Here is a 71,928-nt window from a genome sequence, read left to right as displayed (position 1 = left end):
AGACCAGTCGCATCGTGTTATACAAAGCACGAGTGTGGTGGTGCCATTGATTTCTGAACGTGCGGATTTCTTTTGACATAATCTATCAAAACATTGCAACAACCTCTTGACGATTTTTAGTCAACAAGTTCTTGGCTGATTCCGAATTGCCATAGAAATTTCTCGAAGTAGTTGTTAGATAGTTCCCAAAAAATGATATTTTCGGGTCTTTATTTTAATGCAAGCCTCTTAAAATTCTCTACTTTAATGGATGTTTTCTAAAGTCTCTGTTTTAACCAAAATGGTCTCTAAGGTTTCTTTTTTAATATTTTCTTGCATTGAATCCTAATGCAAAATTGTACAGCCTCCAGAGAAAGCTTTAGAGACTATATCTCAAACTTTCAGAAATCAATAGTGATTTTATTTAGATTACTTTCAGGGTCTGCTAGTAAGATCTCTCCTGAAACTCTTCTAGAGATTTCTTTGCCAATTCTAGAAGGATGTTTTTCCAGCAATTTTTCATATTATGCTTAGGAGAATTTCTCCAGAACTTGCTTTAGGAAATCCCTGAGAACTCCAAATCTATTGCCTCCAGTAATTTCCTCAGGTATTATTATGTTTTTTTTTTTTCCAAAACTATCCTAGAATTTCCTACAGACATTTTTTCACTAACCCCTCAACCGAATTCTCCACTTGTTTTTGTAGGAGATCTTCTTAAGATTTGCACAGAATTTCTCCCGAAGAATTACACAAAGGTTCCAGAATTTTTGATAAAATAGCTTAAGGGATTTCTCAAGAAACACTGCAAAAATTCCTCCGCTTGTTCATGTGAATTCCTTCAAGAGTTCATCTACGTTTCCTCCCAGGGAGGGGTTCTTCGAACAAATTTATTTTTTCTAAGAATTTATCTAGCATTTCATCCAAGTATTCTCCAGCATTCAATCCAAATATTACCCCCACAGTTTTCCAAATATTGCTTAAAATGTTCCGCAAAACATTCCCATGCAACTTTAAAAAGTCTATTTAAGTTTTCAAACCAGTTAATACTGCAACAATATTCTTAATAATTCCTCCAATCATTCCTGCATAATTTCTTTCTAGATTATGTCCAATGTTTTTCGAGAAGTTTTTTTTAGAAAACCCTGCGAAATACTATCCCGAGATTGGATTAGTTGTATTTTCGATTATCTCAGCAAATTATCTATGAAATCTTCTTAAACTTCTTCGAAGGATCTGTAGTTCTTTGATAATTCATCCTTAATTACTTTAAAGAGTAGTGTTGGATCCATTGAATCTGTTGCATGTTCCTTTATGGACGAGCGACGGAATCCGGATCCATTGTATCCGGTTCGCGTTGCGCGGAAGAAAAAACAAAGTATGCCGGTGAAAAACAAAACAAACTGAGCACCAGTACTTACACATTGAGGATGCTACTGATTCCGAATAGTGTCTGTTGGTTCCCTGTGTAAGTACAGCTGTTCTTGCAATAACGGAGTAGCAACTGCGGGCGGTCTATCATGCTCATGCTCATGCTCAATTCATCCTTAATTACTTTAAAACTTACACAGGTTTTATCAAAGGCTTCACGGATTTATTTTTCAGAAATAAATTCTTAGCATTTCCTGGAGTTATTTCTGGAAGCAATTCTGAAAAAAAACATCCAAGGAGGAATTTCTGTAGGATTCTTAGAAGAATGCTCTGGAGCAATTTCTGAAGGCATCTTCAGATAAGATTCTAGTAAAAATTTTATACAAATCATTATTTACTATTTCTATTTACTGTCTGGGACACCACAGGTTTCACAGTTACTGCTGGACAAGTTTCCGATACTGTAAGCTATCAATTTTTCTTTGTTCAGGTCTAAATCATTCACCAGTTGATAGACAACTGCCTTATCAGATGACAATAAGAAATTTACTCCTAGATTCCTCCATAATAAACTCCATTCTACGCTAGGATATCGATTTTCTACATCTACTGCTATTTTCTTATTATCTATAAAACTCCAATATAAAGGTCTCACCGACCTGAGGTTGAAGTTTGCATTGATGTTATGTGTACTTTCTATCCAATCTTTTCCATTACGTGTCAATATGTTTAATTTGTTATAACTTAAAAGATAGGCCTCTTCAGTATTATCATTCCCATCTGCCGTATACAGAATGTTTTTGATAAAAAGTGCTTTGCACTGTGATTCTGGATCAATCAGTTTGATTCCTCCCTTGTCATAATCGAGATAAAGCTGATCTCGAGCAACTTTGAAAATATTTCCTTTCCATACAAATTTACCAACTGCTCGCTTAATCAATGCAAGGTGTTTATTTTTCGGAGATAATATTTGCGATATGTACCGCAGTTTTGAAAGAATCATTGTATTGATCAACCATGATTTTTCGAAAATGTTCAAGTTGCGAACTCCATGAATTTTCAATACGAAATTCATATCTGAAATCAATTTGCTGTAGTTTGCATCTATCATTTTTGACCAGGAATTACTTATCTCTACGCCCAAAATTTTCATTTGATCTTTTTTTTTATCAATTGCGGTCCTGATTTAGCATTATTCAATCTCAGAAAAGAAGATTTGCTCAAATTTATCTTAATTTTGATGTATTTGGAATAACACATCAAAATGTCCATAACCAAGTCTTGAGATTTGATAAATATATTCAAATCGTCATCATATGCGATAACTTTTAGGAATTTCAACTACATCCTAACAACTACTGTCATGAATTTGTCGTATTGATGGTTCTATATACAATGCAAATAACACCATACTCAGTGGGCAACCTTGCCGCACTAAACATTTTATTTGAATTTCGGATGTCAAGAATCCATTAAACAGAATTCTAGATGAAGCTTGTCCGTACATTTTTTTTTCATACAGTTAATGAATCCATCTGGAAATGAAAATTTGCTTAAAACCTTCCAAAGCCAACTGTGATTGACTTTATCGAACGCTTTTTCCAAATCAACCGTTAACAAAAACCTTTTGAAGGATTTAGACTCCACTGCTCTAGTAATTATTCGTCGGATATCTTTCAGGTTGTCCGTACAAGAACGGCCACCAACTACGGCTGTTTGCCCTGGACCTAGCAATGTATCAGTTATCAGAGAGAGCCTGTTCGCTAATATTTTCATCAATAATTTATAATCTGTATTCATCATACTTATTGGACAGTAATTGTTCAAATTAGTAAGATCACCCTTTTTTGGTATCATTACTATGATTCCCGCCGAAAATTCCTTAGGCGGATTCATACTTCCATTCAAATAGCTATTTAAAAATTGGACAAGCTCACTTTTCAAAATATCAAAACACTCTATGTAGAATTCATACGTTAGTCCATCTGGACCAGGAGATTTTTTCTTTGTACACTGCTTCAGTGTTGCAAAAAGTTCATCTTCTGTAATATCCCTCATCAAATTTTCAGCGCTATCACGTGACATGGATCTGGAAATGTGATCCAAGGGGCTCGAACCATCTATTGAAATTGTTTCATTGTCGTTACTGAATGTATTACTAAAATGGCTGTGCAGTTGCTTAAGAAAACCATTCACATCAGTAGATCCATTCATGTATCTTGCTGATTCGCACGATTGATACTGTTTGGAAACTTGAAAAATGCTTTGCCGCTCACCATTTGCAATAGTACTGTCGTTCATTTTCAACTCATAGTTTTTTAATCTCCATTAATTTTGATTTTGTAACAGATATTTCTGTCGAACAATTTTCTTCATTTGATTGTCGATCCGTCAATTGCTGTAATTCCGCATAAAGAGAACTCTTTTGTCCTTCAATTTGTTGATTCATACGAAAACTTTCCCCTTTGAAAAAAATCCTAACTTTTGCTTTGAACGCATAGTTCCAACATGAACTAAGGTCTGCTTGAAAAATGTGTCTAGTTTTCAATCTTTCATACTCATGCCTGAAACGTTCTATCACCTGATCATTTTTTACTAATACTGGATTTATCTTCCAGTAGCCCCTCCCCTTGCAATTCAAGTCTTGCTGCACCATTTTTACTTTCAGAAAAACGGCTCGATGGTCGGAGAAGGCAGTTGCAACAGTTTTGCTTTGACTCACACGTTTGACAAAAGCTTCCGGAGCATAGAAGCGGTCCAAGCGCGACGAACTTTCGCCACGTAGAAATGTAAACTCTGCAGTTTTCAGCTCTTTCATAACATCTTTAAAGTTACACTGGTCAACCAAATTCTTTAACCCTGGGCAAAAATGTTTCACCACGCTGTTAGAATCCCCTTTATCCAAAATGCAATTGAAATCTCCTCCAATCACCGAAAAATCACATTTTGCTTTAGTCAGGTAAACTACAATCTGACTACGGAAAAAATCATCTCGTAACTTTTTTTTGTTTGTACCTGAATGCGCGTAGGTGTTCACGAAATTGATGCGATGTACAATTACTGAGATTATCCGACCTGAAGGGTCGATAATTGGATGATCGAACTGTAAGTTCTTTCTTAAAAGAATTGGCTGATATTAACGATAGCAGTGTAGCTTGGTACAAACGTAAAGTTCTCGTAGGCTACTTCTTGCAAAAACGCGATATCTACGCTGTGATTATGCAAAAAATCTTTTAACAGGGACTTGTGAATCGGGTTGTTAGTGCTGTTAAGGTTAATAGTCACTAGTATGAACGTGAAATTCACCATGGTACGAATTATTTCTTGGATTTGGCCTGCCTAGAGCGAGATCGAGATGATTGTAATGCTGTCAAATCCTTTTCTGGATCCACGAGTACCTTCTTAACTTCCGGAACCGTGTCATCATCAGACCCAGAGGTCGATGAGTACGAACGACTGTTGCCATCGACTTTTGCCAACTGTTTCTGCTTATTTCTTGACCTTTTCTTACCTTTGGCGTCCTCCTCCACCTTACCATCATTATCTTCGTCATCACCATCCCCTACATCCACCTTTTCAGCGCCTACCGCTTCATCCCGCTCCTCTGTTCGCTGCGCACATTCTCCAAGCACCTCTTCGGACGATTGTTGCATATTCGTAGTTTCGATTTGAACGGTTTGGACATCCGAAGATACCGAATTTGGTTCAATAACCGCCGGAGTCGGCAGTGTAACTGGACCTCCGATAACACTCTGCGCATACGTTCTGCCACCTGCAACCTCGAGCCGATCGTTGACTGAGCTGCGTTTCGGGCAATTCGTTTTAACGTGCTCTGTGCTTCCACACACGAAACATTTGTTCCTCATCCCATCGTAGAACACTTTTGCCTGAAAGTGTTGAACGAAAATTTGTGCTTTTATTTCCGACGAAAGTTCAATGTGAACTCCTCGCACCCCATTGAGAATCGGGAAGCCGGTATCGACGCCGTATCTCTCGCGAACCATGTGCTGAACTTTTCCATATTTGGACATTGTGGATGCCACGTGTTTATCTTCGATCTCAACTGGGAGTTCAAAGATACGCACGTATTTGCAATTTCCTCTGGCTGGTGCGAATGTTACTGGTGTGATTTGACCGTTCTCATACTGAAATGGTGTCGACGCTGGACACCTAATCAACTCTCGTTTCATCTGCTCCTCTGTTTTGAACATCACGTAGACCGAAAACTCCTTCGGTTCTCTGAACATGGCGTTCAACATTTCGCTCGTCCAATTCCGCTTTCGGAAGAAAGCAAAGATCTCCTGATCTGTCGGCATTTTTGACTTCGGACCGAAGACAACCTTCAGGCAGTTCACGTGTACTTGTCTGGATTTCATTTTCAATTTTCAATTCTTCCGCCATAGGTCCGATACGTTTTGGCACTAGCCAGAAACGAATGAAAGAACAATAGATACAATAGATCTTTTCAGCGTTTATCCAGAGCACTTGAAACTATACGTCTGTCGCCCTTGACATCTGAACATGAACTGCAATTAAATTAAAGTTTCAACAAATTAAAACTTATCATGAAGTTTGATTAATCGTGTGAGATTGTTTTTACTTTGTATTAATAAATTTTGTTTATAAGCACTATAAGCATAAATTTTCCCACTGGGGTAACGGTCGTATTTTGGACCTCCTAAGGAAGTGATTTTAGTTTTTTATCCCAATTAATTCATTGCACAGCGTTACCAAGTCAAAGAACATGCCAAAATGTAGAGAAAAACTTGCTCTACGAGATAAAAATGCCCATACGGTCATATAGAGTCCAATAAACGTCGAAAATAATTGAATTGTGAAGCACTGTTTTTCATTATTTTGGACACACCAATACATTTTGGACCCCCAGCATTGTTTATCGTTTGGCGACAAAGTCCACGACAAAGGTTGTATGATATGCTTGTCCATAGTGTAATCAATCGATTGACAATGGAAAACCAAATAAATTCTACGTTTTTAGTTCAGAAATCTGAAAAAAGTTTTTATTTACATTTGAAAAATTTCTGACGGCTTCAATTTCTGTGTGTAACGTGTTGTAACGGTTGCATGGATGAACTGATTCAATTACATTAATTTCAGATAAAATAAACATATTTTCTATGTACAAACGGTTGATGCAAGTGTGGAATAGTCCTATCTTTTCAAATGGCATGCGAATTGATTTGGTCTTTCGATTTAAACTGGCAAATTTGCAGGAAAATGGGCCAGAGGGTCCAAAATATATAGGGGTCCAAATTATATTGGTTACCCTATGCGTTAAAAACAGCTTTTTGAACTCAGCTTGGATCATTACTGAACTGCAGCAGTAGTAATGCGCTTGTTCAGTTGTTGATCAGCATAGCACGTATCGATTAGGCATTCTTGAATAGTAGCTCAATCGTGGTCAATATTCAGCTACAAGAAGTTTATATTCAGCACTGGAAGAATGGAATATCAATTCAAGAATGGCGCAGAATTGGTCCATTTTTGAAAAATCATGCCATTAAAAGTGTTTTGGAACATGATTTAGGGTGGAAGACTCTATTTTGGGCATAGTCACAATATTTTGGTTGTCATAGGGCGAAGTTCTAACAAAAACGCTGTTTTTCATTCGTTTTTTGGCTCTCAACTTTTTCAAATAACTATCGTTTAGGCAAGCTTAGGTAAGAAGAGTCTTCTTCAATCGATTCCTTAGTCTTAAACGCACGTTTGATCTAGATATCTCAGCGGGGAATGGCGGGGAGCGATTTGTGCGGTACAAAGAAACTCTTCTTTAAATATTTGAAGTACCTTCGACAATATCTATTAATTTGATAAGGATAACTACACTTGAATATAAATTTGCATCCGAAGATGTTGAATCTATATGTGAATGAGTTATCGACCAGAAAAAAAAATATGCTGAAACCAAATTTTGCACGGCTTTTGGTAAAAATTGATTAGTTGAGTTTTGAAGCAAAAAATTAGGTTTTTGGGCATGTGCAGCTATTTACCGTCTAAACATGTAGACGAACATGTTTATTTTTAACTTCTCGTTCGTATTCTCAACTCTATGATGTAGTCGATGAATGTTTGACTTTGTTTTTCAACTTAAATCTAAGTTTGGAAATGGGGTTTTTGCCAGCTATTTGAAAATCTGGACCAATGTGCGCAGATGGCAAGCCATACCGCTAATGATGGGAAGTGTCAGTTTAATCAAAAACGAGCTAAATGATTATAAAGCGATTTTGAAGTTGAAAAATAAAGTTGATTTACAACAACACGCTTTATAATTTATCCAAATTTGTGTGAACAGCGCCTGAACAAAGGCTTCAAATGACAATAAATAAAATGTTGTTCAACATGATGCTGATTGAAACTGCCAACTGCCAGTATCGCAGAATAAGGACATGACATGTACTTCCCATGCTTTATATAAATTGCTTGGTATTCTAAACACTTCCATCGACATAAGCCTAGGGGGAAATTCCCCAGTACTGGACACATAAGCGGCAAAATTCAAAACTCCAAATTATTAGTTTTATGCGACCATGGTACCTATTTATGGTAAACTAGCTGTCACCTGGCAAACTTCTTGATGCCTATTGTGATGTATTTTGGTCAAAAACCAAATGTATGGGAAACAGAAAATGTCAAAACTACCACAATTCCCGGAAAAGTTTACCACGTTTTTTTTCCTCATAAACTTTCTCTTTTACGAAATAGACCCGGTACAAATAGAATAATCCGTTCTGAATTTATGTGCGACCAAACGATTAGCGTTCATAGTCATTTAACATAAATGTTTAGTTCAAACATTTAATAAAACATATCTTTCAACCCTCTAATACCCAAATTTTTATTTTCAATCTAAATATCATTTTTAGTTATCTAAAATCGTTCTAAACACGTTTTGGGCAATGATTTATTGTTATTCGCAAATCTATGAATTTTGGTTTTTGATTTTTATAATTTTTATTTTTGAACATCCCTATCCTTTTTCATTTTTTTTTTGAAGCCTCTTTTAGTTACTGATTTTTGGCAACAATAAAAATTCAAGTTTTTACGGTACTTTTAAAAATAATAAATTTTAAATATTTTTCTGAAAATATTTTTATTTTCCGTGTAATTAACGGAAACACAGGTTTGGAATTATTTTAATACCACCAAGCCCTTCTTCTGTTATAGGATAATAGTAGAAAAATATAAAAGGTACGATTTTTTATATTACACGTTAAATAAACCCCAGGCATTTGTAAGTTATACATGAATACAATTTTTCAAACAATTTTCAAAAATACAAAAAAGTTTCAAAAGTCATAAAAAACTTTTCTCATATGCATGTTATGAGTCAAGGTTTAAGCTACAAATAAGATCATTTTGATTTCCGAGCCACGAAAAAATACACAAAATTCTAAAGTGTACCCCGTCTGAAGGCGGGGTTGGGTATTAGAGAGTTAAGTCGATTCGTCAGTACAATTGAGATCGCATATTCTTTGAGTATTGTGACATAAAACAGTTTTTATGTAACAATACTCAAAGTATTGGACGGATTTCACGCCAACTCGACAAAGGGATTGGCAGCACCTTTTCACACTGAGACAAAAATACTTAGGTTTTCCATAAATCAAGACTTATGAATCAGCCAAATTATGGTTTCATTGCACGTTTAAACATTTCGAAAATGGGATCATAAGTTTCATAAGTGAGAGCTTTGAATTCTTTAACAAGAATTACTTGAAATTATTATCATAGCAATCGCTAGAAGAACTACTCCGCTTTCGATGTTGGCTAAAAGTTAATCGAAAACAGATCACATGTTATCAAAACATGTCAATCATTCCTTGCTGTGCGCTTGAACAAGCCAGTTCAGTTTTTGGCAGTCGGTAGTTTTTTGGTTTTTTCTTCCACCGCCCGTGTGGTTTTTACCAGTGCAGTATTGTACCGTAGTGCTTTAAACCGCGCATCGTGAAGGAAGCGAACCAGATTGGCAAGGGTCAACTGGTATCGTGCCACGAGAAGATATTGTCACCATCATCCCCTGGTGATTGGATTCCCCGTTTGCATCAGCAGCAAAACGACGACACGTTTTTTCTGCCTACCTACGGTGTAGAAGACCAGCTGCGGTCATCGAACGGGAACGGATAAGTATCAATTGTATACCTACTCCACATCCTTTTGAATTGCTTTCGCATCTCCGAACAAACAAGGTTGAGTTCAAGGTTGTTTTTCGGTTCACTTCTGTCTCTCTCCCGGTGCCAGTTTTGCCCGAATAGGGGAGGCTCGTACAAAACAGCCCTAATCGGTTAAGTTTTTTTTTTCTCGATATATTTTTTTTTTTTTTTTGGTATTATTTTTTTTTTTTTTTTTTGCCCGTATAGGGGAGGTGTGTACAAAATAGCCCACTGATAAGTTAACTTTAAGCATTTTTTGTTTTTTTTTTTTTTTTTGTACTTTATTATTATTATTTTTCTTTTTTTTTTTTTACTTTATTGTTTTTTTTTTATAATTATTTGGTTGCGGTTGATTTTTATCCCGCATGGACGAATCGGATGGAGGCGATACGCCTCCTAAAGATCTCGTTGCTCGAACGCGGTTTTATCAACCGTCTTCGGCTGGGCCTTGGGTTGTCTATTTCCGGCGCAAAAATAAGATTTTGAATGTGCTCTCGATCTCTAGAGAGCTGACGCGTAAATATCCTGGGACCGTTATTCACCAAGTGAAGCAATCCAAGCTGCGTGTAACTGCACCTAGTTACAAAGCAGCGAATGAGATTGCTCAGCATGAGGCTTTTACTGTGGAGTATTTTATCTACATACCTGCCAGAGAGGTCGAGGTGGAAGGGAAAATTATCGACGCGAGTCTGACATGCGAAGACATTAAGACTGGCAAAGGTGTTTTTGAGAACCGGTCCATTCCTGATGTGGCTATACTGGATTGTAAACAATTACAATCAGTTTCCATGGAAGGAAATAAAAAAGTGTTTTCGCCGTCAGCCTCGTTTCGTGTAACTTTTCCTGGTTCCGTTCTCCCGAAATTTGTTTGCATTGATAGTGTTTTTTACCCAGTGCGCCTTTACGTGCCGAAGGTATTCAATTGTACCAACTGCAAACAGCTTGGTCATAGTGCTAGCTTTTGCGACAACAAGCCCCGTTGTGGCAAATGCAACCAAGCTCACTTGGAAGATGATTGCACACAGGAAGCTGAAAAATGCAGCTACTGTCGTGAGGATCTTCATGATTTGCAGAAGTGCCCGGCATACAAAAGGCGCATTCGAAATGAGAGTCGCTCCATTGTGAAGCGCTCCAAGAAGACGTATGCGGAAATGGTGAAAGCTTTAAATCCGCCTGCAAAAGAGTCTTCATCAGCCATCCCAGTTGGTAACTCTTTTCAAGAGTTGTCTTCCGACGAAGCGAACGACGACGAAACCGATGGGGGAGATTCTTCGGAGGTACACGCACCCGGAAAACGAAAGTCTCCATCTTCTCCGGGACTGCGCCGTAAGGTAATGAAATCTTCCCTCAAAAGTTTGCCGAATTCTAAAGGAGGTGGGGCAAATTTGAAAATCCCGAAGAAACAGGTCTTTGATGCTTCCGTTCCGTGTTGCAGCAAAGATCTGCCGCCCCCGCCTCCGCCGATTAAATATACTTCGAAAAGATGCTCTAGACAAGATAGCAAGAAAAAAGCTACTGAAGTTCCTCGCTCTTCCTCGAAAACCCCCCGGGCCAAGCGAGGACTGATAACTTTTACGGCCCTTGTGGATCGCATATGTGATGCCCTCGGAGTTTCAGACTCATTCAGAGGCATACTCGACCTTTTTCTCCCCGCAATAGAAGAGTATCTCAGGGAATTGACTATCTCGTGGCCCCTCCTTGCTTCGATCATATCTTTCGATGGATAATTCATCGAGTGAGGTACAAGATATGATCACTGTGTTACAGTGGAACTGTCATAGTCTAAAACCTAAATTAGACACATTTAAGTTTTTGCTTCACAATTCAGATTGTGATATATTTGCACTTTGTGAAACATGGCTTTCTTCTGAAGATGATCTTAACTTCTACGATTTTAACATTATACGCCAGGATCGAGATGATAATTACGGGGGTGTGCTTTTAGGGATCAAAAAGTGCCATTCATTCTACAGAATCCCCATCCCGACTCATCCAGGCATAGAAATCGTTGCTTGCCAAATAAACGTAAAGGGTAAAGATCTTTGCGTAGCTTCTGTTTATATTCCTCCAAGAGTTTCAATAAACCGCCGTCATCTTTGGAATGCAGTCTCTATGCTTTCATCTCCAGTTTTAATACTGGGTGATATGAACTCACATGGTACTGGATGGGGCGAATCTTATGACGATTATAGAGCGGCTATTTTCTATGACTTATGCGACGATTTCAACTTGAACATTTTGAACACAGGTGAAGTGACACGTATTTCATCCGACGGCAAAGAAAGCCGTCTTGACCTGTCTTTAGGATCAAGTTCACTATCATTCGATTGCATGTGGAAGGTGATCGATGACCCCCATGGTAGTGATCACTTGCCCATAATAACCTCTATCAGAACTAATTGTGAAAGGTCAGAACAGTCAATTCAGGTTCCTTTTGACCTCACTAGGAATATCGATTGGCAAAAATTTGCATCAGCGGTAACTTTTGGTATCGAATCATTCAACACTCTCCCACCGTTGGATGAGTATCGATTCCTAACAGAATTGATTTATAAAAGTGCATTAGAATCCCAAAAGCAACGAGTTCCAAGTGCATCCTTCAAAAGACGACCAGCCACACCTGGTTGGGATGATGAATGCACTCAGTTGTATCGAGAAAAATCTAATGCCTTTAAAGCTTTTCGTAGATATGGTACCTCAGAACTTTATTTAGAGTACTCGAAGCTCGAAAAAAGACTGAAGAATCTTATTAAAGCGAAGAAGCGTAGCTATTGGCGGCGTTTCATCGATGGCCTCTCACGAGAAACTTCAATGACGACGCTTTGGAGAGTGGCTCGCAACATGCGAAACCGCTCATCCTCAAATGAGAGTGACGAATACTCCAATCGTTGGATATTCAACTTCGCAAAAAAGGTCTGTCCAGACTCAGTTCCAGCTCATCCGCCTTTTTGGGAAACTCCAAGAGACGATGCTTTGGATAGACCATTCACTATGCTGGAATTTTCTATGGCTCTTCTTTCATCAAACAACTCCTCTCCGGGAAGCGATATGATTAAGTTCAATCTTCTTAAAAATCTCCCTGATATCGCTAAAAGACGGTTGCTTGACCTGTTCAACTCATTCATGGAACACAACATTGTTCCACCTGAATGGAGACAGGTCAAAGTAATAGCTATTCAAAAGCCTGGGAAACCAGCGTCTGATCATAATTCGTACCGCCCGATCGCTATGTTATCATGTTTAAGGAAATTGTTAGAAAAAATGATCCTATCCCGACTCGATCACTGGGTCGAATCAAACAACATGCTTTCCAGTACACAATTTGGCTTTCGCAAGGGCAAAGGAACAAACGATTGTCTAGCGTTGCTTTCATCAGATATTCAACTAGCCTTTGCGGACAAGGAGCAATTGGCTTCGGTTTTCTTGGATATTAAGGGCGCTTTTGATTCAGTTTCCATAGAAATATTGTCAGAAAGCCTGCACAATAGTGGATTACCTGGAATATTGAATAATTTCTTGTACAATCTGTTGTCAGAAAAACACATGAGCTTCACTCTCGGTCAACTGACAACTTCCAGAATTAGCTATATGGGCCTTCCCCAAGGCTCATGTCTGAGTCCCTTGCTTTATAATTTTTATGTTAAAGATATTGACAACTGTTTGGAAGAACCATGCACGCTTAGACAACTTGCAGATGATGCTGTGGTCTCTATGAAGGGTCCACGAGCGGAAATCCTGCAAAGACCATTGCAAAATTCCCTTGATAATCTATCCACTTGGGCTAGAAACTTAGGGATCGAGTTTGCTCCGCAAAAAACTCAACTGGTTGTATTTTCTAGGAAGCGGAATCCTGCCCAACTGAAGCTTAAGCTTTTGGGAACAGACATCGACCAGTCTTTGACTTCAAAATACCTTGGGGTCTGGTTTGATTCAAAAGGCACTTGGCGAACCCATATTAGGCATTTAACGGAAAAATGCCAACAAAGGATCAATTTTCTACGAACAATTACCGGAACATGGTGGGGTGCTCACCCGGAAGACCTCATAAAACTCTATAAAACAACCATTCTCTCTGTTCTAGAGTATGGCTCTTTCTGTTTTCTCTCAGCAGCAAACTGCCACCTGATTAAATTGGAACGAATTCAATATCGTTGTTTGCGTATCGCCTTAGGGTGTATGCACTCAACACATAATGCGAGCCTAGAGGTTCTGGCAGGGGTTTTACCGCTACAGAACCGATTCTGGGAGCTCTCGCTAAGAATACTGATTAAGTGTGGAGTGAGCAACACACTCGTTATCGAAAATTTCGAAGAATTGCTCAAACTGAATGCTCAGTCAAAATTCATGAGAGTTTATCTCTACTACATGTCATCTGACATTAGCCTTCCATGTTACAACCCCCCACGTGTACGCTTCACCAATGACAGTTCCTCTGTTGAATATGATCTATCCATGAAACAAGCTATTCATGGAATTCCAGATCAACTTCGATGTATTACTATCCCACGTATTTTTAACGCAAAGTACCAGAATGTCGATTCCTACAGGAGATATTTCACTGACGGGTCCCGTATAAATGGATCCACTGGCTTCGGTGTCTTCAATGAAAACTCTTCCGCCTTCCGAAAACTTCAGGAACCTTGCACGGTTTATGTTGCTGAGCTGGCAGCAATCAACTTCGCTTTGGGGATGATCTCAAACATGCCCGCAGACCACTTCTTCATCTTCTCGGATAGTCTCAGTTCTATTGAGGCTCTCCGATCGATGAAACCTGTAAAGCATGCATCTTACTTTCTTACAAAAATAAGAGAGCAGATGTGTGCACTGGTCGAAAGATCATATAAGATTACCTTTGTATGGGTCCCCTCACATTGCTTAATTTATGGCAATGAGAAGGCGGACTCTCTCGCAAAGGTGGGCGCTGAGGAAGGTGAGATTTATGATAGACGAATTTCACACGATGAATTTTTTCATTTAGTACGTCAAAATTCTCTTCACGGTTGGCAAAGCGATTGGCTAAATGACCAACTGGGACGGTGGTTACATTCCATAATTCCTAGAGTTTCCTTGCGAGCCTGGTGGAAAGGTTTGGACATAAGTCGAGATTTCATTCGCGTGATGTCAAGACTTATGGCCAACCATTACTCGCTAGATGCACATCTACATAGGATTAACCTCGCGCTGAGCAATATTTGTAGTAGGTGTGGTTCCGGTTATGATGACATCGATCACGTAGTTTGGCAGTGCCCGGATATGGACGCCTCCAGAGCGCAACTTTTGGATACCCTTGCGGCCCGAGGTAGACAACCCTATGTTCCAGTTAGAGATGTGTTGGGCACCCGCGATTTCACTTATATGGTCGCAATTTACGATTTCCTTCGCTTGTCTTGTATAAAAGTTTAATTCTCTTGTGTTCTCTTCTCCAGTTTTTTTTTCTCTGTGTTGTCCCTTTTGTGTTGGATTGAGGATCCTGGCCATCCGGCAGACGAATACCGGCAAGAAATTGGTACCAACGCCATGACACGATAATAGAGCTACCACGCTATACCTCCCGGATGAGCTGCAGAGAACCCTAAACCCAATCCTTACCATGTCCTTCCCTTTCAAAATTGTGACCATTAACCTCGAGTTGCCACGAGTACCCTGGCTCCATCCCATACTAACTTTGGTAATGAAAATGTAAATAAATTGTAAATAGTACAAAAATGAACTTCGGCTCCGTAAAGCGTTACACGCATTTGAGCCCCAAATAAACGAACTAGTAAAAAAAAAAAACATGTCAATTTTTGAGCACGCCTGAAATAAAAGGCGAATAATATTATCGATTGATAATTCGAATTAAGTTAATATCATTGCGTTTATTTCCGAATTTCATTGATTGACTTATGAAATTTATTACTGAAATTCTTCACCAAAATCATAAGTAAAACTTAAAAATTTCAACAATAATTGTTGTGGCGCCAAATCATAATTATTCCTTAAGAAATTATTAAGTTTTTTTGCCTCAGTGCAGAATTCAATGAAACTTTCTGGGTGTGAAGACTATGTGAAACTAAGATACTTTGCATACTTTGTTTTTTCAAAATCGATCTAGACTAACATTTGGAAAGGGTCAAGATTTTTTTTAACTTTTTTTTTATAAACCCGTATAACTCGAAAACGTTAAGACCTACAAAAAAGTGTTGAATGAGGGACTGTCGTGAAATTTCCTGACGTTTTAGTAAAAAATATTAAAAAAATAAAAACACATTTTCTACACTGAAAAAAAAATTATTCAAAACTTCAAAGTCGATTTAAAAAAACGGCCACTTCTGATTGTGATCATCCTTAAGCAAAAAGTTTCGTAATTATATTTATTAAAAGTCGTCCATACATTGCAAATTGGGCATATTTTAGGGAAAAAAGTTTTTCTAACATCGAATTTTTTAAGTCCAAAATGAACTTTTTACTTAATTTTTATTTCGCTTCAAATCGTCTAGTATGATCATATTTTCAAGTGATAAATGAGTTTTAATCACAAAATAGATTATATAAGTTTTATTGGGAGTAGTTAAAAGAAATAAAACGGAATTATACAGTTTTTTTTAATTAAATTCAATTGATCTCGCACCATACCGCTTATGAGAAAATCAACTCCTTCTAACAATCCGATGGGTTTTTTTAAGATTGGAAAGATATCACAATAATATTTAATTTCTTATTTGGTCAAAGCCAATCTTAACAGGTGTCTGGAAAGGGTCAATATTATGCTTATGAAAAAAGTCGTGGTTTGTTTTTATTTTCATTATTGCTGTATATCCTAAAACGTAGTATCTGCACATGAATATTTACATTATTTTTGAGCTTTACTGAATAAATTGAATATTTTTGGTTCATCCTCTGAATTGGTATACCGTTTGGCTGCAATTTGTGTATCACTAGTAGGCATAAAACAATGATATTTTTGGGTACCAGGGACAGTTTTAACCCTATCAAACAATTCCACCAATTCCTCTGACATTTTAACATATTGTTCATTAGATTTATAACAGAAATTTAATTTGGTGATACATGTATCAGTTTGTTTCACTGCCCAGTCGAAAAGTTCTCGCGGAGTTGCGATTGTGTTTCTATAGTATTTTGCAAGACTTGCTTTTTTTGCCATTCGCTTGAGAGTGCCACCAATAGCGTCACAGGGGCCTTTGCCGTGGGATGTGGCAAAAAATGCCACTCTGCTTCCAATCCATGTATTTTTTTGAAATTACATAAGCTGGCATTTTTTTTTTCTATTTTTATAATGAGCTGCAGCTCCATCTGACTTAAAAATAACTTTTGATTTGTTTAACAAAATTTATCAATTTTGAAATAAATAGCTGAACTGCTACTGTGTCATGGGTCTGATATTATAATAAAACTAACATTTTCCAATTTATTATCTTTTTTATGATAAATTTAGAATTGGGAATTATTCCAGTGATATCCTTGAGCAGCGTTATAATTTTCAGAGAAGTCGCTAATTACCAGTATTTAACCTTGTTTTAAGGAGTCTTTTTTGTTTCGTGAAAAAGAAGACTGTTATTTGCAAATAAAATCATGAGTTATGAGCTTATCAACTTTTTTTTAGGTAGATAACAATACAAACATATTCATTATTTCTTATTCATCTGGCGTTTAACGCAGGTACGTTTAGTAAGTTGTTTTTCACAAAACTTTTTCTAGAAGAGAATTTAATGGGATATAAATAAGGTTGTAACTTTTCAATGTTTGCAATACTGTTGTGATACCTTTAGAACCATAAAAATCCGTCGGATTGTTAGACGGAGTTGATTTCCTCATAGGCAGAGGCGAAGTCCATTGATTGCCTTCATTTGAAAAACATAATCACTGTATAATTCCGTTTTTTAACTATTCTCAATAAAAAATACAATCTATTTTCTGATTCAAACTCATTTATCACTTGAAAACACGATCATATTTGACGGTTTAAAGCAAAATCTTTGAAAAAAAAATTTCAGTTTTGGACTTAAAAAATTCCAAGTTAGAAAAACTTTTTTTCCTAAAATTTGCCCAATTTGCAATGTATGGACGACTTTTTGTAAATTTATTTACGAAACTTTTTGCTAAAGGATAATCAAAATCTGAAATGGCAGTTTTTTTTAAATCGACTTTAAAGTTTTGAATATTTTTTTTTCAGTGTAGAAAATGTGTTTTTATTTTTTCAATATTTTTTTTCTCAAACTTCAGGAAATTTCACGACAGTCCCCCATACAACACTTTTTTGTAGGTCTTGCCATTTTCGAGTTATACGAGTTTATAAAAAAAAGTAAAAAAAAAACTATGGGACTTAAAAAATTCGATGTTAAAAAAACTTTTTTCCCTAAAATATGCCCAATTTGCAATGTATGGGCGACTTTTAGTAAATTTAATTACGAAACTTTTTGCTTAACGATGATCAAAATCTGAAGTGGCCTTTTTTTTAAATCGACTTTAAAGTTTTTAATATTTTTTTTTTTCAGTGTAGAAAATGTGTTTTTATTTTTTTAATATTTTTCTCTAAAACGTCAGGAAATTTCACGACAGTCCCCCATACAACACTTTTTTGTAGGTCTTACCGTTTTTGAGTTATACGGGTTTATAAAAAAAGTAAAAAAAACTTTGACCCTTTCCAAATGTTAGTCTAGATCGATTTTGAAAAAACAAAGTATGCAAAATATCTTAGTTTCACATACTTTTGACATCCAGAAAGTTTCATTGAATTCTGAAGGGGTGCTGCCAATCGCGTGTCGAGTTGGCGTGAAATCCGTCATTGGCAATCAGTGGAAGACTAGAGAAAATTTGAAAATTTGATAAAATGGTTTTATTGCATTTTCTACTCCATCTAAATGTTCCTATTTCACTCACAATAAAAGTTTGTGGTAGATTTTAAGGGGAACAAACCATAAAATATATTACAGTGTCTTACCGATTTTGGCAACAAGGCTAGATTTTTATGTTGCCAAAATGGGGATGTTGCCAAATTCGGGAATTTTGAAATGCTTACGTTTTTATCATTCTAATCTCTAAAAGAATCAGAAAATACGTGGCAATTACTACGAATCATGTGAAAATTGTCTGGGAGCCTTCTTCAGTTGAGCTTTTGATTCAAAAGCAGAAACATCATGTACTAATTATATGCATCATCTGAAAAGCACACTTGTTGTACACAGTACAAGCGTGGTATTACTTTCAGTGACCATTTGCGACTGTTCTAGAGCGCAAAAGTGCAGTTTTAAAGCCAGACCATATTGAAAGTAGCAGATTATGGATTGTATTCTTAATTACAGGTTCGGTTGAGGATTCTTTCGGGTGGCTTTATTTTAGGGATTTAATAAAGACGTATAAATCAAGACGTATGATCACCAAAATTGCGCTCTATGTTCAAGGAATCCCTAAAATAAAGCCACCCGAAAGAATCCTCAACAACAAGATTCTAAGTGGAAAAAAGTGGAAGTTCTTCTAAATTGCTTCATACTATTACTATCAATATTATCACGGTTGAAATGTAATGCCAGCTTTTTTATCGAGACTAGCACCCATATGCGCCCAGAAATAGAGCTATTGACGAGTTCTTTTCCTAGCATTATGCTTATTTGCTGAGATTCGGGAAAAATCAAGCTGAGAGTTGCAAAATTTGCAATAAACAAACTTTCTTGATGTTTTCCTCAACAACTGTTACTAAAATGGCTACAGAACTACCTAGAAGAAATCACTCATCAATTATTCAATAAAATATTTCAAAGATTAAATTATTATGCCTTCTAAACAATGTAGCAATTATTTATACAGCTTGCCTGCTTTATGAGAATTATCCTATACGTTAAACAATAACTTTGAAATATACGCGTTTTACTTATAAGTACGTTCAACATTAGTTTTCTTAGCTCGCAATGGCCAGCAGCATTTTCATTTTGACTTATTTTCACTTTGTTTAAGCTCACAATATTAGGTTTCAGTACTTAAAAATCAATTGATAATATGTTTCAATGTGTTGCCAAAATCGGGAAGAAAATGTTGCCAAAAACGGGTGTTGCCAAAATCGGAGGTAGACAAAAGTGGATGTTGCCAAAATAGGGAAGGCACTGTATTTCGAATTTCGTTACCGTAGACCGGGGGCAAATTGATCACTGGGGTGAATTCGATAAGGGCGGTTCCCAATAGCATTTATTTTCAAGGGTGCTTAATACTTCATTGGCATCACAGACATTCCATGTTTTTAGTTGTTTTATAGATATCTAATGATTATTTTAAACTATTTCATTTTTTTAAGGTCAGTTTTGTATAGATATATTCACAGTTATTTATGGAATACTGTTGTAAACGTCGGTACTAAACAATCCACCGATTGTAATCCAGCATGCAAACTTTGAGTGTTAAAAATGTTGTGTAAGCTTAAGTGTGAATTACTGAACTCATTTTTGGAATCGTAAAGCATTACAAGAATAGTTGTTTGCTCGTAGAAGCCTTTATTGCTGAATAAACTGCTTATTTCAAGGGAATTTGCATACATTTAGGCGTGTTATGCAGATTTACAAAGATTAGTTTTGCTATAAACTGATGATATACACGAGTTGTAAGAATGTCGACACCATTTTCAGATGCAGCAGACCCAAATTTAATAGAAAAGGATTATTCTAAAATATATTTCGACTCAATACTTTTGAATTTTTTTATATTGAAACTAATTTTATGAAATGTTGAATTTTATTTCATTAAAAAAATCAATGAAGTACTGATTTTGTCGAAATCAATTCGACAATATTTGAAATTTAAAGAATGACCCCCCGATTACGGCACTTGAACATAACCGGCACTGTGCAATTTTGCTACAAAACTGAACTTAATGTGATTTTTTAGGATTATGATGATATGTTTAGCTTCTTGTTTTGTTTTGTCATCTGTTTCGATGTATATTGAAAAGTTATATTTGATGTTGTCTGTTATTAGAATAGTACATTCAATTAGACTTATAAGAAGTCCGTTGAATTAAATATCAATAAATAAAGAATAAAGAATAACTAAACAGCTCGAGGATTTATTACTTTTCTCATAAGTGTCCAGTTATAGCAAATATGTCTCTTATTGCCTTATATGCGAAACGTCATATTTTGTGCACACTTATAACTTAGGTGTGGTATTATGGTATTAAAGATTGAAAATTACTCTTTGTTTTCGATAAAAAAAATATGAGCAAGCCCCCTATGCTTCAACGGTATCAATTATTAAGAAAATCATTCCCCAAAATTTAAAGTGATTTGGAAGCAATTTGTGCAAGTTGTGTACACGTCATTTGAAGTTTACTATGAAAAAGTAAAACTTTTTGTGTTCAGTCCTCTAACTATACAGAAATATATGTCCCATACAATGGTACACGTATTTATGACACGTGACGTAATAGAGCAAAATCTTCTAACTTCGTCCTAAGACATCTTAGGTAGTATTTCCGGTTCGCTCATGCGAAACAGATTTTGTATTACATAGTAATCCTTTATAAGAGAGATTCGCGGAAGCTGACATTTCTGTCAAAGTGTAAGCCAATCGAGCAGCAAGAGATGTCAAAGTGTGAGCCAAACGAACATGCGTTATATTTGTTTTGAGCTTTTCTTGAGGAGTAATGTAATGCGCTTGAAATTATTTCGGTAAAAGTAATTTTGCATGAAGCAAATCAAATGAAATATTTTTCTTTTTAAAATTTTTGTCAATGCGATTTTTAGTTGTTGATTTTTTCGACTATTCATTAGTTTGGATATGTAGCTCATAGATCTATAAAGAAACAAAATACACTTTTTAGCAATGAGGAAGTCATGTCCGTGTTACAATATTATTCTCGACGCCGAGCAAAATCAGCACTGCTGGTCTGTTGCCAAACCGTTCCATTTTACTTCCGCTTATCTCTCTATAAAGGATCACTAGCATTACATTGTTAAGGTTAAGATGCATCGAAGTAAAATCTAGAATTTTCAAGAACACAAATCCAGAAAACCAGTCATCTATTAGCGCTGAAAATTTAATTCACTGGTCATCACCAGCGAGTGACCAGTGAGTTAAATTTTCAGCTCAAACGGTTGTCTGGTTCTCTTGATTTGTGCACTTGAAAATTCGAGGTCTGGCTTCGATGCATCTTCACCTTTACAAACTTTTATGAACATGGGAGAATAAGAGGTATGCAGTTCTCACAGTGCTAATATAATGTTTTGAATTTGGCTTTCTTTGTTGTACACGCTAATTATTTGATCTTGGGGAAAAATAACTACCGCATTGCGTACTGAATTAAATAAACATAAATGTTTTCAAAAACACTACTGTAAATGACAAAAACAGAAACAACAACATCGCAGCTTCGGGGGTCTTTTCCTCAATCGAAAGAAATACGATACGCCAGCAACGCACTACAAAACAATAAGTAAATACAGAACATGCTGACTCCGTAACTTCCGAAAATGTCCCAAATGTAGGTCACTGAATCCGCTGCATGGCCGAGAACCAGTGCGTTCTGAGGCCAAAACAAAATTAAATGTTATGTCATCACTCATAAGCCATGTTGTTCATAACTTCTGTATGAATGATTCGCTTTTATTTTTCTTTCAGATCTTCAACTTCAACGAAAACCATGGAAACAGAATGCCATAAACCGGATAGGCCTACTATTCCTGATGATCATGATTGTAATCGCCATGACAATCATATTCACACTTCTCATAGGCGCTGTGACGCGTGTATTATTCAGTACGTTCGGAATATTATCAGCCTACTTTGATTTATCTCCTTAAAATTTTTCTTTTTTGTATTTGTAGCACCTCAAACAGTTCAAGTGGTTTATCATCAAGAAACGCACTCCGATGGAGATCTGATAGATGTGGTTCTGAAACCAATGAAGCACTTGCTAGCCAGTGCATTGCATTTGATAGGATTTGAAAATAATCATAAATCTCGGCGAAAGCGAGATCTCAACGGCGACAATCGCATTCAGTTGGTGGACGACAACAAGTTGGAGAAGAGTGAAGAATCCAATGAGGACACAGGGACGGGTGGTTTTGAACCAGGAATAGATGGGGCGCTTCAGCGATTGACGCAAAAGAATTTGACCCTTAAGATTGTTTACGCACCTTACCGTGATGATGGTAACAGGAACGAGATTATGCGGTCGATGCGGAGGAGAAGGAGGCGTAGACGAAGTGCTGAGGTGCAAGGGGTCTTGCGAGAGAGGCGTAGCGCACAGGAATATCAGGAGCTTAAGAAAGAGTACAGTCGGCGGTGCAAGAAGGAAGCTCCTGAGGAGAAGAACTGCTCAAGATACTGCGAAAAATTTGAACAGTTTCTCAAGGAGACCAAACATAGTTATAAAGAGATAAAGCACAAATTGAGTGGACTGCTGAAGGAGTGCAAAGGTAAGCATGGTGGCGATCTGAAAGGTGATCTCAGTGACAGTTTTCCGAAGAGAAAGGAGAAAAAACTAAGTGATATGGATTCAGATGAAAGCTCTGGGAAAATAATGAAGAAGGATAAACCCAAACCAATAATGATTGATCAGGCAACAGACAGCACGACGATAAATGAGGATCAATTGACGACCATGATTACCAAGTTGGAAACAACTACTGCGGTTGGTAAGGATAGTGATGCCAGTGAAACTTCTGTGGTGAATGATAAAATTAATACTCAAACCACCGAAAAAGATACAAAAGTTGTACCAATAGTGCCACCTCTTGAAAAATCTACTATCAATCCGTTGGATCTTAATCTAGAGGAAGAAATGGAAAAATTCGCAGAAAATTTGGTAGATGAAACAACATGGAAAGTCTTTAAAACCGTTTCGACGAAAACGACTGAAGATTTGCAGACAACTACCGTCGCTGTAACAACTACGGAACAAACTAATAAAGATCCGACTTTGGATGATCTAATAAAATCATTAAATAAGACTTCAACAAACAGCTCACTACCGCAGCCTTTCAACGTCAACAGGCACAATCCTGTTGAAGACGACTGCGTGAAAGACTTGGATGACTTGTTGAAGAAAATTCCTGAGTTCAGATCAGATGAAGATGAGGAGCTTAAATGCAACGAGACCACAACTCAATCTTCTAGTGAAAAGCTGGTCGGTCAGCCAAAAATTAGTCATTTCAAAAAGCAAAACTTAAAATACAATCCAGACGAACATCGACCAAGAACTGTCGAGTGTATCAAAAATATAGACGATCTTCTGGCGGCGGTCGACATGGAGCATGGGGGTTGGAAGGAACCGAACAATTGTACAATTCCATCCTCAACCGTTGCTCCAAACCAACATCGTTCAGCCTTACCGGATACATCCGTGGATGATCTTTATGAAGAGTATGGTCGGCCTCCACCACCATTCCACGAAGAACAGTTCGATCAATCTACTCTTCCAGTGGAAATTCACGACTTCATCATGGGAAGATCACGTAACCGTGGGCAGTTCAATCACGACGTGCCTTCAACAATCGATACACCAGAATTCAGAGCTACCAAGTACTCTTCACAGCCAACAGTTGCAGCCAGTGGTCCATTTTTGAACCTCTGTGATCAGCTTCGAAATCAGCAGCATGGAACACCCATCAAAACTCTGTCCAGCAATCAGCACCACTTCCAGGCTCAACAATACGGAGGCCTTGGACAGACTAGCATCCCGGTTACAGGAGAAACTCTCAAGGCAACATCTCAGGTTCTGGTTAACTCCGCGTACGGAGGCTTCACTCCGAACCACTTCTGCTTCTATCAGGTTCCGCCGACTTACGGAGCTATGCGACCGGTCTATGCTGGAGGACACAATTACCCAGCAGGTAAGTCACTCCCACTAGGCGAAGGGCCTACACCGGAACACTTGCTGAACGATCCCGTGATCGAAACTATCATCGAACCACGTGGTGACTTCCCCAAAGGTTCGTGCCAAAGCCACTTTGAGGAGGGAAATGCTCACTAAAGATTTGTTGTGCTCTTTTCAGGTCTAATGAATGTCCCACTCAACATCCAAAATCTTTCCGGAAAAAGAACAAGTGACGATCCGGATCTAGAAGGAGCTCAACTGGTGTGTAGCTTCGTGGGGCCATCATCCACGGAGAAACCTTTAGCTGGGAATGATTCGATGATGTTGCAATCATCACAGGAATTGTTTGTGGGTAGTACGAGGGCTCGTGGCCACCATCGGCACTGTCCTCGAGGCAAGGTTCCCTGTGCAGATGGCATTCAGTGTGTTCTGAGTTCACATTTGTGTGACTCGCGGGTGGACTGTTTCGATGGAAGTGACGAATCGCACTGCTCGTGTTTGTCACGGTTGGCGGGCAAACGGCGCTGTGATGGTTACGTAGACTGCCCTCTCGCGGAAGATGAGATGGGCTGCTTCGGATGTGACAAGTTCTCGTTCTCGTGTTTCAATACGTTTTTTGAGTATCAGGCTTCGCATCATTCCGAGACAAGGTGCTTTACGTTGATCGAGAAGTGTGATGGCTTCAACAACTGCATGAATCGGAAGGACGAACAGGATTGTACGATGTTGGTACGAGACTTGAGAAGTCCCCTGGCGTTTGCGGTTGGCCATTCAGTGGGTGTCCTGCATCGGAACTACAAGGGTAAGTGGTATCCGGTTTGTCACAATCCGTTGAATCTGGCACGAGAGGCTTGTGAAGCAGAACTTGGACCAGCGGATCGCGATCCGGTGATTCTGCAGCACCATGGAGATCTACCGGGACCATTCATTCAACCAAGTCCACGAAGTCATCACGTGTTCCAACCGGAGTTCACCGATACCTGTAACGGGTTGATAAACTATGTTAAGTGTCCGGCACCGAAGTGTGGATCCAGCAAGCAGAACGAGATGGAAAATCTTCGTATTAAAATCCGTGGAAAGAGAAATGCTACAGAGTTAGTGCAGATCGTTGGCGGAACGAAAGCTGAACCGGCTGCTTACCCATTCATTGTGGGAATCTTCAGAGACGGGAAATTCCATTGCGGTGGTAGCATCTTCAATGAACATTGGGTAGGTTCGATATCAGAAATGTTATTTTCAACTGCATTATTGTCAACTTCGAATTACTTCCCAGATCGTAACGGCAGCTCACTGTTGTGACAACTTCCCAAGGCACCATTACGAGCTGCGAGCGGGTCTTCTCCGTAGACGTAGCTTCTCTCCTCAGGTGCAGGTTTCAACGGTAACTCATGTGTTCATACACCGAGGATACAGCGCGCAAAAGATGATCAACGACATCAGTCTGATGCATTCGGACAGACCATTCCAGTACAACCGATGGGTAAGGCCGATCTGTCTACCCGACCGACACATGACTACCAACGATCGGGATTGGATTTGGGGTCCGAAACCGGGAACGATGTGTACGGCTGTTGGTTGGGGAGCACTCAGAGAGCATGGTGGATCACGTACGTCCCGCGCAAGCTTAAATGTTTCAAATATATCTCATAGATGATTTTCCTTTTTAGCTGATCATTTGATGCAGGTTACGGTCCCAATTCTACCGTTCTGCAAACATAAAAATGATCGCGATGGACTCGCTATTTGTGCTGCCGAAATGAGTGGAGGTCACGACGCCTGTCAAGGTGACTCGGGAGGTCCATTTGCCTGCATTAGTGTCTCCAGTCCACATGAGTGGTATCTGGCGGGAGTGGTAAGCCATGGAGAGGGCTGCGCTAGACCAAACGAGCCTGGCGTCTATACGAGAGTTGCACTGTTCAACGACTGGATCCAAAGGAAAACTAGGGAAGTGCTTACTTCGTCCTCTACGCGTCAGGATTGTCCCGGCTTCCAGTGCTCAGTTGGGGTATCGTTCTGCATACCAAGGCAGAAGCGGTGCAACGGGAAGGTAGATTGTCTTGGCGGAGAAGATGAACTAAGCTGTTCGCTGGATCAACTGCTAGCTGAATCGATACAGGAAACAACCATAGCGACGACACCAAAGAATAGTACTGCGACAAGTTCAACAACTGCTGCAGCTACTACAGAAGCTGTCACTTCGAAGATCGATTTCCTCGCGGAGAATTCTGAAGCATCGGATCCTGCTACTACCGTGACGGAAGCATCAAGCACTGAAACTGCTACTATTGAAACAATGTCGGCAACTTTAGAGACAGTATCTGCGAAAGATTTGAGTGATGATATTGCTCAAATATCCACTGCGGCAACTACAGTAGAACCGAATACTACCTTAGATATGACTGTCAGCAGCTCAACGCAAAGTGTTTCAACTTCTCCGGAAAAAGTTGAAGAATCAACAATGGATGAAAGCACGTCATCCACAACTGAAACAAGCTTCACACATCCAACAACGATGAACTCCGAAACTACAACTAACAATGCAACCACTCTCATTTCGGAAACTACCTTGCCATCTCTGTCAACAAAAGAAGACAACGCTACTTCAGTGGACTACAGTGCCACGATATCTACTGATCAAACAACACATACACCTTGCACAACATCCCCTGCCGCTGATTCCTTAGACGACTCATCTTCTGCTCATTCCTCACCGGCAAACGATTCAGAACCCAGCACAGAAAGTAGCGTACATGCAACGACAGAATTCACCACGACAGTTATAGAACTGACCTCGGTAGAATCTACTACCAATATCGAAGCAACATCCTTAGCGGATCCCTCAAATGCGTCAATCACAACGCTACCCTCCGATTTGGTCGAAGAAACTTCATCCTCGTCAACAACCCCGACCACTCCAGACTCTACCTCATCAACTCAACCTGATTCCTCCCACAGCAGCACCTCAAGCGCTCCTTGGATGCAGATTAACGAAGCTATCGCAAATTTGAAACCTCGTCCACCTAGTTTGGATCGCGATATGGAGATGCGTCAACTGGAATTGGGCGACAGCGTCGCAGCGACTCGAACAGACAACGCTACGTCGACAACTATCTCTACAGCTTCCAGTGGTACAACCGATTTCACCAGTTCTACACCGATGTCAACCACCACGGTGGAAAGTTCCAGCACGACCCACGGCGATCTGGAACACAGCGAAACTCAAATCGAGCCCGTTGAAGCCGAAGCGACCAATGCTTCTGTGGAGGAGCATCCATTTTTGCGCGAAATTCACAATCTGGTGGAGGAGAAAACCCGTCGGTTGAACCAGTTCCGGTTGTCCATGCACTACCTGCACACATCGCTGAGGAACCAAACGCAGGACGCGAACGAAACTTCCTACCAATACCGGCGGTTCAAGTGTTCCAAGTGAGTGGAACCTCCCTAGCTCGTCGTTCGACTCAGGTTACTGTATTGTTGCGACTCCCCTTTTCAGAATCCGACAATCGATCAACGTTGCGCACCATTGCGATCGGATCATCGACTGCGAAGACGGTACGGACGAATTGCGGTGCACGTGTCGCGACTACCTGAAGGATAAGTACGACTTCCTGATCTGTGACGGCAAAACGGATTGTTTGGATTTGACCGATGAAGCAGATTGCTGTAAGATTGAACAAATGAGTTAAACGCCTGAATGTCGCATGTTAATGTATTTTGGTTTTGATAGTTTCTTGCACGGCTGGACAGTATCCTTGCCGAATGAGCAAAGTCTGCATCGACGAGAAGAAGCTGTGCGATGCGGTTCCGGATTGTCCTCTGCATGAAGATGAGCTGGATTGTCGTAAGTTACTATTGGCCCATTTTCATGGAGCTTTAATATACTTAAACCTCTTCTTACGACAGTAAGTTTGGCGATAATTTGTTTATTATAATTTTAATGACAGCCTGGCTGTCTCAAAACACACCCAAGCTGTTCCCATAGGGGACGTTAGCTACAAGGAAGGACGTTTCAAGTAATACTGTTTCATATGATATGCCCTCTTTAACATCTAATCCAATTTCTCTCGCCGTTCCCTTACGGTACCTATCCAACTAGTATTCATTGCTTTCTACCTGGGAGGGAGGCACCGATACTACACACAAAATATAGAACAACGTTTGTTTGAACTGCAAGATAACTCCAGCTTGCCAACAACAATCAAGGCAGGCTTGGGGAAAACCGCTAGTTTTCTTTTGTTGTGTACTTTCGATCTTTCCTGACAAACATGGAAAAAGGGCCACAGTTTTCTATGCAATAAATATTAATTTTCATTGGAAAAAGTAAAACGATGCGTTTTCCAATGCTTTATATTCAATCAGTTGAAAGGTGCTCACGTGACATTACTTGCATTATGTGCATGAATTGATTTTCGTTCAATTTTTGTCACTTTTGATGAAATGCGAAAATGTGTTTTAATCAGTTACGCGCTTTTTCCATGTTAGTCCAATGTTTGAGATCTGGGCTCACAGTGACAGTTCGTGACAGTGGAATCCCGGCTCACTATGACGTACAGAAATTTTGTATTGGTTTCTCCCTCCCAGCTTTCTACCTATCCATCTAGTTAGTATTCATTGCTTTCTTCTCCATGCTTCCTCTTACTTCTAGCAAAATAGACCGATATGCCGATAAACAAATTCAAAATATATATTGATGTTTAAACATTCAAACAGTTTTAAAATGTTAAAGTTATCAAAATTTCACATATGGCCAAATAGGGAGCCACTATGGCCATAGGTGGTACACTAGGGCGATTCAAAATTTAAAAATGTTTGAAAATCCAATCTCCCATATGTTCCTTACCATTCTTACCATAAAAATAGTGTTCTGTGAAATTTTCAGCTTTTTCGGTGGCGATTTAAAGGTGGTCCAAAGACAAAGTAGGTTTCTATGGAAATTACTATGGAGAAATTTTGAGAAATGTTTCAAACACGCTAGTACTGTAATGTAAGTTGGAACGTATCATCCCATATTGAAAAACTTATTCTTCAAGTCTTAATGAAGAATGTTGCTGAAGAAACAAATCCCTTTTGAGCAAATTTTGTTTGGGATTTTTGTACATGTTTGCAGGGCTATAATCCCATATTTAGCAAACTGATAACAAACAAACTCATGAATATCTTTTCTGCTATTTGTTGGATTGAATTAATCTCTTCAGCAAATTTCTTTATTATGGCTTGAAGAATGAGTTTTTACTATGGGATAATAAGTTTGTACTTACATTACATTACTAGCGGGTTTGGAACATATCTCAGAATTTCTCCATAGTAATTTACATACAAATCTACATTGTCTTTGGGCCACCTTTAAATCACCACCTAGAAAGCTGAAAATTTTACAGAACACTATTTTTATGGTAAGGATAGTAAGAAACATATGGGAGATTGGATTCTCAAACATTTTTAAATTTTGAACCGCCCTACTGGTACACTTTCCCTACTTTGAAACTTACGCGTATTCAATGTTTAGGTACCAATAAATATGTGATCAGAAAAATCTCATCAAAATCCATCCAAGGCGGCGTTGTCCTCCTTGTGCGTGCATGTTTTATCGCTACTATTTCTAAGTCTTTTTTTCACATCATTTATTTAACGTTACCACTTAACATAACTGTGGAGTTCAGAATCGTTGTTGGCAAGCGGGAGCCCCACGAAGAACCTTTCATTCCATTCTGACGTTACTATAGGAGTGAGGCGTCGAAGTTGTGCCATGCCTACTAGATCGTTTGATGTCCGATCCGATGCTACATTCTCGGAGTTCTTTCAACAGGCTTTTGATTATTAGCCATCATAATAGGGTTGGAAGACAAGATCTATGACAATGTTCATTCAGAACCACACATCCTCCCTCTTCTCAGGAAAAAAATTAAGTTTTCACATCGTTTTTGTCATCACGAAAGCTTCTAGGAATTCAGGGAATATCTTCTACATCGCTAAGAACTTCACTGATGTATACTGCTTCATATCTCTACAGTTCACTTGCACATGCGACTTTGAAACATGTTTTCGCTGTAGGATACCCACACAATCAGAACGGCGTTGAAATTATTGATCGGTTGAATGTCTTTCGATTCATTAGAAACGGCAAGCTAATTCTATGCAAAGACATTTCTAAAACGAACTAATTTTGGACAAAATATTACTATTAATGGACTGCCATATACGTGTTCTACAGAGTAGCATCACGTTTGACTTTCATCGTGTTATACATTCTATTCGCCGTACTTCCACGGAAATACTCACTCGGACTTGTTTGACTTTTGTTACTTGTTTTGATTTAACATACCTTGATCTATTTGAATGTAAATGGAAGTTACCACACATAATTGGGTTCACATATCTTGTTCTTTAGATACATTTTCGACCGCCAGTCGCAGATGCATGTGAGCATCACTTTTATTAGGAACCAATTTGCGACCACCAGTCGCGATAGCAAGTGTACACCACCATTGCTTAGAGCAAATATACGACCACCAGTCGCGCTAACAACATCAATAGCACTTGCTAGGAACAAATATGCGACCACCAGTCGCGCTAACAACATCAATAGCAGTTACTAAGAACAAGTATGCGACCACCAGTCGCGGTAGCAAGTGTACACCACCATTGCTAACAACAAATATACGATCACTAGTCGCGCTAACAACATCAATAATACTTGCTAGGAACAAGTATACGACCACCAGTCGCGGTAGCAAGTGTACACCACTATTGCTAGGAACAAGTATGCGACCACCAGTCGAGCTAACCACATCTATAACAGTTACTAAGAACAAGTATGCGACCACCAGTCGCGGTAGCAAGTGTACACCACCATTGCTTAGAACAAATATGCGACCACCAGTCGCGGTAAGGTATTTTTTTCCATATCACCCACTAGTCGCGTTAATAACCTTTTTTTTATTGCAACCATCAGTCGCTTAGGGTTTCTTATTATTTCAACTACCAATCTTATTGAGAACTTCTTTTTTTCCATGGCATCCACCAGTTGCATTAAGGACATATTTTTTTCTTCATTACGACCACCAGTCGCGTGAAGGATATTTTTGTGAAGACAATTTCTAGTTTTTTTTGTATGTATGGATTAATACATTCTAACTGCCACGGTGTAGTAGTAGTATTATTATTAACAGTCTTTTTTTATTTTTCTCAAAGCAATAGTCATATGATACATGATACTTAGGAGGCAAAAAAAGTACATTAAGCAATAATCAGTTCGATCTCACCGATTAATAATGCAACTTTCATAAAAATGCAACCAACCAGTCAGTTTTACATTCAAGCTTTTAGGCAAAAATAGCTGTATACGTAATGTACTGAAGCAAATATGAAAGACAATAGTCATTCACGCTCACCAACATTCAATTATCAATCGATTTATTTCATTTTACGGAAATATAAAGACAATTTACACCGTCTTCAGCCATAGGCTGCACAGACTGAACATAACTTACATTAGACAGCGGACACATGGAACGACCAGTGGACCAGTGAAGAATTTTTCGTTTGACGAAAAGTTTTCTCCGACTGGGGCGGGAATCGAACCCATACTCCGTAGCACAATACGCCTAAACGACTGACGACGCTAACCGCACGGCTACGAAGCCCACAATAAATCGAATATTTTTATTTTTAAATTGGTAAATAGAAATACATATATTAAGACAAGCAATGATAAAATCGACACACACAATTTAAGCGAAGTTCCATTATTATTTGTATAGGGGGAGATCCCCCAGTACCGGACACTCAAGCCACTAAATTCATAATTCGAAAAATATTGATTTTATGGTCTCGTGTTACTCATTTATGATAAATATTATCATTTTTCTAGTGTACAAAAATAAATTTGAAAGTAGAAATATGAATTTTGACATTGCGTTTTGATGATGTATTTTAGTACCAAATTGATCGATCTTGAAAGGTGGCACCCAATACCGGACACGATCTGGAAATGCCTCGGATTCTATAAATTTGAACATCATTGAATGTGTACACTATGGAAATAGTTTATAATTACCAATTCAATGCATTTGCAACATTTACAAGAATAATTTGAGTCTTTTTTAGTTTGCAAGATGCCTATCAAAAACCTCTTTCATGTATAATGAAAAATGGCACATTTACGATGTTGTTCTGAATGTTCATTCTTCTTAATTTTATTGCATGTTTGATACCATGATCGACGGAACCCATGAAAAATGAAAGTATTTTGAGACACTGATGCAATAATTACAAAGATTTCATATAACAAATCAAGCTGTCCGAAACTGAGGGACAGGAGGTGCTTAACCAAAATTGCAATTTGTCCATATTTACTTCAATTATGCTACAAAATACATTCATACTATCAAATTAGGATTATGTTCGATCATGCTTGCGGGATCCAAAGTATTTTTTCGTATTCAAAATAATTACTAAATAGGCTCAAAATTAAGAAAATACGTCAATTTTTTTAAGATTTCCAAACTTTCCTACTTTTTTAAAAAGGCATGCATATTTCAAGCATGTGTTTTTCTACGCAAACATTAGTCTACATAAGAGCTATCTTTTCTACTAATACACTATCTTGATTGGACTATGATTTCTCATTGTTTCGACTTTGTCCGGTATTGGGTGCTGTCCGGCACTGGGGGATCTTCCCCTATACAATTAGCAAAATTTTAAATGCTATCAAAATTTTCGAACGGGTTAAATTACTAACTTATCAAATTGATTTGCATAATTTTGCACGGAAATATCTAATCGACTCATGTGGAAAATATAGGTAGCTCTAAAATGTTCATCCCGTTAAACTCAATATTGTTTTCTATAATCTAATGCAGTAAAATATGTTCTGTTATTAGCAGGATGTTAACTTCATAGCTGAGAAGAATTTGGAATTTTGAAAATAAGCATAATTTTGAATTGATATAATTATTCTGATTCTGCTGAGCTGATGACCTTTGTCAATTGTGTGTGTGAGCAATAGAATCCATTGCGTCGGAGAGTGGCCATAGAATTGATCACAGCAAGCTGGTTGGCATCTCTGAATGATCTCACTACTGTCACTTGCTTACAAAATGCATTTATGCTGCCTCACTTGCGAACCGACACTTGCCTGGGTAAGTTGTATAAGCATCGCGTGAAGGGTGATTCCTTCTTGGTGATTATCCAAACTTCACATTGGCGATCCTACCAGTTTTCTACTAATTTGTAGAAAGATGCCTGGTTTTTTATTTCATATTTTATCAATGGGAGGAATCACCCTGCAGCGTTGCTAAAGTGGGAAAGTGAAAATCAAAAGTGCAGGCTGCAGCGTGGTGCGTGTCTAGTGGACACTACTGCCCCCTATTCAGATTCGTTTTACGCTCGTGGAAAAAAAAAGTGAATGCAGAAAAGAAAACTCTAGAAGGAGCATTGGTGTGCGAACACTTACAGCGTGTTGTTTGCCGAGGGAGAATATGAGCTTCGGCAATGTCCGCTGCTGTCGCTGAGGCAATGTCGCTTCTGGACAATTCGTCGATCTTGTTGTTTTGCCTAGCGCAAATGTCAGATCGAACGATATAGCGTGTTGTTTACCGTGGGGAAAGACGAGCCCCGGTAATGTCCGCTGTCGAGAACCGAAATTTTGACGATCTTGTTGTTTTGCTTGGTGCAAATGTCAGATCGGTCGCTTACAGCGTGTTGTTTGCCGAGGGAGAAGACGAGCCCCGGCAATGTCCGCTGCCGAGAAGCGACAATTAGTCGATCTTGTTGTTTTGCTAAGGACAAATGTCGATCGGACGATTATAGCGTGTTGTTGGCCGTAAGGACAGACGAGCCCCGGTAATTTCCGCTGTCGAAAACCAAAATGTTGACGATCTTGTTGTTTTGCTTGGTGCAAATGTCAGGTCGGACGATAATAGCGTTTCATTTAAAAACGGGAAAACGAATCCCGGTAATGTCCACTGTCGAGAACCGAAATTGCGATGATCTTGTTGTTTTGCTTGGTGAAAATTTCAGACCGTTGCCGTGGGGAAAGACGAGCCCCGGCAGTATCTGATGTCTGATAAAATTGAGAATTGTTGAGCACGATGTTTGTTCTAGGGTAAAAGACTCCGCATTGTCCGTCGTGAAAAACAGATTCTTAGAGCCTGTCATTTGACGTGTCAGATGAGACTTTCGGCAATTCAATTATTTTGTATTGTGCAAATTTCAGAATGAAAGTACAGAGCGTATTTTTTGCCGTAGAAGGAGAAACCCAACAAGTTGTATAACGACATGAAAGCATGATAATTGTTTTTTCTCTTTGAACAAATTGCCAAATACGTGTTGTTTGTCATGAGGTACATCATGGAAATGTACATTGAAGAAAAGTTGGAATATGCCGACAAATGATTAAAATTTAATTAATAATTTGAGAATGCTGGATGAGCAGCACTCATTGGTGGTAGTTGTTTCTATCATGAAAAGGAGTCATGGTTCATAGAAACCCAGAAATAGACGATAATAAACTCACGTGGATAAATTCTTCTCTAGCGCAAAAGTTACGTGGCATGGAGAACTGACCATCAAATATTTCTCGCAATGGATTGACATTTTTCATAAAAGCCAAACCGAAAAAGACGAGAGCATAAAAACTGTTCAATTTGTTGGACCTCGTAACGAGTGAGACTTGATATAAAATATCTGTATGACTGAAATAGCACGATTAATTGAAGTATTATTGCAATTGATGTAAATAACTTTTTATGAAAAGTTTTTTGAGGTGACTGCGGAATCATATGACAGTTCCTATCTTAAACGACGCTCTGACAAACTAAAAATAACAGCACAGTTTATGCCAAAAAAGCTTTCAGACCAATAATATCCATATTTAATAGAAAAATACAGAGATTTGTGTTCTCAAAATATGTAAGTAAAATAATTAATAAGAAGAGATTTTCCAAAACGAACAGTTTGCAGGGAATCTAACTATCCGAGATTTTGTGTGTCGTATGTCGTATAGGTGGATGAGATGAATGCTGCTATATAACATAAACAGTTTTGAAAGGCAATGAAGATGATCAAAAAAATGAATGACTTATGTTTTTCAATGTTCTTCAATTTTAAAATATGTTTTGAAAACTCTGTCCATTCACAATTTTTTTACTACATTTTCTTTGGAGCAGAGGGAGAATGTGAGCAATAGAATCCATTGCGTCGGAGAGTGGCCATAGAATTGATCACAGCAAGCTGGTTGGCATCTCTGAATGATCTCACTACTGTCACTTGCTTACAAAATGCATTCATGCTGCCTCACTTGCGAACCGACACTTGCCTGGGTAAGTTGTATAAGCATCGCGTGAAGGGTGATTCCTTCTTGGTGATTATCCAAACTTCACAGTGTGTACATCCGACTTCAAGCAACACTGCATAACTTCCTTCGGAAGGGAAGTGAAGCCGTTGGTCCCGAGATGAACTAGCCTAAAATTCTCGAAATAATGAAAAAAAAATCAAGCGGAACAAAATATGCTTTTCGAATGTACTCTTGCGCAACTCAAACTGTTAAGGAGATGCTGGATTGTATTATTTTCAACAAGAGCAAGCAATGTTGCTTCAACGTTTAGTGCAGCGGCTAACTATCTCACCTTGTCTCCTCAGTCAGCCATAGTTTTTTAACTGTTCTCAGAAAACATGTAAAAAAATTCTACTTACAGATGTATTCGTTTTATTTTCAATCTACCTATTCCAGACTGAAAATTCACTCCACAATCACTTTTCAAACACTGACTTTCATCCGCGGTGTCGGAAGACCAAACGATACAAACACATTTTTTCTGTGGAAACTCCCGCTTGCTAACAAATCCAGGCTCTCGAGGTACACGAAAATAAGTTTTAAATTCTGGTAGGATCGCCAAATGTGGAGTTCAGAATGGTTGTTGGCCTGCGGGAGCCCCACGAAGAACCTTTCATTCCATTCTGACGTTACTATAGGAGTGAGGCGTCGAAGTTGTGCCATGCCTACTAGATTGTTTGATGTCCGATCCGATGCTACATTCTCGGAGTTCTTTCAACAGGCTTTTGATTATCAGCCATCATAACAGGGTTGGAAGACAAGATCTAGGACAATGTTCATTCAGAACCACACAATAACCATCAAATATCGTTTTTTTTTTTAATTCTCGGAATCATCCGTCCGGGTGGCGTAGTAGCGTCGGCCGGAAAAAAAGCGCAGTATTGAAAAAAAATCACGTTGGTGCACAAATCTCGCGTTCAGTGTCATAAGGGCGTAACTGCAATGATCGATTTCTCTTCATCGATTTTCTCTTTAGTTTACAACACGAAACTCTATTGATACTAAACGCGATAAATCTTAATCAAACTAATTATAACCGGCCTAAGAATATCACACTAAACGCACCTGAAAGGATTGTTCACTGTTTAATATCGGCAGTTTTTCAATATTCACGTCCGGATTGAAATCTGGATGGCGTAGCACCAGCCAAATCATCGGCAACATTGCGTAAAACGAGAGCATAAGATTATAAAATGGCCCTAAAACAAAAAAGTTGTAAAAGCAGGGCACCTCCTAGAAATGTTACTTAGTTTAAGAAAAAACAGCTTTCTCAAAGTTTTAACTCAATTGGTTGTTCCATCAGCTGGCGCAATTCAGTTTTAAATTTATTGAAAAATGACTTTTTTCACTCTTTCGATCCTTGTGCGGGTTGATCGCGTTCAAATGAGCTCAGAATGACAAATGCACTAGTTAGTACCGTAATGAACATAATTGTAGAAGGTAGTATAAGGATCTCAGCTAATTTTCATTGCTATTTCACCGGTAAATAGTAAGGCTGTGATCAGGATTCACTTGTTTTGTAAGTAGAAACGCGCGCCATGTGCTGCAGCCTTCCCTATGACACCGACCCTATGACGCGGTCAAGGTGAAGATGAATCGAAGCCAATGTTCAAATTTTCAAGAGCACGGATCTGGAGAACGAACTGGAAACCTTATCGGTTGGTCACCAACAGCTAGTGCCCAATCGATTAGGTTTTCAGCTCAAACGGGTGTTTGGTTCTCCAGATCCGTACTCTTGAAAATTTGAACTTTGGCTTCGAGTCATCTTCACCTTAAGGCCCAAACGCAATGATAGCGAAACTGCAACGGAATGGATCACACCATCTCGACTGAGCTGTTAACAAATGAAAGTAAGCCAACACTAAGTCGACAAGCATGTTATGGTTCATGCTGACGACCGGCCCCGCTTTCTATTGCCGTTCCGCATGCGATGTTGAAAATTACATACAAAGCAGTGCACTATGGTCCAGAAAACTGTTTCAAGCGGAGAGAATCATTTTGAGCTTTAGAATGCAACATTAGACGAAAAGGGTTTTCCACAAAGTTGTTTGTATTAGTTAAGCCCTTTGTTTGGTGTTATTGAAAAGTATGGTGGACAACATTTGCACAGAAGTTGAGTTACTAACTTTCTTATTTGTAGAAATTATACATGCTTCAGTAAAGTTGTAGACCATTAAATTTCAAGCAACTTTGCCAAAAAGGTTTTTTGTCTCTCTTAAATTGACGGATTTAGAGCTTTTTTTCCTACGGTAACATAGAGTGGTCCGAACCTGAGAGAGAGGAGACAGCTCACTGACAGTTGGCTTGTTTTCTTGCCTTCTTTGACTTCTTTTTTAAATACTTGGCTTGTGCACAACGGTCAGATGAACTTATTTTGGTCAAAATCATATTCACTTCTTGTTGTTCACCATGAAAAAGGATACGAATATAAAAAATCAATTGCAGTTTTCCAAAACACAACTATATTTAGGATTTCAACTTTTTAAAATGTGAAATCATCGAAAACCACCAAGAAATTTTGATTACTTTTACTTGAATTTTGACGGTTTTTCACGCTTTGCCATTCGAATGTGCCGGTTTTCCAGTGACAGTTGGTGACAGGTTCCCGTGACTTTTCAGAGCTCGCAATCTAAGCCAGCTGTCTCCTCTCTCTCAGGTCCGAACAAAACTGGTATTCTAGCTCTAGCGTTTCCAATTCAAATATCTCATCAAAGTAGTCTATGAAACACTTTTAGAGTGAAGAAATTTACTATATTCTTCCATTCGGGAGTTATTGTTGTTTTTCCCACAAAAACATGCCTACTTTGATTGTGAATATCTCTGATTGGAGCAAACATAAAAAATGTCTTTTGACGGTATTAAAAATTGTATAATATATCAAAAAATTACAGATGCAAAAGAATTTCCATGATAATTCCAGCTTTGGTGAACATCGCCAAGGTCCAGATGTTGGGCTGTGAAAGCAACCGGACTAATAACGTGTCCACCAGAAGTACACCTCTTTGCAGGGGGGAAATCTAGTGGTCAAGTTCTACTCATACACCACTGGAACTGTACGTTTTACAGATAATAAGTTGAGCACCCTAAGTTAACAAAGACTTCCGTGAAGAACGGATCGACAAGCCACACAAGGTGGTCCCGTAAATGGTAATATTGATAATGCCACAATCAATAATAGACATATAAGTGCGCTTATTGATTGGGGAGCAATACATTATGTTCTCGGCAAAGAGCTCTTTTTCTTGCCCCAGATCGTGCTCTTGGAGATAAGTACCAGAGTTTGATAAAACTGTTGACAAGGTCACTTGTTCTTAGTAAAAATGGAGTTTTGCGGTGCATCCGAAGTGTTCTTGTAGAAGTGATTAAAACCTAAATCGGTCCAAGATCATTTGTACTAGATGAAAATAACTATAAAGCCTAAAAAAATATGCAAATCTACTATAAAACTTCCATAAATATAAATAAAACCAGTTGGAATTCAAATTGCCATGGTGCTTGGGATTGGACAAACTTTGCCGCAGACGACATCTTTTAGAATGTTCCGGACTAGATTTATCCACAGAACAAAGATTGTACTGAACAACTCTACCGAAGACACCAACCCTCCAAAACATTAGTATCTGGAAATATCATATGTTACAAAGTTTGCATTCTTAACCCTCAAGGCTCATGTAGTGCAAGTCAGTAAAAGCGCCCCTTCCGGCCAAGTTCTCAACTAAATGGATGATCCTCAACTCCTAAAGGTAGTTCGTACTGAGTACTTGAACTCCGCCGAAGACAGTACTGTGCTTTCTCTTAACGGATACAAAAATTTAACAACACCCCCCCAAATTGATGAAATCTCATAAACCCTGGTTCTCCTAAAACGCGGATTCCTATAACGTCCCCGACTATGTGTATAATAGGAGACCTAACTGTTCATTGCATTTGCTAGAACCAGAGACGGAAAAATACCGTTTCCCTACGCTTCCATTCTTTCATCATTATAGCACGTCTTTCCTAACGCCTGATATATAGGCAGTCTGCTAATGAAACAGCAAGCCTCTCTGCCATTAATGTACCACCCTTCCGCATAAACTGGTTCCCCTCATTATTCTGCATTCTGACGTGGCCATTGTTGCCTAAAACAATAGAAGATCACCAGCAGTTATACACTGAGGGTGTCTGTTAGTCCCAAGCAACCATCCGTGTAAGTGCAGCTGACCTGGCGATACTTGAGTAGCAACCATGGGCGACCAATCAAGCTCAAGCTCGTAGGGGGTAGTTTTTTAAATTTTACTAATACGTAAAATACCCTCCGGGTTTGAAGCTTGTTTAGATGGGTTTTATCATGCACTACTATCCCCCCGATCTAATTAGAGTTGTAGCAGTATACGATAAATAGACTCTCATGATGTTACAGAGAGCGTGCAGTGAGAAATTTTCTCAATTTTCTCAGGATTCAATCCCTGCACTAGCGGCTTCTGGTGGTCTCGATGCACAAAACAGAGTTTCATGCAACATGCTAAATTGATGATGCTAGTGTGGATTGGGCGATAGATTTGAAATAAATTTGTTCTAATTATTACGTTGTTGTCTGTGCTGCAAGTTTGCTTTGGATTTGATTTATATAACTAGCAGAAAATTTAAAATGTTGGGTGAAGTTGTTGATCGTAGCTTTTAATATTAACGTCTTGTTGTGTCTCGATGGGTAATGTACAATAAATGACAATCTAAGCCTGTGCTAACCTGATCAACTCTTTGCCTACGCCTGCTTAACCTAACAAACTGCTACATGAGTTTAATCAATTTAACTTGAGCAGTGTTGACAGCTCCCAATTGATATTGCCGTACATCAATCAGTGGAAGTTTATTCCAACCTTGCTGACCACTCCATTATTCTAATCTTACTGAAATGTTAATATTTTGTATTTTCCTCAATTCAACAGTGTTGCCAGCAACATTAACATTTATGCGTTGGTAGAATGTATAGCATGCAACACTTCCTTCGACTTCGGTGAACATTGAATATAGTTATCTTCAAAATTAAATAATAATTGCATAGAACACCCCCTATAATTGGCGAGCAGTGTTGCCATCTATAGCCGGAATATGAAAACTTGTATGGTCATTTTGGAAAGTGCTCAATTCTTGCTTCAACTTTTCCGAAAATCTCGAATATGAATTTCCACTCTAGACGTCGCATTTTCCAAAAACCTAATTATAACCTTAATTTTTTTACGACCCCCATATAACGGTCGTAAAATGAGGTTGATGTTGAGGTACTTTGAGATTGGAATAAATTAATAAATTGAAGAAAACTTTGCGGTGAGACTATAACACACGACCTCCTAGAGGACTCATGAACGCAGAAGCTACCTGAATTCGACTTCAACTCAATCACGGGACGCGGTCGCTACAAAAACGTGCAACGTCTAGAAAACGTTTAACCCTCTAATACCCAACCCCGCCTTTAGACGGGGTACACTTTGGAATTTTGTGTATTTTTTCGTAGCTTGGAAATCAAAATGATTTTATTTTTGGCTTAAACCTTAAGTCATAACACGCATATAAAAAAAGTTTTTATGACTTTTAAAACTTATTTGTATTTATGTATTTTTTTTTGGAAAAATCGTATTTTTATATAACCTACAAATGCATGGGGTTCATTTAACGTGTAATATAAAATCATACCGTTTATATTTTTCTACTATCAACCTATCACAGAAGAACAGATTGGTGGTATTACAATAATTTAAAACCTATTTTTCCGTTAATTACACGGAAAATAAAAATGTTTCCAGAAAAATATTAAAAATGTAATATTTTCAAAAGCACCGTAAAAACTTGAATTTTTATTATTACCAAAAATCAGTAACAAGAAGATGCTTCAAGAAAAAATAAAAAAAGATAGGGATGTTCAAAAATAAAAATTTCAAAAATCAAAAACCAAAATTCAAAGATTTGTGAATAAAAATAAATTATTGCCCAAAATGTGTTTAGAACGATTTTAGATGACTAAAAATAATATTTAGATCAAAAACAAAAATTTGGGTATTAGAGGGTTAACTTTTTCATAATTTTCGCTTCAATTTATCATTATTGCAAAGTATATTTTGGAAAATATACATCAGCAAATATGGACAACCGATAGTAATTCAGAAAGGGTCACTTAGGATTTTTTTTTTGATTTATTCCACGAGTGTGGAAGGTATTCGCAAAACTCAATTGTACCTAACTTGATATCCATGACATTTAACAGTATTGGTTAAAATTTTCTTTCGGCTGGTTAGCCGCAAATACGATAAATCATAATTATAGGCTGTTTAGACGTTCAAGAGGTTTTTATCTACACAATACTAACCTTCAAATTTACATGGTCAAAAACTATGACCGCTTTAATAAATTACAGCAAAATTCTTTCTACGCTCCAAATTCCAACTTACACTCCTGCCTGATGACGACTTACGAGAACCAATGTAATATGGGTATTTCTTGAACGGGACCGATGATAGATGCCGGAAATCGATGTCTGATGACATTTTTAAATTCAAGCGTGTGCTAGAATAAGAGCGTAAGTCGCATGATCGATTTCTCTTCATCGATCCTCTCTTCTGTGAATAAAGGTGACAAGCTGGAAGTTTGTCCGCAGTTTTTCTTCTCAGGACGCAAGATTGCATCGCTGCCAAGCGGTCTGAAGTGAAAAAATGCTGACAAACTTACATCTTGTCACCTTTATTCACAGAAGAGAGGATTGATGAAGAGAAATCGATCATGCGACTTACGCCCTTATTCTAGCACACGCTTGAGTTCGAGATGGCGATTTCCGGATTGTGAAAATCTACAGAACCCTTGCAATATGGGTATCTACGATCGATGAGTAGATGACGGACATTGAAGTCTGACGCCATTTTAGAATCCATATTGCATTGGGGTTGGGAAAAAAATCTGAAATTCATTCTACAGTAGCCAAACAAAGCCAATCGTAGTCAGCGAAGCCAGTGAAACTCACGCCTATTGCTGCTGTAGGTAAAAAGCCCTGAAAATCGTTGCTAAGGGCAACCCAAAATTACTGTAGAAACATGTTCTATTTCCCGCTGCATTTCCCGCATTTAGAGCCTTCAATGACACTAACGATTTGGAAAATTCATGCCCCCAACATAGGCTACTTGATGAGATTCACGTTTTTGAACTACTGTACTGGGAAACCCACGTGATTTTCGCGAAATTCAAGCCTACTACTATTACCATTCCCAGCGCTTAACTTAAGATATTTCTGGAAACCGGTAGTTGCTATTGTGGAATCCAATATGGCGCCAGGCATCGGTTTCCGGCATCTACTCATCGTTCCCGTTTGAAAAATACCCATAGTGATTTTCACAAATCGGAAGTCGCTATCTTGGATTCTAAAATGGTCTCAGATTTTGATTTCAGTCATCCCTATTGATATCCACGAGAAGAACCACGTATAAACCCCTCCTCTTCGCAAAACTTCTTGAGAACAATGGACAACTTTTTTATGCTACTAATTATTTTTATGCTCGAAATTCGCTCATAAGTAAAAAGGGAGGAGAAAGACTTTTGGTTGTACTTGGTTTTCTCATAGTGATTCCCATACAAACCGCGGAGTTTCAATTTTGATCCAAATCCCAAATTTTTGGAAAACACTCAGATTATGTATAGGATCGAATGAGAGGTTTGCAAAGTTTTTGTTCCATACCGCCCACTTCATGTTTTATTTGTTTTTCGGTTTCAGTTCTTTAGTGTGTGAACATGTGAAAATTGTATTTGTATGTTCCTGGAGTCGCAGTATTTGGATCCAGAGTATACTGGACGTTCGTTGACCGATGGACACGTACGGATTATGCAACAGACTGCAGCCGTTTGGTGAGTCCGTTCCTTTATAAAGAAACCCGCAGTTTTTTTTATATAGATTTCATTTTCGTGTTTTTTCTCTCGTTCATTCGGAGTGCGGAGACTTATCCGTATCAGTCGGTCGCTTGTCGCGGAATTGTTGTAAATGCTCAAAAGCTTTTTTTATTTTATTATTTTACGTTTTTTTTTCGGTGTGCATGTATCGATCCGTTGTGAACCTGAATGTGTTTTTTATTATCTATTAATATTTAACTAGTTTTTTTTTTTTTCAATCATGTTTGCAACAATTCGATGACCCTGCTGGGATCGATTCTGCTTTTTGCTGATAAACAAGCAGAAAATTATTACCATTCGACAAGAAAGAACATGCTTCATACTGTAAATAAAATATTTGTTCTCTTTTGTTGTAAATAAACTATTTGTTTCTCTTTTTCAAAAGATTAAATAAAAAACAATTAAACTACACATACTCAGGGTCCATCACTAGCTTTTCAGGCAAACCCTGACATCAACATTTCTTTCGCCTATCCCAAGTTACGGTAAAGATGGGCGTGGCTGGGAATAGCGATATCCATGGTTTTTGTATTTTTGATTACGATTGGATCAAGGCTCAATTCCTAGCCTTGTTCCTGAAGGCAGTTTAGATGAGATTATCAAAATAAAAACATGAATATCGCTAGTATCCTATCTATGAAGTATACCGTAACTACGCTAACGTTAACCGCCCACTCTTTAGGCCACTTTTTACAGCAAAGCAATACCAGAATAATGGAAAAATGTGACAAGCTTCAAGAATACATTATAAATAGCCACTAGATTTTCGATGTATCGGTCAAGGACACCGCCTATGCCCAATGTTGCCCCGCACGCCTACTACATGAACATATTTTTTTCATTTTTTCAATTTCAGTTGCCCTCACGGATGGTCACAAGGTCTACTTTGATGCGAACAACCTCTCGGAATTCAAATACGAAGGGCTGGTCACTAAGAACACTAACGGAACGTGGGATCTGATCTGTGGAGCGGAGATCAATAACAAATCTGTGGAATCGATTGGAAAAATCTGCTCTTTCTTGGGATTTGCGTAAGTATGCTTCTGCCATGAAATGTCGAACGAGTATTCAAAGTACAAGCTTTTCAGTGGGTACGAAAGCTACTATCAAACCGTCCTAACACCACTGGTGAACGAAACGGTGGATTTGGATCATCAGCCGCTGCTGATCATGTCGTATCGCAATATCTCATCGGAGCCAAACTGTAAGGCCCTCCATATAACCTGTGCGCCATTCATCAATGCTACTGAACATGAGATCAGTCACTTCGAGAACCAACATAAGGAACAACCAGTGCAAGTCAACATTCGTCCAACACATCCGATACAGAATATCACCTCTCTAACGCACATCACCTTCCAAGAAAACGCTCACATCGAGTTCATCGAGAACTTCGGCGATGACTACGATTGGCCATGGAACGCCGACATCTACCTGGAAGGAGTGTTCCTGTGCAGTGCGATCATCATCGAGGTCAACTGGATCGTGGTCGACAGTTCCTGCATGAGGATGATCAATCTGAAGAACGATTACCTCTCCGTAGTGGCCGGTGGAGCCAAGTCATATCTGAAGATCTCCGGACCATACGAACAGGTTGTTCGCGTGGATTGTTATCACTTTTTGCCCGAGGCACGCGTTGTGATGCTTCATTTGGCGAAAAACTTGACCTTCACCAGGCATGTTCTGCCGACATTCATTCCGGAAAAGTGCGTTGAACGGTATGATCTTGGGCTTTGTGGTAACTGAATTGATACTTTCAGGAACTATAACATTACGGATAACCAATGCCTCGCCGTTGGTCAGGACAAGTATGGAAGAACGCGTACGTTACGAGTCCACATGAACATGACGAATTGCGAACCAGAGGACCATATCTGTTATCAGCTAAATCCAGATAACGGCATATACCATGCAGATCACTGCTATACCGAAAGTATGATCGTCTGATTTACAAATTCAAACCTTATAAAACGCCTTTCTTTCAGATGCATCACGTACTGGAGTCGTCGTTTGTAAGTCTAAGGTCTCGGGATGGTATCCAGTGGGCTTCTATCAGAACAAGCACGGCCTTTGCGGGTTCAACGAAGTCGTCAAAATGATCTCCCTGAAGGAATTCTACACTGACATTCAACATGTTTTGAGCCATAAGAAATGTGACTACGAATTTCCTGAGCCGCTTTGCGATGGAGTGAGGTGTTGGCATGGGAAATGTATTGGCCATTCTTTGGTTTGTGATAACAAAATGGACTGCGACGACAACTTTGACGAGCGTCCCGAAGCGTGCAATGCCATAAACGATACGTCAACTGCCTGTCTACCGACGCAGTTCCGTTGCGGGAGCCATCAATGCGTTGATAAGAGCAAGTTCTGTGACGGGCGAAACGATTGCGGTGATTTGTCGGATGAGCCACACGAATGCTCTTGCTACACTTATCTCAAGTAAGTTTCTAGGATATTAGCTTATTCTGTAGATCAATTGCAAACCGATCGATTCTAGGGTAACCGATCCATCTAAGATATGCGATGGCGTTCGCAACTGTTGGGACAAATCTGATGAGAATCCACGACTGTGCAAGTGTGCAAAAACGAGCTTCAGATGCGGCGACAGCGAAGTTTGTATTCCTTACGATCACGTCTGCGACGACGAGATCGACTGCCCCGGAGAAGAAGACGAACGATACTGCTATGCTCTACAGCAGAATCCAGCGGAGACGTAAGTGCAAATATACATACCTCGCTGCCATTATGACCTATCAATACTTTTTTTTTCCTTCCAGCAACTACGGTGAAGTGATGCAACAAAGCTACGGCATCTGGCACTCAAAGTGCTTCCCTAAGGACGATAAATACGACGAGCAAACGATCAAGGAAATATGTCATCGCGTCGGATACCAACAGGTCCGGAAGGTCTACGGCAGAAAGGTGCTTCCGGAGTCACGTCTGAGAACTTCCAATCGGACACATGATCCCGTCGATAGGTTACGCGGCGCAGCAACCAAGGCAGTTGCGTTCAACAAATTCTTCAAAGTGAATATCAACGAAAAACAAGCGATCTTCATGAAACCCAGTAGGCCGTTGTACACTCTGGTCAACTGGGATGCCGAAGACGAGCAGAAGTGCGATCGGTTAGAGATCAACTGTGGAGATTAATTTTTGAAATAAATTATTTGTAAACCGCAATCGATCTAGTCGCCTTGTATGGAGCCATTCACTGCCATGGTAACCGTAGTTGGGATAGTTCACAAACCTCGCCGAAATGAATGATTGTGGGTTAATTGAGCACGATTACAGTTATTATACTTTTTTCGCTCTGCAAACAGTTTATAACGGCTATGGCAAATAGCCAGAGAGCACAGTGTTCAAGTGGCAAAAGGGTAGTAATGGTTATTGAAAGTTTTGTTTTTCTGATTTTGATTGCTGGAATAGTTTTGGTAATTATCTAAAATCAAACAATTTAATATAGATTAACACTTACGATCCGTAATTTTCATGCAACAATTGCAATGCAAACACTTTGTGCTGACAAGACAAGTTTTCATTAGTCTTTTTCAATCTCTACAGCCAGCATCAGCTGATTCAAACCCAGCATGTATGAAACTTCCAAGTGTGAAGGGACTAAATGGAAATAGCGTATGAATTTTAAAGTTTTTATGAAAGTTAACTTCCTATACATAAAACAATGTTTCATCAACTGTTTTAGTCTTGCTGTAATTTTCCGCCTCTGGCGGAACTGAAATCCATGGAAGAATGCTGGAGCGAGATTTCTTCTAAAAAAGAGCCTGAATTGGTTAAGTTATGTGTGAGTTTCAACTTTCAAACACCACCAATTGAATTCAAACCAGATATTTTCCCCATTCAATTCCCAGAAACCACTGCAATGCATGTTCAAACGATTCAAGGTGCTGACAGTGAATGGCACCCTGGACAAAGCTGCAGCCGAAAAGTATTTGGACAATCAGCTGAAAAATCAAACCGAATGGCTACGGATCACCAAGTCCATCCTGCTGGATCAGTGTTTGCCGATGGTGGAGAAAAACTACACCCAAATTGTGCAATTTTTCAAAACGAACAGAATGGACATCCCCGATCCGGGTCAATGCTCGCTCAAACCGATGCTGGTGAGCATCTGCTTCTCTGCGATTGCGTTTGCGGTAAACTATTCCTTGGGGTTTGTTTCAGCTTTGTTGGATAATTCTAATTTTTCCTTTCAGAAATGTCCAGTGTCGTCTTCAAGTCAAAGTACGTGAAGTCGGTTGTTGCGTTGTTTTACTAACAATTGATCATTTGACAAACCATCTATCTTCAATTTTAGGCCCCATCTGCAGTGAGTGGAAGAAATACTCAAACAATTGTACTGAGAACATGGAGGATATCTTACAAACGTTCAAACAGTTGGATAAAATGTCTTCTGCCGTTTAGATTGATGTGCTGTTTTGTCATTTTTCGATCCTATGAAAATCTGTGGCAACCTGCTAAAAAGTATGCAAAGAGTAGGATGGTTCATCATGTTAATATATTTGAGATTTCAGTTTTTTCAAGAAGCTTATTTTTCCAACCAAGTGTGTGCATACTGTGTATAAAAAGTGACTTCAACTATTTTTTTTGCAAAATTATTCAATGTGTTTAAATCATGTTAAAAAAGTATTTATATCTCTGGAGGGTGATCTCGAGCAATCAAAATAAATATTGAAATCATTTCAACTGCCAACATGTATCATACTGTACACCAAGATATACAATTTCAAATAAAATTTCTAGTTAAAACTATTCATGGTCGTTTAATACCTAATAAATAATAAGCTCTCGCCTAGGCATTGCACACACAGTATAAAATATTGTGTTAGAATGCATGTGCCCATTCGTCCAAAAAAAAAAGTGAGCTTTGCGAAAGAGGACCACATGATTGCGTTAACTTATGCATTCATGGATCCTCTGTCGTGGTGTATCGATAACGCGCCTTGCCAAGTTAATTGTAAGACGCGAGTTCGATTCTCACCAAGAAGACGTGTAACTATTCGCAAAATTCACTTCATTTCGTCCATTTAATCCAATTGCAAAGTATAAATAATGTTAAGTTTTTAAGTAGCTTTTTCGGGGAAGGTGAGTAGTTTTTGACCGGGTTTGATTTTTGGGACGTAACTTGCGTAGAATCAGCTAATTTTCAACTGGTTTGTTAAGGAGGCAATCAATGAATTGGCAGAATTCTTTTCCATGTTGGCGTTCAAAAGGAACTGTGAAAATTCGGCATGTTAAATTTTAGTGGGGAGTTGTTGATGTTGGAATTATATTATCATGCGCAACACCAAGTAGAGCGGTTCCACGCGAAATCGTCCATAAAATGCTGAAATCTGACATGTACCATTCCGATTTGGATGAAACTGCGCAGATGTATTATGTTTATGAGACGAAAATTATCTCATATAATTGGGGATCGTTTAGAATCGAGAGTAACTTCTGATAAGGGCGTATGTATTTTTGGCACCACCATTTAAAAAAAATTGTACCTCGGAAACCGTTTGTTATAGAGAAATAGTGTCTGAGGAGGGATGGTAGACAATCAAATAGGCTTTGTAAAAAAAATATACACTGAAAAAAAAATACTTTTATTTTCATGAAAAAATCGAAAAAACCTTAAAACACAAATTGCAAAAAATAGGTATCTTCGATTTTTTTCAAATTTTTTCTGTATAATTTCAATGTAAAACCAGATACGCAATCTAAAATAAAAAAGTTTTTCTAAGAGCAACTTTTGGTGCATTTCTGAAAATTCAATTTCTGGCCGTTATTTTAAATTGCACCATGTTGAAACTGCCCTTAAAACATGGGATATTAATGTGGAAAGAGATTAACGTAACATTGTTGATTGAGCATCTGGAATAATGTAAGAAATGGGCGTATTTTCTTAAGTTTTATGATATTAATATAATTCAATCCCAAATATCTTGAAGCGGTTACTTATAGGAAGATCATTGATATTAAAATTTTGAATTGCTTTTGGATAAAAAATCATATTGCAGCATCAAAACGCCTTTTCTATAACCAGAAATTGAATTTTCAAAAATACACCAAAAGTTGCCCTTAGAAAAAAAAAATATTTTCAATTGCACCATGTTGAAACTGCCCTTAAAACATGGGATATTAATGTGGAAAGAGATAAACGTAACATTGTTGGTGGAGCATCCGCAGTAACTTATGAAACGGGCGTATATTCTTAAGTTTTATGATATTAATATAATTGAATCCTGAATATCTAGAAAACGGCTAGTTTTAGGAAGATCATTGTTATTAGCATTTTGAATTGTTTTTGGGTGAAGAATCATATTAAAGCATCAAAACGTATTTTATACGGCCAGAAATTGAATTTTCAGAAATGCACCAAAAGTTGCTCTTAGAAAAACTTTTTTATTTTAGATTGCACCATGTTGAAACTGTGCTTAAAACATCTGGTTTTACATTGAAATTTTACAGAAAAAATTTGAAAAAAATTGAAGATACCTATTTTTTGCAATTTGTGTTTTAAGATTTAGTTTTGATATTTTCATGAAAATAAAAGTATTTTTTTTTCAGTGTATTTTTTTACAAAGCCTATTTGATTGTCTACCATCCCTCCTCAGACACTTTTTCTCTATAACAAACGGTTTCCGAAGTACATTTTTTTTAAATGGAGATGCTAAAAATACTTACGCCCTTATCAGAAGTTACTCTTGATTTTAAATGGTCTCTCCACCAGTGGAAGAAACTTATTCTATTATATCGAAACTATGTGCAAAATTCCATTTGAATCCAAGGTAGTCGAGTTTCATCGTTTACCGATTTGGCGTGGAACCGCTCAGTAGGCATTTGTTTAGTTAGTTGACAGTTGTTAAGAGAAGGAGAGAAATATACATTTATTACGTTTTGAATTACCGAACAAGCTGGTTTGATTTCCTATGTTATCACGCATCTACTCTGTGGGTCCAGAGTTGAAGGAAATTAAAAAGTAGTGCGTACATTGCAAGGGAGGGCAAGCAAGGGAGAATGGAAGTTTTCACGATGAATTTTGTGAAGACAAAGCTGCTTATAGATATGATCGTCGACTTCAAAGAAACGGAACAGGTAAATCGAAGGCAATGGTTGCTAAGACGGAGAGGAGAAATGCCTTCAAACGGTTGTGTTACGCATGCGGAAGCCCCGTTGAATCAGATCGTCAAGTCTGCTTTGCTGCACTTCAGGAGGAGAATGAAGAACACTGGTATTTTGATTCTGCTGCATCCGCTCACATGACAGGAAACGAGAATGTTTTGGATTGGCATAAGAAAAGGACGATGCAACGTGTGATCCTAGGGGGGTCTGTAGCCTTGAGGTTACGCTTTCGCTTCATAAGCGGAAGGTCATGGGTTCGATTCCCAGCCCCTCCACAAAAAACCCGTCCAGCCACCAGATGACGCCTGACGGAGGACCGTGCTTTGGGGAGCACATCCATCCTCCGTCAGTATCAGATGGTGACTGAGACAAACTGACCCTCTTCGCAGGCAGCTAGCCTCAATAACAGCAGAGCTCTCTCCTACCTGCTCGGTGTGAGAGTAAAAAGAGTAGGAGAGAGTGAAAGTAAGATGTAAATATATAGATAAGTTAAAAATAGATCTTTATCGGTAAAGAAGAAGCTACAGATCAACTGATTCCGGCACAGTAGTGGCCACGAGCACAGAGTGCCTTAAGGTGATTATAGAACGAAGCCTCAAATTTTCAAGAGCACAAGACTTGAGAACCAAATAGCGCTTCACGTTGAAAATCTATTCCATTAGTCACCACCAGCAAGCAAGCAAGTTGATTGGTTTTCAACGCGAACTGTTGTCGGATACTCTCGTCTTGTGCACTTGAAAATTCAAAGTTTGGCTTCGTTTTATAATCATCTTAAAAAAAAAAGGGTGATCCTGACGAATGGTAGCGTTTTATATTCTGTTGCTGAGGGAGGATTGATTCTGTCTGCAAATGGTCCAAACAGGCGACCAGTTGATGTCAAGTTGAAAAACATTGTTGTTGTACCAGGATTTTTTATTAATTTGGTATCAGTTGAAGAGTTATAACTTCAGACAAAGGCATGGAGTCGTATTTAATTCAAAAGATTGTAAAATTATGGAGTTTGGTAGAGTTGCCATAGTAGGCCAGAAAGTTGGAGAGCTGTACCGATTGAACATGTAATGAAATTCAATTGACATTAGTAAGGCAAGGAAAAACGAGTAGAAAACAAAATGACTATCTTTATATTGCGGAGGAGTGTTGGAAGTACCGAACAAGCTGGTTTAATTTCTTGTGTTATCACGCATCTGCTCAACAGTTGACCACTAGAATAAAATGTGGACAGTATGGAAGAAAAGTGTTTTAGAGTAAGAAACTACAAAAGTTAGTCAAAGGCTGCTCGAGAATTAAATGATAATGAATTATTTTTCTTATTCTTGGCATTAAACCTCAAATGGAACAAAATATGCATTTCTGCTTAGGGATGGTACACAAAATATACCATACTAAGTTTAGATCTTTTCAATCAAGCACCTCCCTCCATTTGTCGCGATCTTTATGAGATCTACAGAAATTGGGTAAGGCTTGTCACACTATGCCCGACTTCCTCCCCCTAGAATCGTGGAGTATTTTGTGCTGCTTGCGACAGCTGACGATGCTCTTGATTTCAGTACGTTGAACGATTTACTTTAGAAACTTTATCTTGATAAGTGGTATTACAATTAGCACATAGTTATGAATTGAGTTGATATCAGTTTTTAACATATCTTCCAATGACTTTTCAATAAAAATAGGAGCTTTAGAGACCTCTTGCCTGCAAAAAGAGACCAGAAAAGAATCAAGCAGAGATAAAAAAAAAGGGACCAATAAGGAGCCAAGATAACAAAAAGAATCCTAAACGGAACCAGTACGTTGAACGATTTACTTTAGAAACTTTATCTTGATAAGTGGTATTACAATTAGCACATAGTTATGAATTGAGTTGATATCAGTTTTTAACATATCTTCCAATGACTTTTCAATAAAAATAGGAGCTTTAGAGACCTCTTGCCTGCAAAAAGAGACCAGAAAAGAATCAAGCAGAGATAAAAAAAAAGGGACCAATAAGGAGCCAAGATAACAAAAAGAATCCTAAACGGAACCAGTAGATAAGATTGTTATTCTTACCACACATTTCTCTAAGAATATTTGAATTTTTTTTTTTTTGAATTCCTCATAACATTACGACAAGTATTACGGCTCATATTTGTGTAGGAATGTCTACATTATTTCTTCCAGGAATTGATTCAGGTATTTGCCCAAGGAGTTGCCTTCAGATGTTCATTTAATGATTTAATTAACGGACTTCCTAAGGAATCCTTCCAATACTTTAGTTTTAGAAAATTAGGAAATCTACTAAAGACAATTACAGAAATTACTTCAGAGATCTCATCAGAAATTCCTTCAAGAACTTATACATTGATTATCCAATGATAATCATCCTTTTCTATTGAACTTCCTCCAAGATGCTCGTTTAGAACATTTGCAAGAATTCTACCAGTATTTTCACAAAATGGTCGTTGGAGATTCCTTCAGAAATTCTTCCAGGAAACTTTTGAGAAATTCCCAAAATATTCGAATTATTATTCCGGTTATTTTTTTGCAGGGATATCTCCAGAAAAACAGTACGGTTTTTTTCAGGAATGAATAGATGATTTTAATTTGATTCGAGATGAATTTAAAAAATAAATCCTTTAGTAACATCTAATGAAACCTGATTGAGCACTAGAGTAATCCTTGATTAACTCCCACATGGTTGTGTATAAGAACGTCTAGATTTTCGAGGAAATCTTGTTGAAATCCCTTAGAAAAATGCTAGTTTCTATTATACAAGAATTTCTAGAAAATCATTGAACGGATTCCCTGAAGAAATTTGTGTGTTTTTCCAGGAAAAATCCCTGAATAAAATTTTTGAACACTCTGGAATGAGCCTTTCGGGATTTTCTTGTAAATAACTCCATTATGAATCTTTGTAAAATCTTCTAAAGCAACCAAACGGTATCCATGGAAGAGTTAGTCAATAAGTATCTGGAGGTAATACTGAAAATTACTTTCACCACAATCCTTGTGGAACTACTGAAGCATGGGAGTATTCAAGGAATTCCTGTATCTCATTCTGAATTTCTCTAAGCATCTCAGCATCCCTTGGAACGCCGCTGGAAGATTTCCTTGGGGAATTGGTAGAGGAATCTGAAGAGGAATTTCTAGAGGGATTTCTGAAGGAACCCCCGTAAGTATGCTAGAAGAAATCTCTAAAGAAAACACTAGCAGAATTCTCAAAGCTCTTTCTCGAGGAATTTGAGAAGAAATTTCTGAAGAAACTGTGTAATAGACTTGTGTGGAGTATATTCTATTGTATAATTGTGGATTCTATTTAGAGTGCATAGCACATGTGTTATGGACGACACATAACGCTAGCATCCCCGTAACGTTAATTGTCAATCAGCACAAGGCAGGCCATGATTTTTCCTCTTTCTTCGGTTAGCCATTGGACGCATCGGATGCAGCTCAATGTTCGATTCAATAATCATCGGCGAGCAGCAATCTTGTTTCCCACAAGACCTTTCAAATTTGGCAGCAGGATTCACTGCAATCAGTATAAGGAAAAAAAGTGACTTCAGAGTCCATCTTTGTTAAAGTACAGTCCTTCAAGACCTTCCGTAAAAAAAAGACCTAGTAGGGGAAGTGGTGGTAAAATGAACAGGGTGATAAAATGAACACCGTGCCTTTTACCGAGAAAAAACTAATTTCGATTAATTGTTATAACGCACCGACGTTTTAGAGTATAAATCTGAGAGTTCGAGTTGATACGTAGGTCAATTGAAATGAAAATATCAACGAAAACTGAGATTTTAGAAAACCACGATTGAAAATTAGAACTGACGTAACATTTAGCTCGGAAGACGTGAGGTTTTTCAGTGAGGTGAATATCGTTATGATATGATGTCAAATCTTATACCTTAAGAATTCTTTTTGAATGGGTTACAATTATTAATGGATGTATTTTCGGTGGGGCAATGAAAATTTTCAGAAATATTTGTTTTGCTCATGTTTTTTGCGTGGTGATCATTTTACCACCAACCGCTGTTCATTTTACCCACACAGTGCAGGTAAAACGAACATTTGCATCGCTTTTCGATAGCGAAAAGAAATCTGCTACCAGCCCTGCTGTAAGCTCTATTATGATATCTTGGGAATCTTTATTCAAATTCAAAAACAGAATACAAAGAAGAACAAAAAGGTTCACAGAATTATGATGTTTCTATGAAGAAAATATAGAACAATATCAATGTGTGTTGAGTATCGCAGTTTGTTCAAGTTTTTGTCCAGTCTGTCTAAGTGAACTGTTCCGAAAAAGGATATACATTTTGAGTAAATAATAAATCACTTATGAAGTTAATCAAAATGTTGACATTTGCTGGGACCCCTATGAAGTATTAGTATTAGAGAATATTATATTTTCAAACAAGGAGAGGAGGCTCCTATATTGACACTCTCCCTCTCTTAGCACTCCTCCTTTCTAGCGCAAATGCATATAATATATCATGTAAAACATTGTAAAACAAATATCTCTTTTCACAATACATAACAGTAAGCGTAAATCGCTATTGTACCAGAGCGTTAAGAAATGTTTCACGAAATCGCACATAACTGTTGATTTAAAAAAACATACACCTTTCATTCACATTCACCTTTTCCACAACCATGTTAACCATAAGGGTTGCTGAAGAAATTATTGGAGATTTATGGGAGTTTGAATAAGCCACGAATTTTCAATTATCTAGGAGTTCCCAAAAACTGTTTTAACTATAACTAACGAGGGGTCCATCAATTTCACTAATTAAATGCAGCTTCTTTACTTACTCGACACGATCATTTTTAAAATGACCAAGTGTAAATAGTGGGCCAGTTTCAGTGAAAATTACTCACGATAGTACTCCATGGTTAAAACGGTCGTGAAAAATCACACCTTAAAAGAAATGAAAAATTAGAACCCAGTCGCTTTCTGCACCGACTTGCTTCAAAGCTGCGGGTGAACTAAGTAAACCTAAAAAGTTTTAACGCTGAGGAGTGTTACAAAGAAATCGGAGAAAATAATAGTGAACAGAAAGCACCAAGAGTTTATTTAAAAATGAGTCTATACTAATTTGAAGGTTAGTAGAAAATAAATCAAGAATATAGTAAATAAAGTTAAATATAATATTGCAATGATTATGATTAGTGATTAATGAATAACTCTTAATTTGTTGTGATTTATGATTGGCATTTTTTATTAATCATAATCATTAATCATTAACGCTCTGAGTAATGGGATTGTCAAATCAGAGAAAGTAACGTTTATGTCCGATGTTCTTATGATTATTTCGTATACCAGTGAACATTATTAACTCTGGTGCATTTATTTAGTTGTCAAGAATATTCCACAATGTCAACACTATTCGGCAATAGCACTGTATGGGCAACCCTGGGCTAGTTTGTTTTTCAGCTCAACACATCCGTCGTTCGAATCCCAGACGGAAGAAGGGCAATTCTGCAAAGATAAAATATCGTTTGTTGCACTAATGCAACGACCTAATAAAAATTTTACCTCAAATAATCCCTGTTCGGCACAGTCGAATAAGAAATTTGCAGTGGCGTTGCACGTTCCATTTCGTTTTGATTCCTTTTCGATGACTGCATTTATGCGACCGAGGCACTTATCCAGAACGCCTCCAACAATGGGTTTGAAATTTTTATCCTTATCAAGCCTGCCCAGAAGTACCTTTTTGGCGAGTTCTTTGTCCAGGGCTCCGTTTTTGAAGGTACCAAGTTCACGAGCTATGCATTCCGCTGCGCACTGTTATTTTTAACTTAAGAATTAAAATCATATCTGGACAATTATTACAAAGACGATATACCTTGGCAGTCTCGTGCTCATCTAAGGTCTTGTTTTGCTGCGCAAAGCATCGTCTCACCATCGATTCGTCAGATTCCACCAGAATGTCTGGAATTTTACAGCAATCGTCGGCTCTTTTGGTAGTCCTCAGCTCGAAACAGGATTTGTCCACAGGTCCATCGTTGCATGACAGCTTCAGGATTGAATATGCATCGATGAACATACCGTAGATTCGTATCGGGTTATAACACTTACCTGACCCATCATGAATGATAAAACAATCAACCGCAAATTGAACATTGTTCCGTCTTTTGCACTGAAGTTTCAACGCTAGAATGACAAATGGTTCAAATTCGCGTGTATTTATTCAAAACTATTGCACCGGTAATGGCATGGTAAGAGTTGCGAAAAAGTTTGATAACGAAGGACAATGTCGATCATTACTTAACAATTTACCTCAGTAAACACAATTTTGGAGGATTGTTTGAAGGTCATCGTTTGTTTAGCGTCTATGTCCGTAATGAATGAGAATGCGTTTTAGGCGATCATTATACCTAACTTAGTGCATTCATTTGTGTTTCCAAGTTCAACGTTTCACATTCCAGCTCAATGTTCTGTGGTCACTGGTTGTCTTTTTAAGCTAACAACTTGATCGATTTTTCACTTGCTGAACCCTGAATTAATTGTAGCTAAGCAGATTGCAGGAACAGGAAGAATCGTTTTCTCTGTTTTTCATTGATTAGAGTAAGGTGGGGCAAAAGTTCGACCTTAGTGGTATAATCAAAGTTTCCAGGAAAACAATAGCAAGTGAAACACAACAAATACCACACAGTGAACCTTTAACATAACGGCTATAATTTTGCTGAACAAACTTGTATAAAAATATTTACCCATTTTTAGTTATAACAGTTTCAAAATTGATTGGGTAAAAGTTCGAATCTAGTGTGGGGTAAAAGTTCGCTGGCTAAAACGCAAAATATCGATACTTTTATGACAGGAATACTGAATACCAGCCGTAAATTTATGTTTGCCGAAAAATACACTCAAAATTTTCATCAAAAAATTACCCAAAATAGTATTAATTGTAATATACCCAAAAAAAAGCAGTTTTTCGCAAAACTAATTGGCAATGTAAAATTTTGGTAACATTTTTCGCACGATCAGGAAAATTTTGCTTAATTTGAAGATAATATGTGGATTTTAGGCAATTTGCATTTTTTTCCGTGAGTTTATACATGGGTCGAACTTTTGCCCCACTATGGGAAAAAAATGTTTCCAAGCATTTATGGAAAACTAATACACCTCAAAGCATCCTCATGATAGGCCTAGAAACGACCTTACATAAAATATTGAAAAAGATTTTATCTTTGTTTAGTTCCATGCAACGAAAGTTTGACCAAAAATTACAATTTTCACATCGAAAAACAACAAATAGCCATAACTTTTCCAAATCACAATATATTTTTATGATATTTGGAGTGAAAGTCTCTTACTTAAATAGCATTCGAAACAGCATGACATTTATATTTTTTTGTTTGAATTAAGCTAGAGATCTTAAAAAGAAACTCTTACCCCACTCGAACTTTTGCCCCACTTTACTCTACGTTTTTTTTTTTTTTTTTTTTTGAGACGGTACAAATGTCCCAAATGTCACAGTTTTTTTATAATTTTGTTCGATGCGATGCTGAGAAAATCAAAATTGTTTTCCCGGGATCCCGGAATAAAAGTTAAATGCTTCCAAAAAGACTATAGATCAGTCGGAGCGAGATTTGAAGCAATGTTTAGTTTTATAAAGTAATTTCATAATAACCGAACCTGTTTTTGAAGGTAATGTTTAATTCTTATAGGTTAGAACGATGCTATTTAAGATTGAAATATTGATGAATGTATATTTCACATATCTGCAGTCGAAGTCAATGGCCCTTTATTAAAGGTAATTTGAAACGAAAATCAATCATGATACATAAGGTATAGGTATAGGTGATACCAATCATTCTCAAATTTTACCAAGAAATCATTCAAAATTTACACTTATGATTATGTAACTTTTTTACATTGTTGTGTCTTATGCAATCATCATGGTTTTAAATTATTGGCAGAACAGCCACGTTAGACATGTTAGACCTTGAGAAGAGTAAGGTACACCGCGGGCAAATTAAAACGGTTACGGAAAGATAAAAAAATCAACCATTAAATCAATTGTTGACAAATGGAACAAATCATAGAGAAGCCTGATATATTTTATTGAAAATTACGTAACTAACATACCAGAGAAACACAAGTTTAAGCATAAGTGGCCTTAAATATCATTAAAAACTCTTATTGAGTGAGCTAAATGCAATAACTCAAATGCAATACAAAAAAACATGCCGCTTGTTTTGTGCCATTATTTTAAAATAATACAACAGCATTTTTTAGTTCAATATGCAATTTCGGGAAATCCTGGGATTAGTGATTTTTGTCCAGGGATTCCCGCGACAAGACACTCTAGTTTCCTTCATCCGCCGTGCTGATGAAGTCACTTCCTCCGCTGTCGTGACCCTCTGCGCCTGTGTTCTCCATGCCATTCAGGTGTTCTTCGTAGTGCTGTTTCCACCTTTCAATCACCTCACGTCCGTCCGTCAAGATACTTCCGTCCTTATCCCTACACATTTTGGCTCGCGGCACGAAGCTTTTCCGGGATGCGTTTAGCTGCTCGTAGAACTTTCGCGTTTCTTGTGAACTATGGGGCCGAGTGGTCAGAGTTCGCGGCTACAAAGCACATCCATGCTGAAGGTGTCTGAGTTCGAATCCCGGTTGGTCCTAGATCTTTTCCTAATGGACAGCTCTCAGTTAATAGCTGTAGAAGTGCTCAAAAGAACACTACGCTGAGAAGCAGGCTCTGTCCCAGTGAGAACGTAATGCCAAAAAGAAGAAGAAGTTGTTGTGTCTTCTGAAAAGTATCTAGAAGGAAAACTCGAGGATCAATATGTAGAGCTAGCAATAATTGATTCTATATCTTGCCTAGCGTTTTAAGGCTCAATGGTTACTGTAGTTACAGTACTCTATGTCACGCTAAGTGAAACGAAATAAAAATCGTTTGAACTAATAGACATATGGCATAAGGACGTTCTGCCGAATAATGTATCTTCGCAAAATAATGCGAAACAATCAATATCAGTTGTCCCGATAAATATATTGTTTATGTCTAGCCAAAAAGATTAAATAAAGTGAGGATGTCAATAAAGAATACCCAAAATACTAGCAATCATTGCTTAAATAGAAAAAAATGCATTAAAAAGTTGAATCAAAACATAAGACTCTGAAGTATTGGCTTGAACAATAACAATAGGGTCCTAAAATGTTTGATGAAATCTTGTTTTTATTTAATAACACGAAAGAGCATGTTACTGCAACTACTTTAGCAATTTTCCCACACAAATAACGGCTGTATCATATCGTCGCTTAAACGACAAAAACACCACAGGGGTTGTAGTTTTAACACTGGGGTTGTACCTATCTGGCATTTCGGAAGGGACACGGAGAACAAAATACACCCAAAATTTGAGTTTAAGCCAAGGTGGGTGACAAAATCTATAAAAAAAAATAAAAAAATGTTTTTTGGGCATAAACAGACGAAAAACATTAAAAAATTGAGTAAACATGTGGTTTTAGCCTGAACTTAAGCATTTGGCACTAAAATTGGGACAGGGTTCTAGGAGCGTCTGCCTACTATTTCCCCAGTTTAATGCTAGGGGAAACGTGAGTAGGGCCACAAATCGGCCATTGTGACGGCCAACTTTTGTTTTACCTTAAGCATTAGATTTCTTCACCGCTAGATTATGTTTTAATCCCTCTTTCTACATTTTATGCATTTTTATTACGATTATAAACATAATGAAATATGAACACTGAACTTATTTTTTCAACATATTTTTAAAGTACACCTGCCAATAAAAACGATCATCGATAATCCAAATGTCTTGTCTGTCGTTTTTGGATAAAATCATTCATAAGAGAATCGATAATTTGAAGCGATTCAGTCTATTACGACGACAATTAAAAAAAATAGAAAATGTCTTTCGAAAAAGCTTTCGGGGAAACAGTGTAAATATCAATCAATCTATGCACTATTCTTAATTTGATGTGCGGGGCTTTCGTTTGTCTCGATGTCACTGAAGACTAATCTGATACATTTCTGAACTGCATAACTTTTTGAGAAAATGGGTCATTCTGGTAAATGGCGTTTGGAGAAACGACATTCGAGGAAAAGTAGCACAATCTACTAAAGATTACACTAGTACTAAGCCTAAACGTAAATTTTAAGTGTTTGGAATGTTCTGTAAGCTAAATTGTGAACCCATTTTTAAAATCATACAGCTTAACAAGCATATTTTTTTAATCATAAAATCGTTCATTCTTGAAAATCTTGATAATTTCAAGGAAAATTGCATACATTGAGAAGTATTATGCTAATGTCTTAAGTTTAATTATGCAATAAAATCGTCAAATACACAAATTGCAAATATCATTTTGGTATTATTTTCAGATTCAAGGGACCTAAAGTAAGTAGAAAAAGGTTTTTTTTTCTAAACACTGTTTTTATATGAATTTCGTCACAGTGTGTTATTTCCAATTTTTAACATTGAAATTAATCTATGACATATTAATTTTTATTAAAAAAAATAAAAATAAAATATTGATTAATTTGCTCATGGTTTACACTATATATAAGTATTATTTATTAAATACTAGTCGTCGCGGCAAACTTTGTCTTACCATCAAGTAGGCTGATGTAAAACGTCATGTAATCCTCCATACAAAACGACACATTAGTCTTGTGCGATTTTCCGACTATTCCGGAAACATTTCCGAACTTTTTTCTTACACGATCACGTCGCAACCCTTGTCGAGTGCAACAGTGAAATTTTTTTGTCAATCCGTTGATCCGTTCTCAAGCCATTTCGTGACATACAAACACCATTCCATTTTTATTTATACAGACAAGCAGCTCTGTCTTGCTGAAAAACTGTGAGCTGGTTATCTAAGATGTCTTTAAATAATCAAACGACCAATTTTTCTTTCATAAAAAAATCGTATAGAGCTCTGTATCGACGAATGATGAAGGCACATCAAGCCCATAAGATGCAATTATTGCTCTCAAAACGAAGCCCCAACATATTTTATCCATATCCTGAAACCGATCTTATGTTCTCATTTTTTGAATAATGTAAATATGATGAACAAAACCTTAAATCTTTACTACTTTAGTGCATTGACTGGGTTATCGAAACAAATATACTTAAATTATAACTTAAATTATTTTACCGGGATCCGTGAATTTTACCGTAATCTCAACAGCTGAACAGTTCGGTAAAATAAAACACCGTTATTCGTAAAATTTTACGGATTCCGGTAAAATTTCACTGAAAACTGTAAAAAATTACCGTACTCCATTATTTTTTCACCGAATTTTTCAGCTGTTGAGATTACGGTGAAATTCACGGATTCCTGTAAAATCCAGCTTTTTACGCTAGCATGCCATAAAATTTGAACCATACCCTTCTGACATTTGTTGTCGACACTAAAATTTGTTTATGGCATGATCAAAGTAAGTTTCGTGATATTGAAAACTTGTTGAACGTCAGAGGTTTTCACTGTTGGTTTTTAAAAATTGAAAAACAACATTTTATAATTTACAATTATATTATTTCTATTGTTTTAGGTTAATGAAAGACGTTTAACAACAGCAACTTAGAGAATAAGATTCTAATTATCATGAAGCTTATTACATGACTATACGAACCGGGACAAAAACATGATGCTAAAATGATTCCTTCAGCGAAACCTTCTACTGGGAAACGGATTTTTCATCACTACTGAACGTTATGTTGTCTTTATAATGTGCTCAGAGGACATTATCAGTTTTATAAGGTGCCTAGTGATTTTCCACCTGAATATAGACGACGAAAAAATGACCCGTAGGGCGTGCGATGCTTCCATTTTACCGCGGTATTCAAACTAAGCAGTGCTGTGGGGGAATCCTACAACTTTCCTTCTCCCCTTTATTTCACGCAATAATCTTATAATTAACGTTTTTCATTTCCATTGACTTCCTCTTCTGAATGATACAGTAAACTTTTGAATTAGCCTTCAATAATCAAGCATAATTTCTTCAATAAAAATTAATCGTAACAAAACCAGACATGTACGGCATAAGGAGTTCGTACAACTCGACGTTTATCCATTTTCAAACATTTCATTTTTGACTCCTTATATCTCAAAGTCCATGAAAAGATTACGAACGGCTATCTGAAAATAAAGACGAGCGGACCTATTAATGGACCAGAACTGTACATCAAGTAGTGTAGATGCTCTGAAAATAATGAACAAAACGACGTCTCTGTTGGCGTAATCTTTCATTATACAGTTTCATGATTGTTCTCTTTGTATTCCTAAAAATAAGCGCAGAGAAATTTAGTGTTTTTTTTTTTAAATTGAGAAATTGATACTCCTGTACTTACGAAGGAACGTACAAACAAATGTAAATGGCGAAAATTCTTCACAGCTCATTCAACAATCTTAAACCAGCCTACTAAGACCAAGCTATGAAATTTGAAGGCAAGAAATGTCACATTCAATTCACTACGAGGGGTGAATTGAATGTGACATTTCTTGCCTTCAAATTTCATAGCTTGGTCTTAGTAGGCTGGTTTAAGATTGTTGAATAGGCTGGTTTAAGAATGTAGAATGTTTTATGGCTAGCGTAAAAAGCTGGATAATTTAAGCAGGTCCGTCACACCCGGGCTTAGATCATTTGGTCCCTCGGTAATGCAAAAAAAAAGATCGCAGTACACTTTACACGGCATTCTAGATTACCTTATGAGCCATAAAATTTTAGGCAACTGCAAGAGACATGGATGTCCTTAATTTGTCTTTAATTTAAGTGTGTACAATATGAAGTCGTGTTAAAATACACATCACAAGCTAAAATTTTAATTCACCTATAAAAATGAAAAAAGTTATTGTTTGCTAAGTTTCAGGTCGTACAATGTTCACATATTGTTATGTGCCATACTGTAAATCTGCATACAAGCTGAAGAACTTGGATGCTAGTTGACTGAAACCACTATTCAATGTATTTCAAACAACCTGATGTGCTACAATGTTTTGAAAACTCTTACGAATTCAGCAATCCTAAAGGATAGCAGTATTGTGGTGCATGGAATAAATAACTGTTGTATTCTGATACCTTTGTACGTCTGAGAACTTACATAATTCTAAGGATGTCATAAGATCAAGGAGTCAAAATATTTTTTTGATTGCAATTGTCATTGGTGTATTTTATGAAAATTATTTCGTATACTCTGTTCGTATAGCTATATTACTTCGTATACATAGCTCTCGCAAATCTACCTTAAAGAGTTTCAGATATAGCGAAGAACGGACATCCTTGTTCCAGTTTTTCCTTAAGTTCATCGCAACCGACTCCTTCGTTCCATATACTGACAGGACAGTTCTATAATTATTCAAAAACGATGTTTAATTCAAATTTCCAATATACCTATTTGACTCGATCCATCTCACCTCGAACAGACCCGACTCCACACAGTCTAGCATAAAAGCAGGCGCAAAGTGGCACGTGGCATTTTTGTAGGTTTCCTGTGCCTCGATTGCAGTGATCCGATTTAAGCATTTTTCGAAGACGTCTCCTAGGACAGGTCTAAAGTTGGGATCGCTTCCTATTGTGCTCTCGAACACCAGCCGGGAATTTTCCCTAATCAAAGTGTGATTTTTGTAGGCACCCAGTTCTCGAGCCACACACTCCGCTATACACTGTTAATCAGTTAAAGATAAAGTTTATGACTTCAAAACATCCAATAGTTGTTCTTATCATCTTGTGTACGAAGAACGCTAGTGCCTATTTTAGACTCAAACGCCTTTCAAAACTCATGGTCGAGAAATCATATCCAAATAGACGATATCATACCTTAATAGCTTCTTGTTCATTCTTCAAGGCTTTCTGTTCATCGTAGCATCGTTTTAGCAGCGCTTCGTCGAACGATCCGGGAATATCGCAGCAATCGTCAGCTCTTTTGCTCGTTTTCAGCTCAAAACAAGACTTGTCCCATGTAGAGTTATGCGTTGTAACCTGTGACGATAATTTTGACAATAGAAGACTCAGCACGTGATCTTTAATTACTGAATATAAAACCAACATAGCCTACTGCAAATGATAGAACCATTAGCCACGGGTTAAGCATTGTTACACCTACTGTGTTCAAAAGCTGAATGATGGCCTGCTCATTTTTTTGTTCTTATTTCAAGTTCGTGGAGTGAGTTCGAAATGGAAAAAAATGCTCACAAAACTAACATGTCAACAGATTTGGGAGCCAATTATTTTCCTTTAGAGTTACGGTTAGTGAACATAATAATCAATCGTTTTATTTGCAAACCAAATGCTCAATACCAACAACACAAAAAAGAATAACATTTTTATTATTTTAAAACGACGCAATAGCAGCATACGGACACCCTTCTAATAACTTTTCTTTAAGCTCTTGACACGCGGGACCTCCTTGCCACAACTTTGCTGGACAATTCTGGAACAGCCTGGTCTGGATACAGTTGAGTAGCATCATTGGCAGGGCACTACATTTCGTAGGGTCTGATCGGTCCTGAGCTGCGTAGACGGCCATTCCGTCATAACACTGTTGGAAAATGTTGTCCATAATCGGTGCGAAATGAGGAACTGATCCAATTTTGGCTTTGTACAATTGCATCGTGGCCTCACGATCCAGGGTGTTGCCTTTGAGCAAGTTCAGCTTTTTTGCTATGCATTCTACCAAGCACTGTGGAAAGACATTTCACTTATGTTTCAGAACTAACTCCTACTAAGAAACAATCTCTACCTGGTATTTTTCCACGTCGTTTGTGGATTTACTTATAGAAGTCAAGCAGTCCGAAACCATCTGGCTGTCATAGAATTTCGGAAGTAAACAGCAATCGTCGGCCTTTTTTGATGAGCTCGATTGGAAACAGGAGGGATCAAATCCGACGCATTGGACTGAAATCTGAATAAAAAGGATTTAAATAAAATAAGACTTAAGTTCAAAGCAATCGAAATATCAATTTCACTTACTGCGAGGCATGAAACTAAAATTAAGAGAAAACCTAGTTTGAACATCTTGGAAGATGGAGCAGGCTTCGACTGTTTCGTTACTAGTAATGAACCAGACTGATCTGGTTTTATATGCATCATTGCGCATTTTTACAACAACATTACGAAACCTCTGAGAACTTATGAACGGAAGAGATTGGTTCTTTTTGGACATTGTTTTGTTTTCAAAGCACATTTGAGCGCTTGTAGCAATGAATGGTTTGAAAGCATCTTGGTAAACACGCATGTTGTTTTGTCTCCTTTATCATATAGTGCAGAACAAGTACAGTAAGGTCTCTTACAAGACGGTACCACCACTTCACACTGTTTTCTTTTTAATCATGCTTAATTTAAATTTCTTCCGCAAATGCCTTCCAGACATGCATGACATGAATTCCAATAAAAATTCTTCACAAAACTTATTCCGACTTGATTTTTTTTTTTCAAAGAATAGTTCCTTAAGAATCCGAGCTTAGTCTAGAGTGAATGCCAATTTTTGTTTCTCTAAAATCACTTTGATTTTTTTTAGTTTATTTTAAGGAACGCTTCTTATGGTTTTTTACAGTTATGCTACAAAAGAATTCCCTATCTTTTTGGAATCTACTATGAATTTTACCCAGAATTTTTTTTCCCGAGGTATTTCTATCAAGATATTTGATAATATGTACGCAGGAATTGCTTCGAAAAATTGGTCCAGGTATTTTCAGGTAATTTTTTTTTTGGTCGCCCCTGGTTGCTACTCCAGTACCGCCAGATCCGTTGCACTTACACAGGGAACTTGTTTACTACTGTGACATCCTCAGTGAATAAGTGCTGATGATCTTCTATTTTTAGGCAACAATAACGCCTGCCACGTCAGAATGCACACTAATGAGATGAAGGGGGCGGAATTGATGTTTGCATTTAAAACAGGTCCACAGTTATGACTCTAATTGTTGACAAAACTTTCTTCAGTAGTTACGTTATTTTATGTGGTACAACTATTGTGGGAAAACCTCGCTTGTCTTACACAGCATCAGCGTGGTGGTGAATCACGCGACTTCAGTTGCCTAACCGAAATATTTCAAAAATATATCACAAATTATTAATTTTAAAAAAAGACACCGACACGTTAATGCTTCCAGTGGACGATTTGTCCTTTGAAGGAAGCACCACACTAGACAACGGACTAGCATGCAACGCCCAGTGGCACAGTCGAAATACTTTCCTGACGAAAAGTTTTCCGGACTGAAGCGGGAATCGAACCCACACCTCTTGACACGATGCGGCTGAATGCTTGGTAACACTAACCGCACGGCCACGAAGCCCACAAGTTTTCCCTTAGATATAAATTCATTATAATCTTACATAACAAATTTTACCACAATATATCTTCGGTAATATTCTTTAGAAACATCTGCCATATTTTCGTGTTAAACTTCTACAGTAATACAAAATAATCGATAATAGACCCTTCAAAACAGTTCTTGAAATTTCTAAAGGTAGGAAAAAATGGGTTCTTTCTACATCAATATGTTCACCATATTATAATGAATCTTCGGAGTTCATACAAAATATTATCCAAGATTTTAGTTACAAATACTTTTAGTAAAAATTCCATCCAAACATTTTTTATTATAAAAGACGAAGAAAAAGAGATTTTTTTTTGTAGTAAATTCAACAAGGACCACATAACTTTTTCTGTAAGGTACAACAAGTTTAAGAAATTCTACGGTTTAATTCTTGCATTTTACGACAGGGATTTAGTCAATTTTTCCGAATTATGTTTAAGCTGCAATTATTCAAACAATTACCAACAGTAATTTCAAACCTTTTTTGTTAGTGTTTCTCCAGAAATCTGGTATGGAATGATTCGTAGAGAAATTAATAAAGCAATCCATAAAATATTGAGATATTCCTCTACTCCAGGAATATCCTAATAATTTAGGGATTTCTTTATTAATTCCTCTACGAATTGAATTTTTTTAATCAAAAACGAAGAATGGATAAATTTTGAATTTTATTTATGGAAGAATCCTGAGATTACCATTCGGAAGAAGTGGAGTTATTTCTAGAATCTTAAAGAATACTTGATGGAACTTCTGGAGAAATTGTTTGAGAAGCTCAAGAATGAATTGCAAAATTTTAGTGGATCTGGTGAAAATATTTTCAAAAATTCCCAAAATGAGAAAAAAACAACAATCTGTGAAAAATGCAGATAGATCTGCGGAGAACTTCTTTGAGAAGACATGACTTTTTCCCAAAGGAATTCTTTTTTTTTTTGGGGAAGTATGGATAACCTTGCTGTGATTCTTTCAAACAATCCTGTAGAAAAACTTTAAGAAGAACTTCAATGTTTGAAAAACTGTAGGCGAACTCTTTGAGGAATTCGTGGAATGAATTCTTGCTTGGTGGTCTTGAAGACATTTTAACTCCTAGAATTGTTTGCACTACTTTTTGGAAAAATTCTCAGTAATTCCTGAAAATCCTTAACAAATTGTTGATGAACAACTGGTGAATATTTTAAACGAACAATTGGAATATATATGTAATAAGTATCTAGAGGACCTTACAGGAGAAATGATTAAAATAATTTCTACCCCAGCCAACAAATATGTTCACATAAGTGAGATTGTATCTCAAAAAAGTTAACACTTATTCTGTAAAACAGATTGTATAAAATGCATGAATTCTGGAGACCATACGCGTACATTTTAGAGAATTTATCATGATCAATACAACTCCAGGCAATTTGATTAGGTGTTCACTATAATTTCATGTATGATTGTGTATTGCAGTCTGTATGATTTAATTTTTACAAACAAATAAAATAAAAATGAATAAAACATCACTAGACTAGTCCCAAACCTCTGATCATTAGATCACTAATCAGACACGCTACCACTTCACCACGCAGTCTTTGTTGCAGGACTTTGTCTTTCAGCAAATATAAATGAAACACTGTAGAGCGTCATGTTTAAATGTTACCGAACTTAGTTGTCAATGGACTTATGCACGCGTTCATTCTTTAACGTTTATGCGGTGCGGAGTTATTTATGTTACCGTGGAAACAAGAGAATTCGGCATCTCTCAAACGTCAAAATAGTGAACTCGTGCATCGATTTATGAACCAATGCACGATTTCACTAATTTGACATTTGAGTGGTGCCGAATTCACTAGTTGCCATGGTCACGTAAATAACACGGCATCGCTCAAGCGTCAGAAAGTGAACTCGTGCATCGGTCCATGGACCAATGCACGAGTTCACTAATTTGACGTATGAGCGGTGCCAAATTCACTCGTTGCCATGGTCACTTAAATAACACGGCACCGCTCAAACGTCAAATAGTGAACCCGTGCATAGGTCCATTGTCATTTGACAAATGACAGCCAGTGCAACACTGGAGGTTTCAAGTTTTTATCAAATTAACGTTTCCAGTTGAAACGAAGTGCAGCAATTTATAAAACACATCTGCTGAACGGTGAAGGTCTTTTAACTGGTAAGTCAATATGTTTATGAATTCCACTTCGGCGATGTGTAGTCTTGCCCTGCCTGATGTCATATATACTTCAGATGAACTCATATGTAATCTCAAATTGATGATTATAATAGAGTCACACCAAGTGAAAAATAAATCGATATGCAATGACAGTTTGAAGTTACATATTTGGTCAGAACAAATTGGAATTCTATAAGATGCAAATTTAAGTCAGATGAAATTGATGGCTTCATTAACGATTTCAATCAATTAATTTTTGCGTCATATCCAATTCCAACGGAAATTGTACATTTATACAATTTTAAATGAACATCCTTATATGATCTCTGGTTTGCTGGGAAAGTATAATTCTTTATGAGATTTTTAAGCAAATCGAGAGAGATTCTTCATGAAATTTCTTAGTGAGATCAGAAATCAAATTTGTTAAAACTACGAAATTTGTGAAAACCGTGATTATTGCGACCGAAATTACTTCTGTAAAACAAGTATTTGCTAGGCCCCCCTAGGCTCCCTCCAGAAAAAAATCCTAGCTACGCCAATGGCAGAGAGGTTTGCAGACTGTCTATGTAATAGGCGTAAGGAAAGACCTGAGAGAGAGAAGACAGCTGGCTTAGATTGCGAGCTCCCAAAAGTCATGGGAACCTGTCATCAACTGTCACTGGATAACCGCAAATTCGAAGGGCAAAGCGTGAGAAACCGTCACACAATGGGGCAGATCGCCGTTTTCGACGGCCAAAACATCTAGTACTCTAGTAATGTACCCTAGAGGTTTGGTGTCTTCAACAAAGTGTTTTGGAATAACTTGTACTATATTTTGACACATTCAGATTTGATCTAGATAAGTGAAATGTCAAAAATGCTTCAATCAACAACTTTGCAGAAGAAAGCTAGGATGCTCCTATCAATAGATAAAAATTATCACTTTCACTTATCTAGATCAAATCTGAATGTGTCAAAATATAGTACAAGTTATTCCAAAACACTTTGTCGAAGACACCAAACCTCTAGGGTGCATATCTACACGCAGCAAACTGGACTATCGAATTTCATACATTTTGCCTTATGAAACGTGGAACGATTATTGCAATACGAACGCTTTATGTATCGTTTTAGCATCACTGTACATCAAGGCGTCGATTGGCGCGTGGTGCACGCTCGGGCCTATCGATCGCAAGGTTCTTGGTTCGATTCCAGGTTGCCGCGTTAAATGTTTTTTGTTTTCAAATTCTGGTTTCATAAGGCAAATTTATGAATTTCAACCCGATATCTTGTGGCGAATTTTCATAAGGGGTTCCTATGTTTATCGATAGTCCATTTGCCTGAGTATAGAGTACTAGAGGTTTTGGCCGTCGAAAACAGTCATCTGCCCCAGTGCGCGTCATAATTCAAATAAACCTAATTGAAATTTCTAGGTGTTCTTCGATGATTTCACATTTCAAAAAGATGAATTACTGAATATAGTAGTGTGTTGACAAACTGCTATATATTTTTCATATTCATACCGTTTTCCAGAATGAACAACAAGAAGTGAATATAATTTTGACCAGAATAAGTTCATCTGTTCGTTGTGCACAACCCAAGAATAAAATAAAGAGGTTAAAGAAGGCAAGAAAACATGCCAACTGTCAGTAAGCTGAATCCTCTCTTTCAGGGAAAGACGAGCTTTTATCAGGTGTTACAGAATTCCTTCTCTTTTGTTTTCAAAGTACGCTCCAAGCAAGCGAGAAAAAACATGCCATCCATAGCGTTCCATGATCGGAAATGTTTCGCAAGTTGTAGCAAGCTTGATAAATAACAGCTAAGCTTGATAAAGTTAATAAGAGCGATGATAAAACCCAGTTTTCTCGCTTACTTTCCCAGCTTTTGAGCTTGTTCAGATGGGTTTTATCCTTCACTGTATCCTCCCGATCTAATTAGAGCTGTACCATAATATGATAAACAAGTTCTCATGATGTAATATGATAAACAAGTTCTCATGATGTAAAGCGGATCTTGATTGTTACATAGGGGGAAACGGTTTCTTGTCCAACTCTGGTTCTAGCGATTGCTAATAACCAATTATTTAAATGTGACAGCGAATAGTTATGTAGAGTGCAAGATAGAAGCAAATAATAGATACAACCACAACGTGCAAGGAAAGGGACATGCCTGGGACAGAACCTATAACCTTCTGCTTATGAAGCAGAAACGGTAGCAATTTGACCACCAACCCCATCCACTCGAATACTCGACAATGTTGCCAGTTCCACTTAGAAATACTCCAAGAGTTACCAAATACACGCTTCCAGGAACTCCTCAAAGCAATCATCCGATTAAAAAGAAATGAAGATTTGGAGGTATTCTACGTAGAATTTTTTGAAAAAATCTGATAAAGTACTATAGAATTATTTAAAAGTAATTCTCTGAAAATTACCGTTAGAATCTTTGAATCAATACTTGGGAATTTCCTTGAAGATATTTTGAGAGACATCATTTTAAGAATTCCCAGCATTTATGGATGATTTTGTGTAGAGGTATTTAGAAACTTTTTCGAACAGTAGATACATTCCACAAAAAATTTAGGAAGTACATCTGAAGTATTTCTAATAAATTCGGAATAAACTTCTAAAATATTTTCGAGTATGTGTTCAAAAAATAATGGGGAGTTTCTGCATGAATTTCATCAGTAAATTGCGATTTGTTACCAAGCAGGCGAGTAAATTTCATTTAGGGAATTCTTGTTTGTTTTTTTTTCTCATAATCAAATATAAAAGCTCAGATAAGAATCGATCAATAATCAAAACTGATAAAGCAATCTTCTCTCGGCCGGCCATTAAATCACAAAAATATAAA

General features: G+C 37.7%; 5 protein-coding genes across 5 annotated transcripts; 2 read left to right on the top strand and 3 right to left on the bottom strand.

The window, feature by feature from the left end:
- Window positions 1-24,505: 24,505 nt before the first annotated feature.
- Window positions 24,506-46,744, top strand: LOC23687391 (serine protease nudel). The gene is made up of 11 exons (XM_011495306.2): window positions 24,506-25,530; window positions 25,595-25,928; window positions 25,989-27,747; window positions 27,815-27,984; window positions 28,049-28,162; window positions 44,421-44,595; window positions 44,653-45,270; window positions 45,325-45,497; window positions 45,550-46,003; window positions 46,062-46,277; window positions 46,342-46,744. Exons 1-11 carry the CDS (start codon window positions 24,640-24,642, stop codon window positions 46,712-46,714), a joined length of 5,277 nt encoding a protein of 1,758 aa, XP_011493608.2. The 5' UTR covers window positions 24,506-24,639; the 3' UTR covers window positions 46,715-46,744.
- A 186-nt stretch (window positions 46,745-46,930) lies between these two features.
- On the top strand, window positions 46,931-48,302 carry LOC110675295 (general odorant-binding protein 66-like). The gene is made up of 6 exons (XM_021839798.1): window positions 46,931-46,995; window positions 47,126-47,194; window positions 47,265-47,363; window positions 47,431-47,715; window positions 47,776-47,803; window positions 47,877-48,302. The coding sequence occupies exons 1-6, from the start codon at window positions 46,945-46,947 to the stop codon at window positions 47,981-47,983; spliced, it is 639 nt and encodes a 212-aa protein (XP_021695490.1). The 5' UTR covers window positions 46,931-46,944; the 3' UTR covers window positions 47,984-48,302.
- Window positions 48,303-55,853: 7,551 nt separating this feature from the next.
- On the bottom strand, window positions 55,854-56,849 carry LOC5574893 (general odorant-binding protein 67). The gene is made up of 4 exons (XM_001661655.2): window positions 56,733-56,849; window positions 56,500-56,670; window positions 56,190-56,438; window positions 55,854-56,132 (listed from the first exon to the last, which is right to left on the bottom strand). The coding sequence occupies exons 1-4, from the start codon at window positions 56,775-56,777 to the stop codon at window positions 56,037-56,039; spliced, it is 561 nt and encodes a 186-aa protein (XP_001661705.2). The 5' UTR covers window positions 56,778-56,849; the 3' UTR covers window positions 55,854-56,036.
- Window positions 56,850-63,785: 6,936 nt separating this feature from the next.
- Window positions 63,786-64,793, bottom strand: LOC5574892 (general odorant-binding protein 67). Its single transcript, XM_021844776.1, has 4 exons — window positions 64,676-64,793; window positions 64,447-64,608; window positions 64,044-64,292; window positions 63,786-63,975 (listed from the first exon to the last, which is right to left on the bottom strand). Exons 1-4 carry the CDS (start codon window positions 64,718-64,720, stop codon window positions 63,874-63,876), a joined length of 558 nt encoding a protein of 185 aa, XP_021700468.1. The 5' UTR covers window positions 64,721-64,793; the 3' UTR covers window positions 63,786-63,873.
- Window positions 64,794-64,877: 84 nt separating this feature from the next.
- Window positions 64,878-65,802, bottom strand: LOC5574891 (general odorant-binding protein 67). Its single transcript, XM_001661653.2, has 3 exons — window positions 65,599-65,802; window positions 65,369-65,530; window positions 64,878-65,308 (listed from the first exon to the last, which is right to left on the bottom strand). The coding sequence occupies exons 1-3, from the start codon at window positions 65,716-65,718 to the stop codon at window positions 64,961-64,963; spliced, it is 630 nt and encodes a 209-aa protein (XP_001661703.2). The 5' UTR covers window positions 65,719-65,802; the 3' UTR covers window positions 64,878-64,960.
- Window positions 65,803-71,928: the final 6,126 nt, after the last annotated feature.

Source organism: Aedes aegypti, chromosome 2 (genome assembly GCF_002204515.2).
Source record: "Aedes aegypti strain LVP_AGWG chromosome 2, AaegL5.0 Primary Assembly, whole genome shotgun sequence".
NCBI lineage: Eukaryota > Metazoa > Arthropoda > Insecta > Diptera > Culicidae > Aedes > Aedes aegypti.
The sequence above is the reverse complement of the archived record's forward strand: the minus strand, read 5'-3'. Positions and strand labels throughout refer to the sequence as shown.

Excerpts from the sequence above, each read along its gene's own strand:
- LOC5574892 (XM_021844776.1), bottom strand. The coding sequence starts at position 64,720 with ATGCTTAACCCGTGGCTAATGGTTCTATCATTTGCAGTAGGCTAT. Across the intron at positions 64,609-64,675 it reads TATCATTTGCAGTAGGCTAT|GTTACAACGCATAACTCTAC; the intron begins GTTGGTTTTATA and ends TTATCGTCACAG. Across the intron at positions 64,293-64,446 it reads ATGAACAAGAAGCTATTAAG|TGTATAGCGGAGTGTGTGGC; the intron begins GTATGATATCGT and ends ACTGATTAACAG.
- LOC110675295 (XM_021839798.1), top strand. The coding sequence starts at position 46,945 with ATGGTTATTGAAAGTTTTGTTTTTCTGATTTTGATTGCTGGAATAGTT. Across the intron at positions 47,195-47,264 it reads AGGGACTAAATGGAAATAGC|TCTTGCTGTAATTTTCCGCC; the intron begins GTATGAATTTTA and ends CAACTGTTTTAG. Across the intron at positions 47,804-47,876 it reads AGTGTCGTCTTCAAGTCAAA|GCCCCATCTGCAGTGAGTGG; the intron begins GTACGTGAAGTC and ends CTTCAATTTTAG.
- LOC5574893 (XM_001661655.2), bottom strand. The coding sequence starts at position 56,777 with ATGTTCAATTTGCGGTTGATTGTTTTATCATTCATGATGGGTCAG. Across the intron at positions 56,671-56,732 it reads TATCATTCATGATGGGTCAG|CTGTCATGCAACGATGGACC; the intron begins GTAAGTGTTATA and ends TCAATCCTGAAG. Across the intron at positions 56,439-56,499 it reads ATGAGCACGAGACTGCCAAG|TGCGCAGCGGAATGCATAGC; the intron begins GTATATCGTCTT and ends TAAAAATAACAG.
- LOC5574891 (XM_001661653.2), bottom strand. The coding sequence starts at position 65,718 with ATGATGCATATAAAACCAGATCAGTCTGGTTCATTACTAGTAACGAAA. Across the intron at positions 65,531-65,598 it reads TTTTAGTTTCATGCCTCGCA|ATTTCAGTCCAATGCGTCGG; the intron begins GTAAGTGAAATT and ends CTTTTTATTCAG. Across the intron at positions 65,309-65,368 it reads ACGACGTGGAAAAATACCAG|TGCTTGGTAGAATGCATAGC; the intron begins GTAGAGATTGTT and ends GTCTTTCCACAG.
- LOC23687391 (XM_011495306.2), top strand. The coding sequence starts at position 24,640 with ATGATGTTGCAATCATCACAGGAATTGTTTGTGGGTAGTACGAGGGCT. Across the intron at positions 45,498-45,549 it reads AGATCACTGCTATACCGAAA|ATGCATCACGTACTGGAGTC; the intron begins GTATGATCGTCT and ends CCTTTCTTTCAG. Across the intron at positions 46,278-46,341 it reads CAGCAGAATCCAGCGGAGAC|CAACTACGGTGAAGTGATGC; the intron begins GTAAGTGCAAAT and ends TTTTCCTTCCAG.